The 72,089-nt window shown below is 43.7% G+C and overlaps 2 protein-coding genes and 1 long non-coding RNA gene across 3 annotated transcripts; all 3 read right to left on the minus strand.

Annotated features, from left to right (window-relative positions):
• Positions 1 to 5,762: 5,762 nt before the first annotated feature.
• Positions 5,763 to 23,974, minus strand: LOC310995742 (protein NLRC3-like; the record flags this gene model as incomplete). Its single annotated transcript, XM_083984865.1, has 4 exons — positions 5,763 to 6,110; positions 6,286 to 6,485; positions 20,634 to 21,661; positions 23,892 to 23,974. 4 exons carry the CDS (start codon positions 23,972 to 23,974, stop codon positions 5,763 to 5,765), a joined length of 1,659 nt encoding a protein of 552 aa, XP_083840991.1.
• A 14,468-nt stretch (positions 23,975 to 38,442) lies between these two features.
• Positions 38,443 to 39,336, minus strand: LOC310995878. Its single transcript, XR_014595861.1, has 2 exons — positions 39,206 to 39,336; positions 38,443 to 39,110 (listed from the first exon to the last, which is right to left on the minus strand). It is a non-coding gene; the product is annotated as an uncharacterized lncRNA (long non-coding RNA).
• Positions 39,337 to 40,373: 1,037 nt separating this feature from the next.
• Positions 40,374 to 43,271, minus strand: LOC310995744 (uncharacterized protein; the record flags this gene model as incomplete). The annotated part of the gene is made up of 5 exons (XM_083984868.1): positions 40,374 to 40,775; positions 40,932 to 41,013; positions 41,129 to 41,222; positions 41,819 to 41,911; positions 43,136 to 43,271. 5 exons carry the CDS (start codon positions 43,269 to 43,271, stop codon positions 40,374 to 40,376), a joined length of 807 nt encoding a protein of 268 aa, XP_083840994.1.
• Positions 43,272 to 72,089: the final 28,818 nt, after the last annotated feature.

Here is a 72,089-nt window from a genome sequence, read left to right on the forward strand (position 1 = left end):
TTTGAATAATTAAAGCAGAAGTAAGCGATCCGGTCGTTTTGGCTAACTTCCTGTCAGCTGATGGAGTTAGCAGTCCCCCCCCCCTCGTCCCCACATTCACGCGCATCCCATGGCTGCACACACAGAGAGGACCGCCCCTTTATGCCGTTCTCTCTCCTCATTGGATAAAGGTTGTAGGATACAAGGAAAGTTTTCTCCTCGGCTTACAGCAGAGCAGAGTGACTGACAGACCCGTGTTTCAGACCAAACACTCTATATAAGTGATTGCTGTCAGAAGATATAACTATAGACTTTAGACTTATATTAACACAACATTCCGCTTACTTCTGCTGTAACATAAGAAGCGTTAGAAATTCGAATATGATGTGACAAACAAATAAACACACTGTAGTCTATATTCTTAGTACTACAGTGTTCTGTATTCTTGTATTTGTGGTAGTAGAGTCTTGTTTATATAACAGAATCACAATAACATTCATTATTCTGCATTTTAAGTTTTTTGCAGGTAAGCAAATCATATTTTTAAAAAATCCTGTTCGTGGCCAAAAATAGCCACCTATGGAAAAGGCTTTGAATTTTTTTTTCTACTTTAACTGCATAAAGTTTATAAATAACATCAGTTATTGTCATACATATGAAATAACCATTAATTGTGTAAACCCTTTGTGGTAGGGCAGGCCTGAGTGAAGGATTGTAGGAGGCAGACTCATGAAGCAGGTTTCAATTATCAAAAATAGAGATTTATTTTTACAAAAAGTGCCACCAAAAATGCACAGTGAAATAAACAAAAAAAGATATTTACAAAAAGTCTTAAGGGAATAACAGTTAACTCAGCTTAACTGAAAATAACTCAACTCAAAGGTGAAAACACTGTGCACTCTCCTGCACACCTGATGTCCTCTCTCTCTGACACCACACACTCAACTGACCTCCCCTGCATGCTGGGAGTCTTTAAGACAGGAATCTGGACTAAACCAAGGTGCAGGGAAGACTCACATCTCTCCTGAAACAGGTAAGCATACACTTTTAATCTTCACTTCCTCACAATGGGATTTTATATAATCTTCATCACATACACACACACACATCTGTGCCACAATACATTATGGAATATCAAACCATACACATTTAACACTCACACACATCTCAATCCCCCCATAGATGGTTTACCCGATGACCTCACTGATGATGTCAACCAGGATATAAAAGCAGGAAGTACTGCACCTTTCCTCCTTTTGCCCCTGGACCACATGGTGAGTATAAAACAAAGAAACCAATAATGTATCTGTAAAAGTTACTTAATTGCACATAACTGAACTGAACCAATAAACATATTTAACTTAACCTTACTTGTCTGTGTTTGATTTATCTGGACATGTTGATGTAAATGATCTGTACTTAATATACTGCAAACTCAAACCAAACCCGGGATAGGATGTGTCTGCATAGTATTGTACTGGATAAACAAACTAAACAAGCAAGATATCTCAAATAGAAATGAAATGTAAAGAAATGTAAAGGGACAAATGGTGTGGCCTCACCCACTTTGTCACACCCTTCATATGCCAGTTTGCTTACATGATGCATTTGTTGGTAAACAAATAAACACACTGTAGTCTGTATTCTAAGTGCCAATGGGCTTCCTTGTATTTGTGGTCTTGGATATATATAACAGAATCACAATAACATTTATTATTCTGCATTTTTAGTTTTTTGCAGGTAAGCAAATTGTATAAAATCCTGTAAGTCTATTCATGGTCAAAAATGGCCACCTACATATAACATTGACAAAATGCTTTAAAATCTATATGTATTAAAAAAAAAAAAAAAACCTTCCACCTGTAACAACTTAAAATTTTTATTTTACATCACACTTGCTCACACATCAACTCAACAGGCATGAAAACATTAACAACAGTAATACATTGTCCATGAATGTTGTTGTGAACTGGTGGTCTCTATGAAGACGTTTGGAAAATTAATTGAAGTTGTGGTACATCCTCTTTAAACCATCTTGGCTGCAGATAGCAGTCAAGTCCTGTCCGTCTGATAAGGCGTGCATTTCACTTAGATGTCTTTACTTCTGTAGATATTGACTGTCTGCACTTTGGACAGGTGTACATTCTCTTGTGATCTACTCAGCAGCCTGAAGCTTAGAGATATAAGCTCTAGTACCTTGGCTCTCCTCTTGCTTGAGATGGTCACTTCGTAGATGTATTTCATGTTGTGGTGGATAGGACAAGTTGCAGACCCAGTACAGCTTGAATGAGCACTTGGAAAGATGGTCAGCACGTCTTTTATGGGTGAATGAGTTTAACTTAAGTACCGCTAACAGCCACACACTGTCACTTCTCCGACTGTCGCTATACCCGCAGACCTCCGTTACACATGTACTACCGTAAAAAAAAAAAAGTTGTTTTCAATAAAACAAGAATTATTCTCCCCCCATCAGATGCCACATGCATTGTATAAATCTATCAGGAGGCATGCAAACACATTGTGTGCTAAAATCTACACGTGTCAAAATGACATTAACACAACCATGTGTGTTGTTTTTTGACTAATCTTTTTGCTGTGTAGTAAAGGCATTGAGTGTCAGTCTGTGCAGTATAAAAACAGTTATGAATGAAGTGGTAATATGCAGGTTACGCATTGTGTTACTTAAGACTTCAGGGACCTCATTTATCAAACGTCCGTACACCCAAAAAAATGGGTGTTGCGTACACACAAAACAGGGCCTGAAAGTGGCGTACATGACGGTTACATGCTGTCATTCCGACATCCCATCACTCCGACATTAGACTACCACCATTCCAACATGCGAACGTCCCACCATTCCGACAAGGCTTTCAATGTAAGGAAATGTGCATTACTCAACAGGTGACTCCCTTCTGACATGCTGATATAGGAATACCCACATGGTTGTGCGTAATAACGCAGCAGAGCGCAGACAGTCCAATGGGGAGCATACATCAGTCCGACTGCCCAAAAGTCCGACGGCTCATTTCTCCGACTACCCATTCTACAGTGTTAAGGTTAGGTTTAGGGTAAGGTTAAGGGTTAGGGCTACTTAAGTCGGAGAAATGGGAGGTCGGACTAATGGACGCAAAAATAAAGAAATGTATGGTCGGAGAAATGGGTAGTCGGACGGACGTCATGCGCCCCAGTCCAATGACGGTATCCGCGGGTCATTCCGACATACCGCCACTCCGACATTGACGTCTAATTGTCGTAATGGCGGCACTTCCATTAATTGAAAACGTCCCACCACTCCGACAATTTTTGTTTCCATTGTCGGAATGGCGGTACTTTCCTTTTTTGGAAACGTCCCGCCATTCCGACATAAGGTCATTAAATGTGTAGGTTAATAACTATGATCACCGCCTCCCTGCCTGCCCATCTCTCTCCTCTAACAGCACTTTGACTCTGGTCAACGCCCTTGTCACATCCCATCTCGATTATAAAATGCATTATTATTATTATTATTATTAGTGGCGTTGTGCTACTTAGTTTGCAGCTGTGGTCGAGAGAGCTATAGAGAGTTAATGGAGAGAGGGACCGCTACGCCGGTGAATCAGATCAGTGATGTTGTTTTTTATTGTATCACAGTGGTTACAGTACGTTCAACAGGATCAGTGGTTCTCATGGGGGTCCTGGACCCCTGCATATTTTTGATTCCTCCTGTAGCCTGGCCGGGTCTGGCTCCAAGTTTAATTATAGACAATTAGATCTGCAGACGCACAGAGGCATGCGTAAAACACATATTTTGACTACTTTGTGCTGTTGCTATTTTTTTTAAAGTTACCTTTTGTTTCCTTTTGATTTTTGTGCGTATTATGGAGCCGTCCTGGTCCATATTTGTAAGCCTTTTTACCAGGAGTAAATTCCAAAAAGTTGCAACAACTTGTAGTGATACACTGGGTTTTGCCTGGCCATAGTCTATTGGAGCTGGGGCAGTTGATTTGCAGGTTTGCTCCCCAGGTTTTTTTCATTGTGTATTAGGCCAGGGAAATGATCAATTATCCTTGTGGTTTGCGCACTGGGACGTGCGGACCTTTAATGAATGAATGAATGTTTCTTTTTTGCTGTAAGTTGTGTGCGTAATGCGTAAAAGTGTATTAGTGGGATCGAAGGTTTAAATGGAGAAGTGACGTGGTGAGAGGGGAGGAGAGTGATTATTTTTCCCGGTGGATTACCCTGTGGATCATAAAGGCCCGTTTGGACACCTCACAGCCCGTTTTCAGCCAAGCGGGACGAGGGAGAGGACTGGTGGTCACCTCGGCGGAGCCGCGGCGTCTCTCCCGTGTGGACAGTAGGACAAACAAACTCTCTCTCACTCACCCTCACCACGCGTCAACTCACACACGCACGCACGCACGCACACACACACACACACACACGTCCGGCACGGACAGTGACAGTGCGCTCGCGCACCCACACACACACACTCATTCCCACTCGGACTTAATGGACAGCGGGAGGGGGGAGGGCTTTCGGGTTCTGTTGATCTGTGTGTAATTGTTTATTATATGCCGCCTGTGATGGGCGTGTTTTGAGTTCAGTGAAATACAGAGACTCAGACTAAGTAGCGACTTTGATTATTGCTTCCCTGGACGCACCAGTAGCGCGAGCCTAGATCCGCCTGCAGCAGGACTGCGTTGTGCCAGTTCCTCTTATATCCTTATTGTAAGGGAAATTGTTACAAACTGACATCGGAGTGTGTGATTGTAAATGGCGAGACTTTGTGTTTGTGTTTATTTAGTAAGCTTCCACTGACTGTATCGCATCCGTACACATGTCTTAAAACATGAAGAAAAAAAAAAAGCCTTGTCGGAATGGTGGGACGAAACTGTTGGAATGGCAGGACGTTTTCATGTCGGAATGGTGGTATGTCTGAATGGTGACATGTCTGAATAGTAGAATGTCGGAATGGCGATATGTCGGAGTGGCAGCATGTAACCTCCAATGACAGACCTGTTATTGACAGACAGAAACGTCCAAGATATCAGTCTTCAGTCTCTTTCTCTGCCGGACAGCCGAGCCCCGATCGAGGAGGGAGACGAGCCGCTCCGGTGCGACACCTGTCTAGGTGCAACTCATCTCCACAGCAGAGAGATCAGGCCGGTGTTTCACATCCCTCCATCAGCCCAACCATCAGTGCTGGCGGTTATAAAGTCGCATTTGCGGCAGTAATTAGGCTCTGATTTCTCAAACACTGTTTAGTAAACTGCAGGAGCATTTCATGAGATCGCTGGGTTTCCTGACGTGGTCGGTGACACGCGAGTCTGCAGCCTCCATCCACCAGTGACGCTTGTATCAATCACATAAACTATCACTCTATTCATTTCCAGATATTTAATGGTACCGCCCTCTTCCTGTTGAACATGGTAATGTCAATAAAGTCCCTCTTCTTGACTGTCTTCCATGTCGTAAAAGGGGAATATATCGGGGCGTGACATTTAAATTAGGATCGTTTTCAGCAGATAGATTGATCTACACCAAAGTCGGCTGTGCACTTTTAGTAAATCACACGTGACACTTGGTGCACGCAGATATTTACACCAGAATCTACAGCAGATTCTACGCAAGTTTGATAAATGGGGGCTCAGGTGAGGCACCAAGGCTTATAATGGTGGTCACAACAAAGAATACTTCTGAAACTGAAATCTGATTGGTAGGTTTGGTTTATTAATTTAAACTATATACACAATTTTAATTGATCAACAAACAAATTTACAATTAACATTTTAACATTACAACCATCAACTATCAACAATCCTTTGTTGTGCAGCATGCTGCGATGACTTTAGGAGATGGATGACCTTGTGGCGAATGGCCACCACCTCCTCAGTGACTCGGTGGACAGTGGGACGAGGCATCCCAAACACTCTGGAGACCACCCTGTATGATGCCCCACTTGCCAGCCAGAACAGGAACACCAGGGTCTCAATTGTGGCACCACATCCATGCCTGCGCTCCTGTTGGAGCAGGTCCAGCAGCGCCGCCAGAGCCTCCCTGCTCAGCCGAAAATCTGTCCGTGTGTCCTCTCCTTTAAGGTAGCGGGCCAGCACAGGTACACTCAGGTTGATCCTGTAGTACAGGGGTCTGGTCTGGGGAAAAAGAAAAACTGCTCAAATCTATGTAATCATCCTGTTTTAGCTGACTAGGTTGAGGTAATTCGATTGCTAATAATAATATATTTTATTATATGTATATTATCGACTGTTTTTAAATGATATCATATCCTCAAAGTATATAATAATAATTTTTATTATCTTAATTTACCTGGCCATGGTTTCCTCTCAGCCAGAGAAGCATCACACGCCGGCGCAGGCGGTCCTCTGTTACATCACAGAGCTGATCTTTACCAGAGGACTTTTCAAACTCTGTGTTTAGGACAGTGCTGCTTTTACCAGTCTCCCCTCCGATCCAATGGGCCCAGTTTTCATATGTCGGTTTAACAACAAATGGGTTCTGTGAAGGGGCTTTGTGTAAAACACAGACATTAAAAATAATTATGAGGAGAAGCACAACCTCTGATGAAACTTGCTGCATTTTTAAAATGTAGACAGACTCACACTTAAAAAATCATTAGCCGATCATGTGCAGATGAACAGATTCCCAGAATGCAGCTATGTTGTGCTCACTATGAAAGTCATCTTTTGGCTGTTCCAGTTCACAAACTGAAATTGACAAACACAAGATACAAATATCTGACTCAGACTCAGACAACTTTATTAATCCCACCAGGGGCAATTGGTTTCAGCAGCTTGCATGCTGGCACAGTACAAAAACACAGTACACACAATAAATACGTACAGAATTATGTTGCACCTATCAAATAAATATTTCAAAAGATATGTAGTATATACATAGAAACTAAATAAAAGGGAGACGTACTCCTTTTCTGTGGAGGTCCATAACCACCACAGGAGGGTAGAAGCCATATTTTACACAAGAGTACTTGTATTCAGTGTCGCATAGTGCCTCAAATTGGCAGAATCCCTGAAAGATCAAGTTGGTGGCTGGAAACTTCATCTTCAGCAAAGTCTCAAGAGAGCCGATGACACGAGGTACTGACACATGGTTCTATAGTAAAAACAGAAGAGTAACGTGAAAATATTTGGATTGATACAAATACCCAGAAAATTTTAATTACAATCTCTACTATCATTGTACGTGAAATTTTAATGTATATTTCCTACAATGAATGAATGAATGAATTACTTTTTTTTTTCGTGTCATGCCACCACTATGGCCCATTCCATATGAGATTACAAGACACATTTAATGACAAATACAAAATCCTACATTAAATAATTGTCAAACTTAACATATGTGCAAAAGAAAACACAGTAGCTGAAAAAAAATCAACAGGTGACTCCCTGCTGAGTTTACTAAACTTACTCCAACTCCTTTCTTCATTGCCTAAACCCAACCAGTGCAAAATCTTTTTGGGGAAAAAATACACTATTAAAGAAATTGTTGGAAAGGCAGGATGTTTAAAAAAGAAAAAAATACAGTCATTCCGACCATAGGAGGCAAAAATTGTTGGAATGACGGGTCATTTGATAGAAAATTAAGTGTTGCCATTTAAACAATTAGAGGCCTATGTCGGACTGGTGGGATGTCGGAATGGCGGTTGCCCCCCAGTTTGCCATGGCAGAGAGATGCTACGTTTATTCTGCTGTGCTGCTGTTATGTTGTCTTGACTAGATGTAGCCAGTCTCCCCTCAGGAGGTGTAAAAGTTAGTGAGGCTGGGAGGCGGAGGTTTGCATGAGTTGCCAAGCCTCTTGCAAAATCATACACAGACACATTTGGTAGATGTTTCCAGGACAACAGTAGGTCAGTAAAATCCCTTGGTGACTCATCCCTTAAGTTAAATTGTAAACTGTAAACAACTCCATGGGGGCACAAGATCACTGACCATCTACCTTTAAATGAAAAAAATAAAAAAATAAAATAAAGATTAGTAAATGTACAAATGATTAATCTCACAGTTAATATCATCTACTGTATGAGTAACCCTTACCAGATGCTCCCCAAATCTTCTGGAAGATCTTGTCATAGAGTGCCTCATCTTCATTTCCTCCCTTAGTCATACAACAAGATCCATCCATGATCCTTCACTGTCCAGATTGCATGCCTTGCACAACTTGTGCACTGTCGAGACCTTTTGATAACACATAAAATAAAAACTGAAAAGACATACAATAAAAACTGAAAAGGGACCTGTCTCCACACAGCATCAAAAGAAAAAGAAAAAGATGAACTGAGAGCTTCCCTTTAATTTCTTGTTCTTCTCTCTTCAATGGTTGTGAATACAGTGGTGCAACTGTGCCAGTCGGTTTAATTATTATAGGGGTAGTTGACATGACGCCTGATTTTTCCGTAATGAAGTAAAAAATATTCATTAAAATGTATTCTTTCTCCACATAACTCATGTTAATAATGCAAAATAGTTTGATTAATGTAACTGTTTTACTTTTTTGATTAAAAATATGTTTTATCTTGTTTTTATTGTATGGTAAACATGGAAAAGTCCTGCGGTGTGACCGTAATAAATTAAGTATGAAATACAAACATGTATAAAATAAATTAATTTCTCTAAATAAATGCTCATAAAGGCTTTTGGCATTAATTTATATGTATTTACTTTACTATTAGAAAGGTTTAAAATGCACAAGACTTGCATAATAATAACTACAGTAAGTTAATTTTTGTAATGAAAATGCTGTCCTGCGGCGTGACATGAAAGATAAGGTTTTTTAGACAGGAAATTTCATAGACAGCTATAGGGGTCCTTTTGTCAAGAGGAACCAGGAAGTCCCTCAAATATTGCATTGTCATTTGATGATTGAAAGGTGAGTGTTAATCTCTTATTAATTTACAAATTTCATACTTTGTGTCAAATAATTAACATGTCCACTTTTGTTAGTCCTGCGGTGTGACGGCTCTACTTTCAGAATATTGAAACATTTATTTTTTTAAATCACCTAATAAGGTTAAAAACAGTAAATTCATTCAGCTAGCAAGATGCTAACACACAGAAATGAATAGTAAGGATTCAAAATGGCCTCAATAGTGAAAATGTCCTGTTGTGTGACGGTATTGTCCTGCGGTGTGACACACACTCGAGTCAGTTGTGTTACTCATTACAAGCCTGTTGTTTTAAAAATATAGGCTGTTTTAATATTTTTGGTAACACTTTACAATAAGGGTCCTTTAATTAACATTAGTTAGTAAATTATTAAGCATTAATATATAAACTGATGTGTTAATTAATGCTGAGTAATGCATACATAATGATAACTAATCACATTATTCAACTTTTAAATTTATTAACTAACTTTGAGTAGTAAACATTAATTAACTGGTTACTAATAGACTATTAATGTGTTTCCCTACATAATAATGATTGTAATATATCTATTAACAGTTAATTAATGCTTAATAATGTACTAACTAACGTTAAAGGACCCTTATTGTAAAGTGTTACCACATTTTTAATATATTTATATATATATTAATTATTATATATTTTATTTTGTAAAGGGACTATGTACAATCTTAAGCATAAATTTTGCTATTTAATGCATTCTACCAGAGTTACCTCGGCGCTAACTGGCATCTGCAGTCCCTTCCATTTGCTCCCCCTGTGTTATCAATGTTTGTTGTGTATGGACATTTATTGGTCCCTGATAATTGTTTTGAAACTGTTTTTTATGTCTTAGGAATGAGCAAAGAAAGAACAAGGAGATACCGCGAAAGGTTAAAGCAGGATGAAGCCAGGCGTGAGGAGATCCTTAGGGATAGACGCAGAAAGTAAATAACCTATTTCAGGGATAGGCAGTTAGTGAGGCCTTTTTTAATTCCAAAAATATTAATACATTTTGATAATGAAATATAATTACTTTCTCATTTGATTTATCAACAGATATCATGAAAAGAAGGCAAAAGGGGAAATAACTCCAAGAAATATAAATTCTCTACCAAAACAAAAGAAAGAGAAGCTTCGGGAGGAATGGAGGAGGTCAAAAGCAAGAAACAGGAAGAGGGAGAAGGATCTTGCAGCCATTTTGAATGACACTCCTTCATCACCTGAAGGCATAGATATGCCTTGCCCGTATGCTGATGCCTTAAGTCCTGCACGTGAACCTTTTGCTCACAGTTCCCCACCTACCCGTTCTCCATGCCATCAAACTAGTCCTCCAGCTCTGAGTTTGCCAGCTACCCACCCAGGCATTATTCAACAAAGTAATAATGATCATTGGAGAACTCACAAAGCCAAGTTAAGAGCTAAACTGAAGCGACTAGAAAAAGAAAACAAGAAGCTCAAAGCAAGCCTGGGTGCTGAAAGAAAAGCACTAAGTAAAATTAGAGTTCAAAAGCATAGGTTGAATAAGGCAAGGAAAACGGATCGTCAAACCAGAAGACCATTAAAGAAAAAAGCTGCTGCAGAGAAGAAACGTCAAGTCATTGCTTTTTTATCTAGGGATGAGAACAGTAGGCTCTTGGCAGGAAAAAAAGACACAGTGGGGCGGAAACACAAAATGCAGCGTCGTATTCTGACCAAAACTTTGATGGAGCTCCACTCTGAATACGATCAACAGTGTAGGTTTGAGCACCGCATGTCATACAGGCAATTTGTTAGATACAAGCCAAAATATATCACTGAGGCAAGAGCTAGTGACCGGAACACCTGTGCATGCTATCAGCACGAGAACATACACCTGCTCATTGAGTGTATGGTCCACAAAGGCTTGCTTTCAACAAAGAGCCTGTCTAATTTACTTTCTTCGATCACTTGTAATTTAGACCATCAACTATGCATGTACAGGCAGTGTACTGACTGTTGTTTTGAGGAGGTGCACCTTAATACACACACACCAAGTGAGCTGACACATTGGGAGCAATGGCAGAAGGAAGAGGTGACTGTGGAGGGAAAGATTTACAAAAACTGGGTGAAGAAGCGGGTGGTGGGAACAGTGGGACAACTGGCTGAAACTTTTCAGCATGACTTGGAATCCATAGCTTCTCATCAGTTTAACTGGAGGCACCAAGCTGAAAAATTCAGAGAGATAAAAGAAAAACTGCAGGAGAATGATGTCGTTTTACATGTAGATTTCTCAGAGAATTACGCCTGTAAACTAAATTCTGAAATTCAAGCTTTCCACTTTGGTGAAAATAGGCAACAGGCGACCATTCACACTGTGGTTGCATACAACCAGTCATAGAAGACCTGCAGAGGCAACATGACACACAGTTTCAGTCCCTCCACATGATCAGCGATGGCCCTGTGACACAGTATAGAAACAAGGCTAACTGTTTCCTTATGAGTACCGTGCCATTTACCTGGGGATTCAAGAGTGTCACATGGAATTACAGCGAACGAGCCCATGGAAAAGGTGCTCCAGACGGTGTTGGTGCATGTGTGAAAAGGATGGCAGATCAATTTGTTCTTAATGGAAATGATCTGCAAACTCCAGAGGCCCTTTTTGACTTGCTTTCCACCAAAGATGTGACAAAAATTAAAATAAAATGGATAGAAGAAGAGGACATCAAAGAATTTTATGAACTGCTTCCTCCTGTGCTCCCAGCTGTCAAAGGAATACTGAACACTCACCAGATCTTCACAACATCACCGGGACAGATATTCCACAGATCGGTTAGTTGTTTCTGCAACTATCCGAGAGTGTGCGGCTGCTTCAAGGTCTCAAAGGTAACCACATGTCACAGTACCACTCAAGAGGCTGATCAAGAGGCAAGCTCAGTACCTCCATTGGACGAAGATGAGCAGGATGTGCTGAAGGTGGGACAATTCATCATTGTCAAATATGATAACAAGAGATATGTGGGCCAAATCTGGAGCATTTGTGGGGATAACATAAAAGTCAACTGTATGGCACAACATGGGCAAAAGAATGCTTTTCAGTGGCCTGAAAAGGAAGACTCCATCTACTACACTCGAGGTGACATCATCGGGGCAATTTCTGAGCCAGAGCCCTGTGGCAGAGCAGCTAAGTTAACAAACCTCGACTGGCTCATGTTCAACTTCTAGCTGCAAAACGATGGCTACAAATCAAACAAACATTTGTCCAAGCTGTTCAAATAATTCTTAAAATGGTCTTAAAATGTTGATGTGTTGATATTCCTGGATTTTCTGAGGTAAAAACGTTATATTTGCCTACATGTTCGTATGTTGTCACGTGATTTACATGAAGTTAAAAAATTTAATGAATTAAGTGTCTTTAGTTATGACTTTGATCTGAGGTTTGTGTTAAAATACTACATTTTATATGTTATCACATGATTTACATTAAGGAATTTCTGATTGTTCTAGTTGTACCTTAATAAATTCCTACGAATTGTACAGCGTCTCATCTTGTCATGTGGGGTGACATCATGTCATGTGGTGTGACATAAATTCAAATACAATTAAAAGGTTTTTATGAAGGTTTAGTAAATCCAGTGCAGAGGTGTATTTTTAAAACAATGTATAATTTCAGCATAAGAACAAAAATAGGGCATTTTCATCACAATAATATCATTTTATAAGAAAGTTCCATTAGTGTGAGCAATAAAAGAGGCTACAATTAAAGAATCAAATTGAAAAACAATTATGAATAAATTATATGTGCAGATTATTAATGATAATTTGCAGAAAGGGATCCTTAAACTTTAAATTCAAGTAATCTGTATTTAAAAAATCTTATTATTATTCTTTTAAATTTTAATGTATTATGACGTCACACCGCAGGACAATTTATGTCCGGGCCTGTGAAAAAAGCTTATGAAAAAGGGTAAAAAAGAAAAAAATCTGCTGAACACCAGCAGTTAAAGAAAATTCAGACTTTGAACGTTGGAATTTCATAAAATATTATTTAAAAAATTGCACTTTGTGAAAAAAATACTGTTTCACCTTGATTTGTCAAGTACCCATATAATAAACAGTCACTGACTTCCAATTATTTTATGTTTATTTTATAAGAGAACATTGTTTTAACGGGAAGATCAGGATTTTAGATCTAATGTCAACATTACCCATAAAGTTCTGTCCTCACTCTACTGTCACAGTTTTCTTAACTTCATCCAATATAATGGGTAAAAACAAGTTTATTTCAATTATGTACATAGTATGAACATTTAATCTAAAATCTATCTAAGCTAAACTCTAGAGAATTCTTGGCCCAGATGGAATGCCTCCACCAGGACAGTTTTAAATTCATTGTATGATGTCATGTGTTTCACAGGCAAGGTTATGGTGTTACTGCAAGCAGCAACAGATGGATCGCATATTCTGTGATAATGCTGTGAAATGTATGTTTTTTCATCTGTGGCAGTTTTTCTCCTTAACACTGCAAACAAGTAGTGGTGATTTACTGAGTTGTTAGAATCACATTTGCACTTCTGAAATTAAAATGCAATCACCAATAACAATTTTTCACCCAAAAAAAAAACAAAAAAACATTACTTACCGGTAACTATTTCCAAAACCTGGCACAACTGTTGCATGAACCGCTATGAGAATTCTTGACCCAGAGAGAATACCACCAAAAGGATTGCTTTAAAATCCTTATAGACTGCCATGTGTTGAACAGGTAAGGTGATGGTGCTGGTGTACGCAGCCTGACACCAACGGATAGAATATCCTGTGTTAAACAAATTAATTCTGGCAGTGGTGATTGAATTTGATATTTACTTTAAAATGTCTCTTGTCTTCGGCCCTGGGTGACAGTGAGGGACGTTCAGCCTGGTGCATCCCAGAATCTGACTCATCTGAAATTCAAACAAGACAGAGAGTAAGAATAATATTATAGTAATATTGTTTTTGATTTGAAAAAGAGTGTGCAAATAATATTTCTGGGGACAAAGACAGCTAAAACAGCTATGTTTCTGATACAGTACAGATAAAATACACTGCAAATGCCAGCTCAAAAAAGAACACAATGGTTGCACTGCATGTATTTAAAAAGTAAGGACATGTGTAATCAATTTTGGAACCTGCTGATTTGATCTATAAAATTTTTTGAACCAATGGCTACATTTCATTGATAGAGCAGTAAATTATTCTACCTTTCTCCAATTCCTGGAGGAAATCCTGCAGGTGATTCATTAACGTCACCACCACCTGTTCTTTGTTTGAGCTGCTCTCACTAAATTCTGTTTGCACACAGAAATGATGATAAAAAAAGGAGATGACACGGATCCACTCAATCTGATATTTTTTTATTTCTCCACTTTTTATCCGTTTAATGGGATAGTTCAACATTTTGGCAAATTGGCCCATTGCCATAATCGCTATAGTCATAGCAGTAGGTTCGTTACCTTTAATTGTCGGTGTAAGCTATTTTTAGAACGCCGGAGCGGAGCAGCAGGCTGCTCAGGGCTACGCTATGGAGGCTAAGGGAATTTCTTGGTTTCCCTCATCAAACTCATCAAATACACAACCCAACAACTCCAAAACGCTGTCGTGGACAAGTTGTGAGCTGCACAATCACCACGCTATGAGATAATAACAGAACGTTACGAGACAGAGCTGTTTTAGAGGTAAATTCATGCAAAACCGCTAATGCGCGTTGCGTTCAGGGACAGTTTTTCAGCAAGCAGACTCTGTATTTACCTCGAAAACGGCTCTGTTTCGTAACGTTCCGTTATTATCTCATAGCGTGGTGAATGTGCAGGTCACAACTTGTCCACGAAAGCGTTTTGGAGTTTTGGGATTTTGTATTTGATGAGTTTGATGAGGGAAACCAAGAAATTCCTTTAGCCTCCATAGCGTAGCCCTGAGCAGCCTGCTGCTCCGCTGTTCTAAAAATAGCTTACACCGACAAATAAAGGTAACGAACCTACTGCTATGACAATAGCGATTATGGCAATGGGCCAATTTGCCAAAATGTTGAACTATCCCTTTAAAAATATCTCCGTTTATGTGGGTCAAATTGCACAGAAAAATGTGCGTTTAGGAATATATCGTATTGGTGTAGTCCAGTCTGAGATAATAGCGCCGGGTACAGTAGGCAGTGCTTGTTTACCTGTCCAGACCCGTGTCGTCACTGGCCTGGCTCCCACCACAACGGAAAAGATCTGTCAGTTTGGCGCATTTGGCTGTATCCTCAATTCACTTCTTTTTCTTTTTTGCCCTACGTTTATTTGCTCCACACATCTCTTTTTCTGGCGGCTTCTTTCTTTTCACCATCTTTGCTCCTCTCCTCTTCCTTGCTTGCTTTTTTTTCAGAAAAATAACAGTCTGACTGAATGAGCGGCTGAGCCAATCACATTTCAATAGACGCATGGATCAGCTCAAATTGGGAGGGGCCACTCGTATCCCCCCTTAATATGCAACATAATGCAGTAACCCAGTCTGACGTTACACTCTGTGCTACCTGCCGCTGCAAGGGAAGGCAGTTGTGGTCAACCGCGTCCCGAACCTCCCTATGGCCAGCCCGCCCCTGATTTAAACCAAAAAAAAAAAATCCTCGGCAGTGTGGTGGTGCCGCAGGATTTCAAGAGGGCCCATGGGTTTACAAAACCCACCAACCCTACGTCATCTACGCCACTGCCTGCCTAGTAATATTTCAAATAATATATATTCAGACATTATTAGATGATCAAATACATATTTAATATTCAATACAATGGTAATTGTTACAAGAAAACTACTTTTTCAATTAATTTCATTTTTTTTCTTTCTTTTTCATTTCAAGTTTCTCCTGAGCAATATTTAACTTGAACTTTTTTGTAGTAGCTCCTCCTGGATCTCCCTCATTGTTGAAACCTCTTTCAGCAATTTTCTCTGCAGCATGACCATCTCTGCAGTGTCAGTCTTGGTCCCCGCTGGAGGTGGCTGGAAGAAGAGGGCGTCAGGCAGAATCTGGGACAGGAAGTTATCCTCTGTAGTCTCTAAAAACAAATACAAAGAACAGCTTAGGGTGTATTGCGATAACTCAATACACCCTAAGTTGACTTAACTCAAAAACTGTTCTTTAAAGGTAACCATATACTATTTATACCATATAAAAATACAGACTCAGTCCAGAGTCTCCAGTCGAAAGTCTGGACTCTTCACAAGATCATGAAGCTGCTGCAGAGCTGAAGAGCTCAGGAAGTTGTGTCTCAGGTCCAGTTCTCTCAGGTGGGAGGGGTAGAAGAACAGCTGATCTCTGACAAACTGCAGTTGAACAATCTGAATAAAGAATAAAAGAAGAAGATGAAATGAAGATCACACACACACACACACACACACACACACACACCTCAAAATGATCAGATCATTGATTATTGTTCAGACTGAGTGAAATGAGCTGAAAGTGAAGAGTCATTGTCAGTGTGAGAGAAGAACAAGTGGAAACATGAGACAACGACTATTTCAAACGTCCTTCATTCATGACATCAAAGTCAATGATTCAAGTTCAAGATGAAGTGAAGATCAATCAGGTTCAGTTGTGGATCAAAGATCTAAGATCTACAACAGTAACAGTCAGTGAACTGACCTCAGAGTCTCCAGTCTACAGTCTGGACTCTCCAGAAAACCACTCAGATCCTTCACTCCTGAATCCTGCAGGTCGTTCCAGCCTAGGTCCAGGAATCTCAGGTGGGAGGGGTTGGACTTCAGAGCTGAGGCCACGACTTCACAGTGACTCTCTGAGAGTTTACAAGCTCTCCCCAGGCAGTTTAAACCCCATACACACCAAAAGACATGTGACTCCTAGTCACATGACCACCCCCCAGTTTCGGCGGTGTGGTCATGTGACTCAAGTCTCGGGGGTGTGGTCATGTGACTTTGGTTTCACTAGAAACTAATCATAGGACGAGGGGTGAAACGTCTTCAAGAAAAAGAAGTCCAGTTGCTTTTTACTACAACTCCACAAGAATAAGATGACCTGGATGACTGTGAACCTTCACGGACAAACTGGCCTGTTGTGTTCTTTTGTTCACAGATATCTATGTGAACAAACAAACACAACAGACAAACTGATGTGATGTGTGTATTGTTTTTTGTAAATATGACTTATGATGTATTATCAAATGTTTGGTTCAACCTGCTCTTGTTTAAGGAAAGAAAATCACAATAATTGAAATATAAAATCGCAGTACTTGGTAAAATCGAATCGCAATACTTGTTTAATCAGAATCGCAATATAAATCGAATCGGGACCCAAAAATCGTTAGAGAATCGAATCGGCACAAAAGCATATCGGCCCCAGCCACTCCCGGAAATGCATTTCATTTCATGTCTGAGGGAGAGTCTGGCCTCAACCCCGTTGTAAGCGTTTGGGGTGGGTGGGAGTAGTAGCGTTGACAGACAACCCCATTGGGCCAATCAGCTAGTTGGTGTAGTGACGGGGCTTTGCACCAGTCGGTCCCTGATTGGCCAACGTGCTGTGTCAATCACAGCGGCCTTGGCTCGGCCTTCTGAGGGTTTCAGGCCAAACGCTTACAACGGGGATGAGGCCAGACTCTCCCTCAGAAATGAAATTAATTGCATTTCCGGGAGAGGCTGGTTTACAAGGCTATATCGGCCCAGCCCTAGTAAAAACATAGTTGATGCATCTGATGACAGGACGTGATGATGTGATGAACATCTGAGCTTCAGCTCATCTTCTCTGACTGAGTTTGACAGGACACAATGATCCTCATCACTCTGTGTGTGTGTGTGTGTGTGTGTGTGTGTGTGTGTGTGTGTGTGTGTGTGTGTGTGTGTGTGTGTGTGTGTGTGTGTGTGTGTGTGTGTGTGTGGTCCTGGATCATGACTTCATCGTTTCAAAAAAAGTTATTTTGACCCGTTTTTAAAGAATACTGTTTCAGGGCCCAAAACGCCGGCTCCATGTGGAGGAAACACCAGAACAATAAAAATCTTCTGAGAATCCTGAAGCATCACTGGCTGATGATGCACTGAGGACTGGCTCTCTTTACATCACCTTATAGTTTAGTCTCTCGACATCCTCCATGTTCATCATGACTTCAGTCTTCTCTGGATACAGACCACGGCTTCACTTCTTTCTAACTCCTCATGTTTTTCTGACTTGTCACCTTAGTCATTGTGGGCGGAGTCTGACGATGACATGACCTGAGGACACTCATCACACTGCACACAGCTGCCTCTGGAGACACTTTAAACTATGGTTCATGCGCAACCCTTAGTGTTGTAATACACACTAACAACAAAATCTCAAGACTACATTTCCAAGGTCTTAGTCTTGTCTCGGTCTCCGTCGAGCTGGACTCTGGATTTTTTCTCCAGACCAGTCAAGACCACAGCTGCAGTGACTTCTGTTTTAACCACAAATGTTATGGGACTGTTCTATAGTGGTAGTTCCCCCCCTAGCGTTTGCATGGAAATGGTATGGCCCGACTGAAGGCAGAAAGTGCTGTGTTGTTTATGTCTCTGGCGCGAGTTCTCAATTCAGTTCATGTGATAGACATGCTCCATGTCTCCTCTCCTTTATTACACACAAACAACAAATGTCTCTCTGTCACTCGCTCACTTTGGTTTATGTAATGTCATTTAATGACTTTAAGATAATGAAAATTGTTCTACAAAAGTATCTGCTTGTGTAACCATTAGGGGTGTCACGATTCTCCAAATCCTCGATTCGATTTGATTTTCGATTTTAGGGTCACGATTCGATTCGATTCTCGATTTTTTTTCTTTTTCTTACAGCACAGACGCCTATGCTATTTTCAGACTAGTCTAGTCTACGATCATTGGTTTTATTCATCAAATATTGTACAGTAAATCTTATTTCAAAAGATGGGATACATATAAGTGATGCAATTTCCATAATGTATCACATTAGGCACTAATGGTCACATTTAAATAATTTCTTTACAATATAAAGGTAACATGCCCCCAAAAATCATGATCCAGGGGCCAAAATTGCCCCCAAGGTTTTGAAACAAATATTTATATCTGTACATTATCATAATTTAATTTTCATTAATTTACCGTCGTGTCTCGTTATTCTCCTGATGTCGGCTTAATGTAATGTAAACAGATTGCGCTGATACGCGAGAGTCATGTGACAGCGGGGCAGAGCTGCAGCTGCAGCGCTGCGATGGACCTGATGATCAGGTCCTGATCAGACTGGCGGTGGCCCACAGTCAATCAGTCCAGGTCCTCCACCGTCACCAGATCCCCCGAAAGCCCCCGCAAATAATACATCGACAAGAAGTTAAGTGGCAAGTTGCACCTTCTCGTCGTCTTATTATTTGCAGCGGGTTTTTTTAATCTTATAACGTCTCTGCAACATGCGGCTCTCAGTGCTTGTCGGTGTTGTGTAGTTAGAGCTGCGTCTCCCTCCTGTTTCCCAGGTAGGAGGGGGACAGTAGCCCACCAGGGCTGGTGATAAAACGCTATAAATTGTGAAATAACTTTTCTTCTATTGAAGTATGAGACGTGGTCGATAGTTTTCATTCATCCATGTTTTGGCAAATAGCCAATGATATTGAGAGTTCCGCTGCGCCGAACCAATCACGTGGCTGGAATAGAGCCAGTCAACATGTGCATTTGTTTGGGTTGCTGCAGACGTGCACATCAGCTGACACCGCCGGTAAAAAAAAAAAAAAGAGAGAGAGAGAGAGAGCGAGGGAGAGAGAGAGAGAGAGAGAGAGAGAGAGAGAGAGAGAGAGAATGAGTGAGTGTCTCTCGAAATAAAAAGTAAAGGAGAACTCGGACCAGTGACTGACAAGACGGTGCGCAATGGGGACAACGGGCAGTTGTAGCTTTGCGGGCGGTGGGGGAGATCGTCGATCCTCTCTTTGACTTCGATGCTCGAGATCGTGACGTAATTTCGATCGATTTCGATTTACTTTGGTGTCACCAGTGTGAACAGTGGGAGGAGACTTCAGCAGGTTCTGTGCTGTGTTCTTCTGTTCAATACAAATGTTGTTTACATTAAATATGGTTTAGATTTTAGATCAAATCATCTTTTCTTTGTAGCTGAGGAGGAATAATGTAAATATCAAGACACATGATTATTATGAGGACTGGGAATGAATACAGTGATGTTCTTGGAAATGGTCTCGCATTGGTTTGGTCTTGGACTTAGAGTTGGTCTGACTGGACCCCCTCAAGGTTTTAGTCTTGTCTTGGTTTTGGTCTTGATTTGGTCTCTGGTTAGGTGGTCTTGACTACAACACTAGCAGTTGTTCTAACCTGGATAAACTGAGGTGTAAGATTTGAATAAAACCAAAAAGTCAACATAAAAGAACAAAATAACTTGTTCTTGATTAAACAGCAACGATCACAACGAGCTGAAGATCAACATGCTCACAGCTTTTACTACACCTCCAGAAAAACACAACTGACCTGTAATGGAGTCAAACTATGAATAATGAGAATAAATACAACTGTGTTTATCTGAACTACTTATCAACAATTATATTGACCATGTCTGGACTCACCGAGCCTTCCTGCAGTTCCTCACAGCTGGGATCAGTCTCTGTCGTCCCTGATATGATGTGTTGTACTGCTCCAGGTCCAACAAATCCAGAACCTGATCTGACATCAGCAGCATGTAGGCCAGAGCTGAACACTGGATCTCAGGGAGGAACTTCTCTGATCTGTTCTCTGACTTGAGGAACTGTTTGATCTGCTGATGAACTGACTGGTCCTTCATCTCCGTCAGACAGTGGAAGATGTTGATGCTCCTGTCAGGACAGATTTCATCAGTCCCAATCTTCTTCAGGTTGTTGATGGTTCTCTGGATGGTTTCTGGACTGTTGTCTGTCTGACCCAGCAGACCTCCTAACAGCCTCTGGTTGGACTCCAGAGAGAGGCCATGAAGGAAGCGAACAAACAGGTCCAGGTGACCATTTCTACTTCTGAGGGATTTCTGCATGACTCTCTTCAGGAAGTCATCCATGGTTAAATCAACATGTTGTTCTCTCAGGAAGTTCTCCAGGACCTGTGTGTTCCTCTTAGTGAAACAGTGGAACATGTAGACTGCAGCCAGAAACTCCTGAACACTCAGATGAACAAAGCAGTAGACTGTTTTCTGGAAGATCACACTCTCTCTTTTGAAGATCTCAGTACAGAGTCCTGAGTTCACCAAGGCCTCGGTGACATCCAGACCACACTGCTCCAGGTCTTCTTGGTAGAACATGATGTTTCCTTTCTCCAGCTGTTCAAACGCCAGCCTCCCCAGCTTCAGAAGAACTTCCCTGTCGGCCTCCATCAGCTCCTGTGGACTCGTCTCATGTCCTTCACCGTACTTGTTCTGCTTCCTCTTTGTCTGGACCAGCAGGAAGTGTGAGAACAGGTCAGTCGTGGTCTTGGGCAGCTCTCCTCTCTGATCTGTGGTCAACATGTGCTCCAGAACTGTAGCACTGATCCAGCAGAAGACTGGGACTTGACACATGGTGTGGAGGGTCCTGGACGTCTTGATGTGTGAGATGATTCTTCTGGACAGATCTTCATCACTGGACCTCCTCCTGAAGTACTCCTCCATCTGGGCGTCAGTGAAGCCTCTGACCTCTGTTACCCTGTCAGCACATGTAGGAGGGATCTGATTGGCTGCTGCAGGTCTGGAGGTGATCCAGACCAGAGCCGAGGGAAGCAGATTCCCCTGGATGAGGTTTGTCAGCAGCACGTTGACTGATGACGTCTGTGTGACATCAGACACAACCTCCCTGTTGTTGAAGTCCAGTGACAGTCGGCTTTCATCCAGGCCGTCAAAGATGAAGACAAGTTTACAGACAGCCAGCTGCTCTGCTGTGACCTTCTGTAATGTTGGATGGAAAACATGGAGCAGCCTGAGAAGACTCAACCGCTGATCTCTGATCAGGTTCAGCTCCCTGAAGGAAAGCAGAACCAGCAGACTGACATCTTGGTTCTCCAATCCCTCGGCCCAGTCCAGAGTGAACTTCTGCACCGAGAAGGTTTTTCCAACGCCAGCGACGCCGTTGGTCAGAACCACTCTGATGGGTCTCTGTTGGACAGGTGAGACCGTAGAGACGTCCTCTCTCTGTTGGACAGGTGAGACCGTAGAGACGTCCTCTCTCTGTTGGACAGGTAAATCTTCGTTGACCTTAAAGGGATAGTTCTGGTCTTTTGACATGAATCTATATGGCATCCCCATCAGCAGTTATGTGCATCAACAGTGACTTTCCCCAGACTGCGTCCCGTGAGCGGAGTTCCGGTCTGGTTTCGGTGCTGACGAATGTAGTCCGGCTAGTTGTCTGGGGTCACGAAAATAAAGCATTTTGCTTCTCAAAACAATATGCGTTCAAAAGAGTGATACATTTGCATCACAAAACCGCTGTTCACGAAAAAATCAGACCTCACAATCGCTTGGCGCTATTTTCTCTCCCTTCGTATCACTGCGCCCTACCGCCTGTAGACGGCTGTGCGCGTTTCCATCAGCTGTTTCATGCAGTTTACTGCTCGGATAGTTCACGTAAACATATCTGATTATAACACAAGTGATGAAGGCATCCCTTGTTTTAGCACAGAGCCAAAGGGAGACCTTAATGAACCTGATGTGATGCTGAACCTCGCCAGATGGAGTTAAAACGGGCAGAGAGAGAGAGCGAGAGAGAGAGAGAGGAGGGACAGGGAAGCGACAAGCTGCTGGACCCACAGCTGTAGCTGTGACAGACAGGGTGACCGGGTGATGATCAGTAATGCAGCGCAGTCCGTGATGGAAGATCAGCCCGACAAATGTACACAGACTATCAGACATCAGGACGATTATTTTTTTCTTGCCGTTATAAAATAGCGAGCCTCAGCCTCCACACCAGCCACGTCCACTGTGCTCTGGCTCAGCTGACCGGTGTTCAGATGGCGGTTAGATCTTCACATGTTGAACTCTTTTAAACAAAGTGCAGCCAAACGCCAGGCTAAAGAGAGAGAACTGAGGCTCCTCTGACAGCTGCAGGTGAGCTCCGTCAGCTGGCTGGAGAGTAGCGCCGTTTTTTTTTTTTCCAGCAGCACCATCCGGTGCAGGTGATGCACGCTAGTGATGCGCGGGCCGGCCCGTGGCCCGCGGGGCGGGGCGGGTCAAGAAATGTTTACTTTATTTGCGGTGCGGGCTGGGGCGGGTCATAAAAAAAAAAAAATTAAAATTGTCTTGGCTGTGCACGTCTGACGTCACGAGAGCGCCAAGAGCAACGGCCAAAACAAAAGATTTAAAAAAGAAGAAGAAGACGATGGAGGAGGTGAGGGAGAGATTAAGGTCGGGGATTTATAAACTCAAAACAAAAGAAAATCAGACTAAATCGACAGTTTGGGGGAGATTTTCTGAAATTGTTCATGCTGCTGCAGAAAAAAGTACCGGATATGTGAAGTGTAATGACTGTGAAAAAATATACAAACATGAGAGCCACAAATCAGGCACTTCAACCATGAGCAGGCATGTCTGTGGCTCTAAGGACGGGTCTCAAAGTGCTATAACTGCGTTCCTTAAATGCCCGAAAATCCCAACACAAATCAAATCGGATGTCACAGACGCCTGCGTCGACCTGTGCTGTCAAGATCTGCGGCCCTTTGATATCGTATCTGGTAGTGGATTCTGTGCTGTAGCTCAGTGTCTTATTAATGTCGGGGCACGTTACGGACGTGTGGATGCCAGCAGTGTACTCCCTCACAGGCAAACCGTCTGCGACAGAGCCAAAGCGACGGCCACAGAAAAAAAAAAAAAACTTGCAGAAGAGATCAATAAAGCTCTGGATTGTGGCATCGGAATTACGACTGACATGTGGACTGATGATCACAACAAACGGGCATACACAGCTTTCACTGGTCACTTCATCAACGAAGATTGGAAGTTGAAGAGTCGCGTCATAACTACAGCTGAATTTGACTCTACTCTTAAAAAGACAGCCTGCAACCTGAACGAGCAAATGATCAGGGAGCTGCATGACTTCGGGATAGAAGCTGGCCGTTTACCAAATGTCACGTTCGTGAGTGACCAGGGAGCCAACATCAAAGCTGCCCTCCGCAGCTACAAGTGGATACCATGCGCAGCCCATGTCATAAACACCGTGCTTAAACACACATTTGACATAAAAGAAAACAGCCCAGCATACATGAGAGACGTGAGTCACGTGATGGACAGATGCAAAAGCCTTGTAACGTACCTGAAGAAATCCAGTGCAGTTGTAAACCTGCCCCACGCTGTGATACAGGAGTGTGAAACTCGATGGAACAGTAAAGTGGCAATGATGCAGTCAGTCACCAAACAATACCGTGAAATCCAACAAGCGATGGAAGAAAAAGACCAGCTAGACAGACTAGAGGGCATTCAGCTGGACGTGCTGAAAACGATCTCTGAGTTCTTGGTGCTTTTTAAAACTGCTACCGAAGAGCTCGAAGGTGACAAATATCCTACCATTCAGTTAGTGGTGCTTTGGTTTTTCAAACTACAGAAACACTGCGAGCCACAACACAGTGACCCAGAGTACATGGTTTACATAAGAGCACGGGCAATGCAGCTCTTAAACGAGAAACTGTCCCTCAGCATCACCCACAAGCTTGGGACGTTTCTTTGTCCACGTTTCAAGTCCCTCAAGATGTTTCCAGCTGTGGAGAGAACTGCTGTCCATGACGAGGCCAGACGACTCGCCAGGGAATTTGACCGAGAGCGTACACCAGCCCCAAGAGAACCAGAGGCCACTGATCGACGTAAGTAACGACAGCAGCTAATGTAATAACACGGTAATAACGACAACAATTATAACAATGATGATAGCCTAATAATAATAACAAAAAGAATGCCCTATCGGCCTAATCTTATGACAGTTTAATTGTTCATTTAACAACAATTTGGTAGGTTACGGCGGACTAATCAGAATAGTAAAACTGTATTTTCATTTTATTTTTAGCTGAGGGAGCCGAGGGAGCCAAAAGAAAAAGGGATCAGTTCAGCGAGTGGGAGGATGAAGGTGAAGAAGATGAGAAGGATGAGGTTCAGGGCTACATTGACAGCCACTTCTTCTCTGATGGGGATGATCTTCTACGTGTCTGGGAGTCACAGTCCAATGCCTTCCCCATGCTTGCCAAGGTGGCAAGAATGATTCTCTGCATCCCAGCAACGAGTGCATCGAGCGAGCGTACGTTCAGCTCGGCCGGTCGGGTGCTCGAGTCCAGGCGAAACAGACTAAATCCCGGCACAGTTGATGCTATTCTTTTTTTGCATAGTGCACGTTAAAATGTCAATGCCTAGATAAAAATAGCCATATGCGGAACAGAATTCGGTGGCCTATGTGCTATGAGAAAAACAGGTTGTTTGTAAAAGCCTCATTTTGCCTAATTTGCGAAGGTGTTTGTTGTTGAAAATTGTTTTGTTGAAATGACTCGGTGTTTAATTACATTTACAATGAAATGATTAAGTGTTTTATTACATTTACAGTGAAATGACTCAGTGTTTTATTAAATTTACAGTGAAATTACTAAGTGTTTTATTAGGATTCACAGTGAAATGACTCGGTGTTTTATTAAATTTACAGTTAGGCTAAGTGTTTATTACATAGGCTAGTGTTGTTGTTATTATTAGCCTACTTTGTAATGTAATATGTTTGTTACAAATAGCCTAATAAATTTAACAGAATTCTATAAAAACGCAAGCCTCACCTGATGTTATTTCATGATTTATATTGTTTAACCTATTTTTATACTGGCTCGGGATTTAAATTTATTGTTGCCAGTTTTATGTCACTCAGAGCTATTTTTCATATTGAATAAATTTGTATGGCCCATTTAATAGCGGCGGGGCGGGGCGGGGCGGGGCGGGGCGGGCTGTGAAAATAGACGTGTTGGTGCGGGGCGGGCTGGGGCGGGTCAAATTACTTCATAGATGCGGGACCCGCGGGTTGGAAAAAAAGCTGACCCGCGCATCACTAATGCACGCTGTCTGTCTGTGTATGTTTGTCGGTCTGATCTTCCACCATGGACTGCGCTGCAACGATCACCCATCGCTCTTCTCTGCTCTAACCTCTTTTATACAATCTGTGGCTCTAACTCCATCTGACGAGGTTCAGCATCATATCAGGTTCATTAAGGTCTCCCTTTGGCTCTGTGCTAAAACAAGGGATGGCTTCATCACTTGTGTCATAGTCAGATATGTTCACTTGAACTATCTGAGCAGTAAACTCCATGAAACAGCTGATGGAAACGCGCACTGCCGTCTACAGGCGGCAGCGCGCAGTGATACGCAGGGAGAGAAAATAGTGCCAAGCGATTGCGAGGTCTGACTTTTTTGTGAACAGCGGTTTTGTGATGCAAATGTATCACTCTTTTGAACGCATATTGTTTTGAGAGGCAAAACGCTTTATTTTCGTGACCCCAGCCAACTAGCCGGACTACATTCGTCAGGACCAAAACCAGGCCAGAACTCCGCTCACGGGACGCAGTCCGGGAAAAGTCAGTGTCACAGCAGGTAACTGGTGATGGGCATGCCATATAGATTCATATAAAAAGACCTGAACTATCCCTTTAAATCTAGACTCCAAAACAAACTCCCTGTTAGTTTGAGTCTCTTCAGTTCTGCGTCGTCTGGTCTGGTTTTTACTCCAAATATGTGAAATGATTGAGAAGCTGTTGGTGGTGTTTTCCTCTTTCAGACACTGATCATGTGTTTGATGTTGGTTCTGGACTGAGTCCTATCAGCTCTTTAACTAATGACGCTGCTGTGTGGCTCTAATGAACCTGTGTTGGAGCTCTGATCCAGTGTGAGGAGACTGAAGCAGCTCCACCTGAGCTTCACTACATGTTGTGGAGAAGCTCAGACAGTCACAGACAGGAAACAGGAAACACTGACCACTCCTGTCTGCTTCCTGACTTTTCAAAATAAAATTCTCAGCTGCTTTAATCTCTACTGTGACTTCAGTTTGCAGATGACACAGTAACATGAGGACGCTGTACTTCATCAGTCTGATGGACAGAGTGTGTGTGCATGTTTCTGTCTCTGAGGTTTGTTGTGAACAGTAGAAACCGTCTCTTACTGTGAGTCTGAAGGTCCAGGTCCAGGTCCAGGTCTGAATTTTTCAGGTAGATCTTTGGACCAGTCACTCTTCATGGACAGACAGATGGATCCTGGAGACTCTGCTCTCAGTCTCTGGTTCTGACCTCTGCAAACACAAACATGTTTTTATTCACATCACATTGATCACTGATCAGTTCTCTGATCACAGATGCATTGTGGGAAGTGTCCAGTGAGGTCAGCGTCCAGCACCACACACTGTAGTGAAGGATGGAAGCAACACAGCAGCATCAGAGACAACAGTGTAGAGTCAGTCAGTCAGTCAGTCATTAACTGTGTCCAGTGTCCAGCTGCTGAACATCTGTCTCACATCAGCTCTACAGAGGATCACACACTGACACTGCTCAGCATCTGGATCCACTGGCTCAACATCTGGATCTACCTGGACACCAGTTGTCCCTTACAGCCCAGGGAAGAGACACATAAAGACAAAAACAACAACAAACAAACAACAACTTAAGCTGGAACTCATCATCTCAGAGCTGTGGCAAGGAAAGTTTACTTGGACAGCCTGTTTTTACAAACAGTTTGTCTCAAAGGTTTTTACACGGCATCATTACAACATCTTATGAACTTCGAGCCTCACATCGACTGAGGAAAAACTCCCAAGAAAGTAGTGTTTGAAGGTTCACCTTCAGAGTCTGGTGGATCTGGTTCCTGGTTTCTCTCTGTTTCCTTCACATGAGTCTAAGGACTGAATCATCTTCAGATCAGTTTATAGTAGAAACCGTCTCTTACCGGGACTCTGAAGGTCCAGGTCCAGGTCCAGGTCCAGAACCAGGTGCAGTTCCAGGACTGAATTCTGGAGGATTCAATTCTTTGGACCTGTCACTCTTCAGAGACAGACAGATGGATTCTTCCTCCTTTTCCTCCATATTAACATTCTTTCTGAGAGGGAAACCAGTAACACCCCCCCCCACACACACACACACACACAGAGAGAGAGAGAGATAGAAACAAGACAAACAAGTCTGTTCACTTGTCAGACCAAAATACACAACGGAAAAGTAGTTACTTCCTTGTATGAATTTGCCACTACCATAGAACTTTGACATTAAATCCATGTTCATCCAGTCACCATGACCTTTGACCTCTAAAGGCTTCTCAGGTCATTGTTGAGTTCAGGTCAATGTTTGTTCTGAGTTAGAAGAAGTTGTGTGGAAGTGAATCTGAGACAATGTGCTGACGTATGTACGGACTACGTCTGACTCTTCTTCCCTCCACAGTCCACACAGACACACTGACTCTCACACTCTGACACAACAACAACAATAATAAAGTTGTGTTGACACTCCCTCGTCTCAGACTTCAGTTTCTCTCCTTCTGCTCCGTTCACTCTGCAACAGCGGCTGAACACCTTTACCTTTACCTCCTCCCTCTGCTCTGCAGTTACAGGAAATCACACAAGTTCCTGATGACAGTGGCCCTCATTTATGAAACTTGCGTACACCAAAAAAATGGGTGTACACCAAATTCACCCCAAGGATCGGCATTTATCAATCTGAGCGTGAGCGTACGGTACGCACAAATCTCACGCCAGCTCTGACCAGGTGTACGCACATTTGGAACCAGCGTAAAGCATGCAGGAGTCAGGACAGAGGCTGTGTCGGATCATAAATAGATCATACTGATGCAGCGATGCAGTGTTGTTACTGTCATTAGTAAAATAAAACAAAACAAAATGAAATGAAACAAAACAAACGAACTTCAATAAAACAAAACGAAATAAAATAAAACAAAATTAAATAAAACGAAATAACGAAATAAAATAAAACAAAATTTCGAAATTAAATAAAACGAAACAAGTATACAGTACCAGTATGAATTAAAACAACATTTTGAGACAGCCCGATTGTCAGGCTGACATGAGCAATCCTGGGTGATTAAGGCAATGTGTGGCCTGACAGATATCCAGTGTGATTGGTCAGATGCACATTCAATCCCATATTTTACGGGCGAGAAACTTTGACCGTCATCACACATTGATGATGGCAGACCTCCTGCTGTTAGAGGAATACGCTCCTCTCCATCGGGAACGGAACTTCCGCCAATGGGAGGATCTACTGCAGGAGAGCGATGAATGGCTGCTCAGCCGCTTTCGGCTGCCAAGGGATCTCCTCCTCCTCCTCTGCCGGACACTGGAGCCCCAGTTGCAGAGGGAGACAAGGCGCTCCTGTGCTATACCTGTGCCGGTGCAGGTGCTCTCCACGTTGGGTTTTTTGGCCACCGGGACCTTTCAACGGGAGATTGGGGATCGAGCTGGCATCTCACAACCATCCATCAGCCGAACCATGCCGTCAGTGCTGGCGGCAATAAAGTCCCTCTCACGGCAGTACATTAATTTCCCGTATGCGGATGCTCAGCAAACTGTGATTAAAAGTGCCTTTTATGAGATTGCTGGAATTCCTAATGTAATCGGTGCGATCGATTGCACACATGTGCGTCTGAAGCCCCCATCAGACAACGATTATGCATACGTGAACCGCAAAAGTTACCATTCGATTAATGTACAGGTCATTTGTGATGCCAACCTCTCCCTGTTGAATGTGGGGGCACCCACGATTCTTACATCTTCCAAAACAGCAGCGTGGGGACTCGGCTTCAGAGGGGCGCACTGCAGGGCCGGAGTCATCTCCTTGGTGAGTAGCCTACCGGTTAAAGTACTTTTATACAAGCATTCAAGTTACAATGCTAACATTTGGTGTGAATCGTTTACTAGGTGACAAAGGCTATCCCCTGACCGAGTACCTCTTAACTCCACTGGCCCATCCTGCAACTGAGCAGGAGCGCAGATACAACATTGCGCACGTGCGCACACGGGGCACAGTGGAGCGCTGCATCGGGCTACTGAAGGGCAGATGGCTGTGTCTGGGTGCAGCAGGGGGAACCCTGCTGTACACACCCGAAAAGGTATGTGACATCATTATGGCATGTGGGATTCTGCACAATATTGCGCAGAGTCACCGCGTGCCATTTGATGTCCCAGCACAGCCAGATGAGCCTATGCCAGGAGAGCCCTGCCCGGCACAGCCACACCTGAGAGCTGTGCAGAGGAGAGACAACATTATTCAGCGTTTTTAAAAACGGTCAGTAGAGAAACACAGCACAACATTTAATGATCATGGTTTTATTGTTTTTAGTGTGTCATTTATGTTTTTGAGTGTGTCATTAATCGCAACCAGGTTATTGTTTATATGTCCTAACAATTGACATATTTCGTTCTGCCTGTCTAAAACCTCTTGGGTGATGAACCGGGCGCTTGGTGGTGGAGCAGCGTGTGGAGCTGGGGCTGGAGCTGGTGGTGGTGGTGCAGCACGTGGTGGTTGAGCAGCGCGTGGAGCTGGAGCTGGTGGTGGCGCAGCGCGTGGAGCTGGAGCTGGAGCTGGTGGTGGCGGCGCAGCGCGTGGTGGAGCGGAGCAAGTGGGCTCTCCCTCCTCTCCCACTCCTGCCTGGCCCCCTCGCGCGCAGCTTGGACCTGGCTGTTCTGGGGGGGGGGGGACATTTTATTTTTATTCTACTTTGTTTTGCATGGCACCCAGTATAAGTGATACTAATAAAATACAACAAACGTTGCACTTTGCCGACTGTGTCAACTTTCTTACCGTCATCCAGTTCAGGCTCATCGGTGTCCCCACCGCCTCTTATCCCCATGATGGTCGGGGAGCCCATTAACGCTGCCACCCGTTCCTCCTGCTGTGATAGAGTCAGGTCCGGATCAGACTGACCTCCCCCAGTCTGGGTGCTGCTGCGCCTTAACGCAGCAGCTCGTTTTTTGGTAGCAATTTTCATATCGCTCCATTTCTTTATTACCTACATGTAAAGGATTTGTATTTTAGCAGTAGTACATTTATATTTATTATTATATATTATATTATTTATTTTATATTTTACAAGAAATAAAATACAACCTCGGCTGGACTCCGTGCATCAACACCGACGCTGTTCACCACTGCTGTTATCTTTGCCCAAACTGCGTTTTTCTGTGTGCCTTTAATCCCGCTTTTTAGGGAACCAAATAATATTATTTTGTTTCGTTCCACTTCAGTGGTGATAACGTCTATTTCTGTCTCTGAAAAGTTACGTTTCTTTGCCGTCCTCCGAGTCTCCATGTCGCAAAGATGGCGGGGGAGGCCTCTGAAGCATGAATATATAGGGGCGTGTCATTTAAATTACGATTGTTTTCAGCCGCCGGATTTATCAATGCCACGCCGGTTCTACGCCGAAATCAGCAGCGTACACACTTTTAGTGAATCACACGTGACACTTGGCGAGTTGGCGTACACTGATATTTACACCAGAATCTACACCAGATCCTGCGCAAGTTTGATAAATGAGGGCCAGTGGGAGGGGAAGTGAGTTTCTGGAGTAGAGTGGCGCCACCTGCTGGGTAAGTCCTGGTATTACACCTGTATGGACAGGTGAACTCTGACACCATGAATAAACAGTGAGCTGAGATCCAGCTGTGGTAGAAGACCTGCTGCTCCACCACAAATTATAGCTTAGTCTGTTCTCTGTGTGTTGGAACTTAACTCTCCCCGGTTTGGCAACAAGACCATATATGGAAAACACAAGCACAACTAAATGTAAGTCCAGACAGAAAGCAGGAGGATACAAGGAGAATCATCAACTCCTTTTAGAAATGTCACCTTTTGAATATTGGAGGTCACCAAGTGATTACAACTCACATCAAATCTTTGTTTCCTGTTCTATCAGAGAGAACGATCAGACCATGGAAAACTCCAGGTTCCTACTTTGCCATGCTGCTCAGCTACTTGTGATGCTGGGAGGAGCTCCACTGACCAGAGAGTCCAGATCTTCAGGCTTTATCAGACCCAACTTCAGAGGCTCAGAACCGTGGACTCAGGGAGATTAGAGTCCAGCTGCAGACTTCAGTCGTGTTGTCTTTGCCCCAGACTCACGGTTGTTTCACGGCTCAGATGTGAAACGGTTCATAAAAAGGCAGTTTGTTGGGCCTCCTCTTGAGTCTGAGTTGACTCGCGCAGCGGCTTTTAGGATTTCAGGCTGACGGACGGTGGGCAGCAAGGTTCAAAGAGAAAGACCTGCCGCTGTTTGAAGGGAATAAAAAAGGTAGAAAACTCTTCTCCAGAGCTGCACAGATACACATTCAGAGAAGAGTTTATTCTGACTGAGTATGTCCTGGATGCATTTCACTGAGACTGCTACTGATTCTGTTTCTGTCTATGTTGAAATGAAACCACTTCAAAGATTTGAAATACATTAAACTTCATCTAAAAGTGTGTCCATGAAGTGTTGAATCTTTCTGCAACAAAACAAAAACACCTCAGCCTCCTGCTGTTAGTTCTGGTTCCAGTCTCTCCATCAGGCCTGGGATCCTGCTGCAGGGACCTGATCCCATTCAGACCCATTAGAGCTTCAGTAAAGGTCCAGTACAGACACTGGGTGAAGGGGCTTTGTGCACAGTCAGATTGAAGCAGGATGGAAACAAACTAATCGCCAACTATCAGGGTGTGTCAGGGCTAAGCTTCTCTGAAAGTTGTGCTGACTTTGTCGGCCTCTGCTGATGACGTTACAGTCTTTCTTTTTTTTAAAGTACATATTTATCTATTATTTTCATAATTAAAAAAAAAGCAAAAAACGTAAAATCTCGTTTTTGGCACTCAACGCATGGGAACGAAAAACGAGAAATTACGTGGTTGGCACTCAATGAGTTAAGCTTAGCTCATGCTCGACACCGAGAGACAGACACCAATTTTGAGAGTGAGGTAAGCAAAAATGAAATAAGCTACACAAACGCACAGAAATCACCTTCAAAACAACAACATAACTGTGTTCCCTGCTTTGTTGTGTATGAGGAACTATGCAAATCCGGTCCCTCCTCTCCTCCATGTGCATTTTGTTTGCAACGAAGACGGCGAAAAATCAAGACATAGAGCGGTCGATAACATTATATAACGTCTACTACACTGATGTTGCATGAGACGGGAAAAAAAAAATCTTGTAAACAAGTCACAAATCATGTAGTTAACTATCACAATTACATCGGAGCTTTTTAATGAAGGTAAATATGTAGCATAGCTACAGGAGAAATCCTGCTTAGTTCCTCCTTAACTCATGTTTTCATTACTTGTCTTTTATTTCTGTTCTGCTCCAGTTATTTGATGGAAAAAATGAAAAATGATGAATACTAGCCTATTATACTACTATATTGTAGGCATACCGTTTGTTAAGGCAGAAAATAGCAATGGTTGCACCCTTTGTTTACATCAGTGTGCATTATTATAATCAAACTTTTTTTCTTTTTATTTTAACAGAGTGAAGACCCAAGACTGTTAAGTCAAAATGAATCCCTCTGCCCCTCTGCTGCCTCCAGTTTGCTCAGCATCTACAGCCCATCACAGAACGGTGCATTTTCACCTGTTGAAACACCTGTGCCTGGAGCATTCTCAGCAGAGACCTCTTGCAGCAGCACTTCACCTCTGTCCTTTCCTCCATCCCCTCATCCTGCCCACTTTTCAGTTTCTGTCCCATCCCAGACACCCACACCTCCCCCTGTAACATCTTAACATCCCATCCATCTGCCTCACCTTCTCCCTGCAATCCATCACGGAAAAGGAAACGCAGTGTGGAAGACTTTTTTTTTTGTATATTTCTTTATTTCATAGTTTTCACGGTGCTACATTGAGGGCAATAAACTTATGCACCCGTATGGAACTCTCTGCCTCCATTCTTTGGGAACCAAGGGCCGCTACAAACATACTAATGAACATATACAGTCTGTGAACACAGAAGCCTGAGGACACAAGCTTTCTTGGCCCTGCCTGGTTTCAGTTGAGGTCATTTCTCCTGCTGAGCAGAACATTAGTTCAAACACCCTCTCCTGCCAGGACAAAAGACCTTGTGGGGTCATAAAGAATGACTTCAGGTCATGTCTCACTGCATGAGCTGCCCGGGTTGCTCTTGCGGTTGACAGCCGTATTGCTTCCAGGAGGTTGCCATCTCCTGCCACCTGCCTCCTCCATTCACCTGGCAGAAGTTCCCCTGCTATCAGTAAAGTTTGGTGGAATGTATCTAGATGCAGGTGAGGCTGCTGCATCTGTGTGGGCCAGCATGTAGTGAAGGGCCGCGCACGCCTTCACAACATCCACTGTATTCTCAGGGTGGAATTCGATGGGCCGCCCCAAGGATTCTCCAACGTGTGGCCAGTATCCCAAAGCTGTTCTCAATCACCCGTCGGGCTCGTGAGTGCCGGTAATCATACACTTTATGTTCAACACCAAGGTTGAGCCCTGAGAATAAGCACAAACAACATAGGCCTACTGTTAAATATATTAACATGAATATTTTCCAAATCTTTATTATTTAGATGAAAAGTAATTTACACTACCTGGGTAGTGCAGCATCAAGTTCACATGCTGCATCTCCTAGGAAAACATGACGGACAGCTGTGTTGGTACCAGGCAGGTTGGCAGGTGGTGGCAGTTCAAGAGTCCCCTGCAGAAGTCTTGAACCAAATCGACTGTCCTTGAAAATCCTCCCGTCACTCGCTCAACCATATGAGCCAATGTCCACCATGGTGAAACGATATTTAGCATCACAGATTGCCATCAGGACAATTGAATGAGTTCCTTAGTCACTTACTGCATCTGGTGGTGCTTTAATCTGCATGTTTCCCATCAACACATCCCAAACAATTGGGGAAATAACACAGTCTCCAGAAGTCTCGAGAAATCTCTGCCCAGTCTCTGCCTTTAGGTGTCGAAACAAAATCCTCTCTCAGGGCCCTCCAGATGGCGGGGCAAACCTCAGTCACAATCAGTGACACTGTTGTTGACCCCAACTTGTAACTGGCCGCAACAATTTTCTGACTACCACCAGAAGCGAGGATTTGCAAGGTAACAGCCAGTCTCACTTGTAGACTGACGGGACTACGGTGAGTCTTTTCATGGTAATGGTAATGGTCTGTATTTATATAGCTCTTTTACTATACCTGAACGATACCCAAAGCGCTTAGTACATCACATTCACCCATTCACACACACATTCACACACTGATGGCGGAGGCTGCCATGCAAGGCGCGAACCACCCATCAGGAGCAAGGTGGGTAAGGTGTCTTGCCCAAGGACACTACGGCAGCAACCGGGACAGAGCGGGATTCGAACCGCCAACCCTCTGATCATTGGACGACCCGCTCTACCACCTGAGCCACTGCCACCATAAGAACGGCTTGATCCAATGGCAGCAGGTCATCAAAGCGGTGCGCTGACATACGAAAGTACCTGAAGTGCATCTCTTGATCTACAGCATGCATCGGCTTCACGAGCTGGCTGTGTTCCCCAGTGAGATGTGCCTCATTGCATGCAACGGTCGAATTGACCATCTTCTCTTTCGGCGGTGCTTTTGTCTGCTCAGTATCCACAAACACAACAATTCCTCCTCCTCCATCCTTGACTTTCTGGATGCCACCATCATTGTTTACATTCTCTACTTCTTCCTATTGTATTTTTTCTCTACCGCCCCCTGTCTTTGCTGTCAAAATGTTTGTCACTTTTTTGTAACATTATGCTTGTGGCTTGAAATCTGTCAAGGATTGCATCCCAGAAATGAGCCATGAATGCTGTTTCTAATTTCCAGTTTATCACAGAGAGCCCCTGCTTCATTTCTAGTATCCCTTTTTTCATCATCTGAGCCTGCTATTTTTTCAAGTGCATCTTTTATGTGTGAATGGTTTTTCCACAGAGCTTTGCTGGTTTCTGCTTGACTGCTCCATCTGGTTGAGAGTGATTTCAACGTCAAACGTATTCCTGTTTTGTGAAAAACTTTCCCCTATCTACTTGTAGAGGAGGAACAAAAGTAATACAAAGACTGTAAAGTGTCAAAGTAGTGTCCAGCCTCGGGGCTGCTGGCCTCAATGGTGTTGACTCCAACTAAATTTAGGGAGTGAGCAGCGCATGGAAAAGTGTTGTCTCCCAGAGTTCAGCATCAGGTTTGACCTGCACAAGTTCACAGGTTTTCTTAGTCCAAACAACAAAGTCACAGTACTGTGCACCGGTCACAAAGAGCTGTGTTTACACGTGCTTGTAGTACATATGTGCTACATGATGCTCCCAGTTCAGGGAAGGATGAATTCATGATGAAACCACATTTCTCCACTTTCAGCTCCACATGCTACAACTCCGGGGGGCAACCGCCATTCTGACATCCCATCAGTCCGACATAGGCCTCTAATTGTCTAAATGGCAACACATAAAGCAGAAGTAAGCGATCCGGGTTAGCAGTCCCCGCCCTCGTCATGGATCTATTGGTCCTCGTCCCTACGTCACCACATTCACGCGCATCCCTTGGCTGCACACACAGAGAGGACCGCCCCTTTATGCCGTTCTCTCTCCTCATTGGATAAAGGTTGTAGGATACAAGGAAAGTTTTCTCCTCGGCTTACAGCAGAGCAGAGTGACTGACAGACCCGTGTTTCAGACCAAACACTCTATAGAAGTGATTGCTGTCGGAAGATACAACTATTTAAGACTTATATTAACACAAACATTCCACTTACTTCTGCTTTAAAGCAGATATCAGCTTCACGGCCGTTTCGGCTAATGCTGCGTTCAAGGTAGGCTTTTGAAACCGTAAGTTACAGCTTCAAGTCACAACTACGACTTGGTAGCGTTCCAGGTAACCCGTAGCTCGTGTTTTTACCATCCTGTTGTCTGTGAAAGTTCCCTATAACGGCCACTCGTAACTTCCGACCCGTGAACTCGTACCAGATCGAACTGGTATGACTTCACAGGAAGGAAAAACACAAAGTACGAGTTTCTTTGAACGCACCATGAGTTAGCAGCCCCCGCCCTTGTCAGGCATCAATTGGTCCTCGTGCTACGTCACCACATTCACGCGCATCCCTTGGCTGCACACACAGCCCTTCATGCCGTTCTCTCTCCTCATTGGATAACACTTGTATCCCACAAGGAAAATTTTCTCCTCGGGTTACAGCAGAGCAGAGTGACGGAGAGACTCGTGTTTAGGCTGAAATACTTCATGTAAGTGATTGCTGACGGAAAATAGGACTATTTAGGACTTATATTAACAAAAACATTCCACTGATATCTGCTTTAATTTTCTATCCAATGTCCTGTTATTCTGACAATTTCTGCCTCCTATGGTCGGAATGACTGTATTTTTTTCTTTTTTTAAACATCCTGCCTTTCCGACAATTCCTTTAATAGCGTATTTGTTTCCCCAAAAAGATTTTGCACTGGTTGGGCTTAGGCAATGAAGAAAGGAGTTGGTTAAGTTTAGTAAAAAGACCAGGTAGGGGGCGGTGTTTAGCTCAGTTGGTAGAGCATCCGCCCCATGTGTTGAGGCTATAGTCCTCACTGCAGGCGGTGAGGTTCGAATCCCATGCCGAGCGGCCCTATCCTGCCTATCCTAGACAGGCAGACTAGTCCCTGGCCGTTTCTCAATACCCAGTACGCCAAGTTCGAACTCGTGAACTCCGGGAGTCTGGACTTGCGGAGTTCAGTTGGAAGAACGAACTCCCGGGGTACGAGAGGACGGGAGAACGGGAGGATGGTGTTTTTTCTGCATTTGGAACAGGAACGTACTTGATGACGTCATCGTTTTTGCCGGTTGACGGCGTTCAACTTCCGGTTATTTTCACTGGTTAAAATAAAATAAACACTATAAAAAAACAACTCCGTTTCATTTGTATATTTTATTATATATTATATGAGGATATAATATGATGTTTTCTTTTTATACAAATATGAATATAAATTTTCCGAAAATTGCCTATATAAAGGGCGAGTGGCGGGAAAATGTTGTGGGTTTTATTGTTGTAGTGGACAGAGCAGTTACGCAGCGGAAATTGAGCTAGTTATCTATTTATATTGTTATTGTTATTGTTGTTGTTGTTGTCACGTGTCAGTTGTTGTCAAATTGACGACATATGGCGCAGTTGGCCGCTACTTTTATCGCCGGGGCGATGTACGTCGACGCGGAAGAGGAAGCGGAGCGTTTGAGGAGGAGCATCCGCCGGAGGAGAGCCGCCATTCGGCGACGGTCAAGGAGGAGGCGTGTCATCCTGGCATATCTCTCTGGATTGGTTAGTTTGTGTAATATAATATTTTATTTAGTGCTAATTTAAAAAAAAAAAATGACATGACCTTTTTAAATTGCTGTCATGTTGAACTACAACACCTATAGGTTTATTTACTTAACTATATAATGCATACAATTTCTAGTCAAACAGTTTATTGTATGTGGTCCCTGTCAAATTAACTCAACTACTTTTACTACTTAATAACCCTCAGCCTAGGCCCTACACACTTACCTGTCCTCTGTTTTAGCACGCAAACATGAAGATGTTGATATTCAGTCTGAAAGATCTTGTACAGCTTTTTGTCATGGTTTTCAAACGGGAAATAAAGCAACTGAATATGGAGTTAAGCAAACTTCATGTAAGTGTCTATAAATGATTGACATTTGTCATTCAACACAATTTAATAAATACATATTCAATAAATATTAAATACAAAACCATAATAACAAATAGATTAAATACATAATTCATAATAAATAGATGATTAAAAAGGGAATTCATTATAATAAATGCATGATTAAAAACAGACTTCATAATAATAAATAGATGATTACATACAATACATACAATATCATAATAAATAACTAATAAATTGAATATCTCCTCCTCAGGACTCGCAAGGCCCTGTGCGTATTTATGCACAGGTGAATGACCAGGTGCCTATCCTGGCCACTTTCTTCTCCGGGGCTGAGGTGAAGCCGGCGTTCAGGCTCTCCAGGGACAGCATCACCATGCTGCTCCAGATGTTGCCCCGGGAGAAGAGCCATGGATGGAGCCATGAGCTGGAGGTGCTGGTGACGCTCTACTGGCTCGCCTGTGGAGCGTCGTACCGGGTCACCTCCGACGTCTTCTCAGTACCGCTGGCCACTGTGTGCAGGATTGTGCACAGGGTTGTGGATGACATGATGACCATCCTGCCCAGAGTCATCCACTTCCCCAGGGCTGAGCAGATGGCAGAGGTGGGAGCTGCCTTCGCGCTGCTTGCTGGGCATGAGGCATTTCAGGCTGCTGCTGGTGCCATCGACGGGTGCCATATCCGAATTGTTCCTCCTGCAGAGCCACAAAAAAAGAGCTACATTAATAGAAAGCTCTTCCCCTCCATAATCCTACAGGGAATGTGTGATGCCAAAGGCTCTTTTCTTGACATTTATGTGGGTCAGCCAGGGTCAGTGCACGATGCACTGGTCCTCCGGCGGTCACCCTTCTACCACCAGGCCCTGTATCCACCAGCTGGGTACTTTCTGCTGGGAGATGGAGGGTACCCATGCCTGCAGCGCCCTGTGGCCCTAATGACGCCTTATCGCCAGCCTGTAGCAAGTAAGAAAACACACACCGACACACACACACAGACAATTTGGTGACTTTGAATTACATTATACATTTTCACATTTTACATTTAAATATTTTTTTCTAACCTTGAATAGCCCAAGTTGAAGCCTGCTACAACAGGCACCACGCGAGGGCCAGAAATGTCATTGAGCGGAACTTTTGGGATCCTCAAGACGAGGTGGCGCTCAATTTTTCTCAGGGCCCTGGAGATCCGGCCGGTGTTCGCCCCAAAGGTGGTTGGTGCCTGCTGCATCCTCCACAACATCTGTGTGGCAGCCCATGACATCCTGGAGGAGGAGCAGGAGCAGGATGAGGATGAGGGAGAGATGGCGGAGGTCCCAGACGGCGGAGATGGTCCGGGCAATGGAGAGGGGGACGAAAGGGGCCTGTCTGGGAGGGAGGTCCGAGGACGTCTGGCTGCCCAGCTCTCTGCTCCTCGTGACCTGCCTGCATGTCTGGGTGAACATGACTACATCTAGAGAGTAAATATTCACTCTGGCTCTCTAGATGTAGTCATGTTCACCTGGGAGTGTGTAAATATGTAAATATGTTAGATGTCAATGTATATATTGTGTGAATCAGATTAATTTAAATTGTATAGGTGTAAATATGTAAACTATGTAAATATGTTTTATGTATTTTTTTCTGGATATCCCAAATTTAAATTCAATTGGCCCTAATCAATTAAATGAAATTACTGTAAATAACTATTGGTATTTTTTCTTTTCTCTTTTCAATGTAATCGGTTTTGTTTAATCTTTTTTTGGTTCATTCTAATATAAACACAACTGTAAATAATTGTATATATGTTGTCTATCCAATGTTCTTTTTGGTTAATTGTAAATAATTACACACTACTATTTTGTTTTTGTTGTGAATATGTACAGTATCGCTTAAATAAGAATCGTCTTAAACACATCCTAAACATTCAAAAAATTTAATAATACAAGAACAGAACACAAACAAAATAAAATATTACTACAACTAAAACTTATTCACAAGCCTCTCAAAGAGCGAGAGGTACCTCTCGGCCCTATCGGCTGCTGCTCTCTCCCTCTCCTCCTCCCTCACCATGGCCTCTCTCTCTCTGTCATCCTCTCTCTCTGCTCGTGTCTTTAAAAAGTCCAATATTTCACCCTCTCTCTTCCTCTTTCTTCCTGTGCTCCTCTCTCCTCTTACGTCCTCTCCTCCTGCCTCTTCCTCTGCAGAGGTAGAGGCCGGGGTGCTGCTGACCACGCCACCTGGCGTGGCACTGGCTACAACCAGGGGCGGGTTGATGGCATGCTGCCCCTGGAGTGCAGCGTCCATCAGGCTGTACCACTGCCAGGTGGCAGCGGTCACACTCCCGGCCTCTACCCCTTTGCCCGTTGGTGGGTCTTTTAACTCCTATAAATAAGTTATTAATCATTACATTGTGACACTGAAAGTCTTTGGTTTAATTTATGACCTGAAAAATTCAAATTATGTAATTGTAAATTAAAAGAAAATAAAAAAATCCAGAGCTTTCCATCACCATATTAAACGCAAATATATCGAAGGTACCTTATATTTGTCCTTCAAATTGTTCCATTTCTTTTTTGCCTGTTTGGCTGTGATGGGCAGGCCACAGATTTTAACAAAGTCCCTTGAAAAATACATAAATACATTTAATGGCATACTCCCTCCATAATATGGTTTAAGACCGGCAAAGTCGAACCCTTCCCCAGATACACAGGCAATGATGAATATATTATACTCACTCCCATCCCTCCCTCGCCGAGTTTTTCCTCCCCGTGAAGAGGGCCTCGTTTTCGGACCGCCATTTAATGAGGGCCCGGGTCTGCTCAGCTGTCCCTTGAAAGAAATTACGGTCGACAGATTTAATGCACAATACCATACGTTTTTACACTTCTGATGTGTTTAACTAGTCAAACTAATAGGGAACAACAGGGAGTATGAGCGGATAACGTTACACGTTTTGGTCGGTGACAAGTTCTTCATGTTAAATAAAATATAAAACTTAAATAAAACCCTCGCACACCAGACAGACCAATTAATCCGGTATCAAACACCCTAAAGTATTTAGTTTCAGACACTTACCCATTAAATGCAAAGTGAACGGTCACGTTTTACCACTTCAACGATACATAACCAGCGGGCGGCTGATTTCAGAGGGTCGCGCCGGGACACGGCTGTAATCAGCGGGGTAGCAGTAATGCTAACCACCCGGGCCAATGGGCTAGCAGCTAGCGGAGTACGATAGCTGTTAGCACAGTTAGCGGGTGGCTATCACCAAAAACTTCGAAGCAAAAACTACGTGCGGTAGCAATGAATCGACCACAGCACTACTTTGCTCTTATAACAATTATATTCTCGTACAAAAAATAACACTTACATTTCGTGACCCTAAATCAATAATAATTTCTAAACGTTTAAAACTTGTAACTTACAGTTGTGAGTCCGCTCCTCTGCCATTGTTATCCCGAAATGCATTCTGGGATACGTAACTTCCAAAAGTCCACGCAAGTCTCCACCGATGCATCCTCGATGAAATGGGCGGGGCAAGAACACATCCGGGGTATTCGACCGTACTTGGCCAGATGCAAACTTTGAATTGGAACAGTACTTGGTCCGGCGCTGATGACGTTTTTCAAGTCCACAAGAACAGAAGTACGGAGAAGAACGCATATTGAGAAACGGCTCCTGTCTGTGCTCTGCTGCGTAATTACGCACAACCATGTGGGGGTATTCCTCTATCAGCATGTCTTAGCCCTCTAGGCGCAGGCAGGCAGCATGCTTGGATAAAACAGCCCATATCTTTAAATCTACTGCCCTATATTGTTACTGCTTGGTACCACTAGGTGGCGAACACGTTCAGCTTCAATCCTCACATCATTTGTGGGTGTGTTTTTCTATAAAATATCTGAGAAAAAAAAGTTTGTTTGGCGCACAGCCGCTCCGCTTTTTCTCGCGGAGCTCACGCAGCTCGGAGCGACCTTCACGGTCATGAGACCCCCCCCCCCCTCGCATGTCGGAATAGCGGTGGTTATGTCTAAATGGTGAGATGTCAGAGTGGTGGGATGTCGGAATGACAGCATGTAACCTGCAACTCCTGCTTTCTGGAGCAGCATTGGAGTCAGCTGCTCATCTTGTTTCCTGTGTAAGATGGTTTATGTGGATAACACACCTTCTTCACGGTAGACAGCTGGACTGGACAAAGGAGTTGACACCACTAAGTAGATATTTGATTCGGTTATCCTACCGGCTAGTGCTGTGCACCAAAGTGCAGACTTATGTTGCTCTCTGGTTTGCCTTTCCAACGAGGCCGCTTGTGTCTCAGTCACTGCAACCAGGGGTCTCAGGCTTTCACAGTGCTGCAACAGAACTGACAATTCATGGCCATCCATTTCTGGATTGCAGAGGCATTGTAACGACGTGGGCAGAATACATGGTGGAACAGGGTCTTTATGGCTGAATTCAGGCGGTACAGAACAGAGAACAGACCTTTGATCATGCATAACGTTAATGAGTGCAGTGAGGTCACCATCGCGGCTGTTACTGCTCTCTTTCTGCAGGCGACATGCGCAGTAGAACGTCTGTGACGTAGACGTATAATCCCTCTATAAGAAACCTGATCCATGGTGTCCAAGGGTGGAGTTGTAATCAAGGATCATCTGGGGTTTGTGTGGGGGTTCTTCAGCTATCTGGGGAGGGGAGGGGGGGCGGCTCAGGCTTGTTTCTCCTCATCGTGCCAAGTGGGGTGATACCTCGCTGGAGGAGGGCTTCCCACAGCTCGAAGCTTGTGAAGAAGTTATCGCAGGTCACACTGTGACCTTCAGATAACTGCTCCACAAGGTCCAGCACCACCCGCTGGCCTTGGGCCCTCTCCGGCTCGTTTCCCATCTTCCCGAGATATGGCTGAATCTGCCATGCGTAGAATGTGATGTAATGTGTGAGTCACATAACAGCCACATCTTTAAACAGACAACTGGATAAAATCTTGTCTTACATCAGCAGGCTTTTTACAGACAGGTTGTGTCATAGGCTACCTAGAGGAGGGAAATGCTCAATAGTAAAATACATTATTTTGCTTATGCAGTGTGTATTTTAGGGGAGCATACGTCAGTCCGACTGCCCAAAAGTCCGACGGCTCATTTCTCCGACTACCCATTCTACAGTGTTAAGGTTAGGTTTAGGGTAAGGTAAAGGGTTAGGGCTACTTAAGTCGGAGAAATGGGAGGTCGGACTAATGGACGCAAAAATAAAGAACTGTATGGTCGGAGAAATGGGTAGTCGGACAGACGTCATGCGCCCTCTATTTTAATGCTATTTATTGTAATGTTTTTTTGTTTTTATTATAATGCCATGCATCAGAATGCTATTGTTATTTATTTATTAATTATTATTATGATTCCAAAAAGAAGAGTCATTTTCCAAGTCAAGTGATAATCAATGTTCCCTCTAATTTTCAAAACTCCTGAGCAGAAATTCAACTCCCCTGATGACCTGCTTGAGTGACTGTGAGCGACAGCTCAAGCATAGTACTCCACATGCTGGTGCTATGGCCTCACCTCTCCAACTCCAAATATCATGATTAATGTATGCAGGCATGCAAACTGGTCAGGGGTGAAAAAGGTGACAAGGGTACGCGGACGTGCGCGCGCGCGGAAAAGTGAATTTCGTAGTTTGTGTTATAAGTGCAACCAGAGGCATTTTGAATTAATAAATACACTACAAAATAACTTACCATATACAAACATTTATTGGTAAACAATAGAAAAAAAACTTCATAAGGATCAACAGTAGGACTATTTACAGTTCAACATCATAAAAAAGTTCTTTTTTTTTTCTTTTTGGCCTGCACAAGGACCTCACAGGCCCTCTTCAAATCATAACATAAAATAAAATTCACTCAAGCGGTAATTTTTATCGATCGATCAGCTGTGTTTACACAGAGCGATCGATCAGCTGTGTTTACACAGAGCGTGTCGCACTCTAACCGCTGCTGTTTAGGTGGAGTGGGTGCTTGCGTGTAGCGTGTGCTCGCTGTGACTCTGGAGCTGTGTCCCAGCTGCAGCCTGAACTGACACACAGCTTTGGACTAGGATGCTGCGTTAGCTAATGTTACCTTAGCTCGCCGTCATGCCGTGCTCTGACCTGTCTCGTCCTCTTCATGGAGCGTGTTTGATTACATGTAGGACGCTAGAGGGCACCGAGTGCTTTGTTGTGCTCTGTCTTTCAATTCAATGAAACTTTATTGATCGCTAAAATGTTATGGGAACTGTGTGCCGTTGTAAAACCTCACCAGAGGGAACGGAAAAGAACGGAGTAACGCAGCGTTCGGTAACGGAAACGGAGTTACTGATTTTAAAAAAGCAACGCGTTACGTTATTAGTTACTGAAAAAAGGTAACCCAACACTGATCATCAGTCAAATTTTAGCATTTTAGCTTCAGAAGAAACTGTTGATATTAATTATTACCCGTCTATGTTATTACCTTGCCGCAATTTCCACCGAGTGGGAGATACGAGGCGGGGGGAGGGAGGGAGAGGGAGAGAAGGGTTCGCCCTCCTCACTTCTGATTGGTGATGGGGCTTCTCTCACACGCCACTCTTGTCAGTCATTTGTTGTCACGAGAAGAGAGTGGCGGCAAATAAATCTGTGGTCCGGGTCTTGTGTTGTTTTGAGGTTCACAGTCCCACTCGCTAGTTGACATGCTCGGCTCGGCCCGAGACCCCCCCCCCCCCCCCCATCAAATTTTTTCTCCTCGGATCTACGCGATTCAGAAGAATGACCCATTTCGATTTCAAAACGGCGAATTTCGCCGAAAGGTGGCAAGTTTGCATGCCTGTGTATGTGTGTGTATATATATATATATATATATATATATATATATATATATATATATATATATATATATATATATATATATATATAATATAATGATTAATAACAGATAATTTTGACAACATTACTACTCCAGTTGCAGTAATAACAAAATACAATATTGTTTTGGCAAAATAGATTTTGCTGGTAAACTGACTTTCAGAAACATTATCTTGGCTAACAATGTGGAACAATAAGGTGGATGCACTTAAAAAAAAACGTATTTCTCTGCTCCATGTATTGATTTTTAGGCAGCGTCATTGTAAACAAATGCACATGGCCATATATTGATTTTTCGCTGCTTCATTGAAAACTAATGCACATGGCCAGGGACTGCTAGCAAACCGGCAGAAAAGCAAGCGGACTTGCCATTATTTGTAATGGATTTCACTCAATATGACCACTGATCATAGCTAGATGGTAAAATAATAAGTAAGGTAATGTAAGAAAAAAGAAATTATCCCTCAAGTCTGTGGGTGCACGTGCCCCCTCGTTTCTATTGACACGACGCCCCTGGAAACATTGTCCACTCCACACTTTCCCCTCTGAAAACTCACCTTTTACTTTTGCGTCACTGCACGTCTTGCAAACGACTCCAGTCTTGGTTGAAAAAGAAAAAAAAATCGCGCCGACTTTCACCGGTGTTCCCTCGTCTGTATTTGTACTGTGACCACAGACTGTGACAGCCACTCCACTTTCAACGATGCGCGTTTTTTCTTTACCTTTCCGGCAGTCTCACAACCCTCCCGTTTAGCCATGGCTGAATTGCTATGCAATAACAAAAACGCCACAACAGCGGCTGCTCGTCATAACACATTGATTGGCTGTCAAGCTAAACAACCGCTGGACAGCGCATCGCATCGTGGGCATGTTATTTTAATGATGACTGGCTGACAGCACCCTGTCACCTGTCACTCATTGCAGTGATAAACGCCCACGGAGGTCATAAATTTCACAATTCGAAGCGCACATTAAGGAGAAATAAACCGTAAACTAGTCGGGGATATTTGAGTGCGCAACTTTTTTTGTCTTCTGCGCAAAGAGGTGGGGAGCAGTGCGCAATTGCGCAGTAAAACACCTTAGAGGGAACAGTGGTGATAATTACTTTCCTTGCCACATATAGCTACAATACAATAATGTATAATTAGTTATGATGGTTTCATCCAGGTAGGCTATTAAACACTTATGAGGACTCAATGAGTTAAAGGGATAGTTCAACATTTTGGCAAATTGGCCCATTGCCATAATCGCTATAGTCATAGCAGTAGGTTCGTTACCTTTATTTGTCGGTGTAACCTATTTTTAGAACGGAGGAGCGGAGCGGCAGGCTGTTCAGAGCTATACTATGGAGGCTAATGGAATTTCTTGGTTTCCCTCATCAAATACAAAATCCCAAAACGCTTTCGTGGACAAGTTGTGACCTGCACAATCACCACGCTATGAGATAATAATGGAACGTTACGAAACGGAGCCATTTGAGGTAAATACAGAGTCTGCTTGCTGAAAAACTGTCCCTGAACGCAACGCGCATCAGCGGTTTTGCATGAATTTACCTCTAAAACAACTCTGTCTCGTAACGTTCTATTATTATCTCATAGCGTGGTGATTGTGCAGCTCACAACTTGTCCACGAAAGCGTTTTGGAGTTTTGGGATTTTGTATTTGATGAGGGAAACCAAGAAATTCCATTAGCCTCCATAGCGTAGCTCTGAGCAGCCTGCCGCTCCGCTCCTCCGTTCTAAAAATAGCTTACACCGACAAATAAAGGTAACGAACCTACTGCTATGACTATAGCGATTATGGCAATGGGCCAATTTGCCAAAATGTTGAACTATCCCTTTAAGTGAAAGGTATTTTTTACTTAAATCTAACACTACAAAAAAAGTTTTTAAAAAAATGCATAAAAACTGATATTCCCCATAAACATTGTCTGACCTCAGACAGTTGTAATCATAAAAAAAAAAAATCCACCTCTAATGACTGAATATTTATTTTTTATTTTTGTGCTGTTTTTTGTATAGAAATTAGTGTACATCACAGAAACCTGCCTGTAAAGGATTAATTAATTAATTTTATTGTTTGAAAATAACAGTCACGGTGGGAGAGAAGTTAGATAACATAACAGAAAAAAAAAGATCTTAAATGGAAATACATTGTTTGTTGAGCGCAGTCTTTTCCGTTATAATATTTCTTTTTGTTAAACAGCAGCGTGATATATGCCTGTTTTTAGAGTCCAGCAGCAGGAGAAGAAGAGAGAGCCTTTTGGAGTCGGGAGTGCAATATGTTGCCGGCGTAAGCCTACTGCCTCCTCCTCCTCCTAAAACCAGAGAGAAATGGGTCATGGTCCGCACTAGAGACTGGTGGGACAAGGTTGTTCTTCAGGAATTTTCGGACAACGAGTAGAAAGAAAACTTCCGCATGAGCCGCCAGGCCTTTATGAAATTGTGCGAGTCAGTTGAAGGTTTCATGGCACCAGATGAGGTTACTGTTAAGAGCTCCCATCCCCACTGTGATGCGCGTTGCAGTGGTCCTGTACCGACTAGGCAGTTGTGCCGAGTACCGTCTGGTGGCCAAACAGTTTGGAATTCACAAAAGTATGTTTTGTAAAGGGATAGTGAATGGGCCAATTAAAGAGTGGATACAGATGCCAAAGGAAGAGGAAGCCAGGAGAATAGAGCGAACGCACCACATTCTTCAGATCATGGGCTTTATAGACGGTAGGTCTACAACTGCATGACCACTAAGTGGCATAGGTCTAACATAAAATAGCGTGTAGAGGGTCCGGCTCCGGTTCATGCATTTTTCATGTTTTAAGACATGTGTACAGATGTGATAGAGTCAGTGAAACTTAATTAAAAGAATAGTTCACCCAAAATTAAAATTGCACTCATTATCTACTCACCCTCATGTGGACTAAGGGCTGGGAGAAGTTTCAGAGTCCTCCGTGGCTTCTCTGAGTTACAGGGGGTCTCGACGTAGCAGTGCATGTCCATATAACGGTTGCAAATGGATACCAACTGTCTTCGTAACAAAAAGACACACCAAAAAACATCCAGATACCTCCATGCTGCTCGTATGTAATGTCTGTCTTGTATTGAAGCCCCGAAATGCGAAATTGTTCCGAAAAAATCCCAAATCTTGCGCGATTACTGACGGACCAGGAAGAGAAGCTTCTGTTACAAACAAGCTTGAAATATAGACTTATTTTAATTTTTTTGGAACAATTTCGCATTTCAGGGCTTCAATACAAGTCGGACATTATATACAAGTAGCATGGAGGTATTTGGATGTTTTTTGGTGTGTCTTTTTGTTACGAAGACAGTTGGTATCCATTTGCAACCGTTATATTTACATGCACTGCAACCCTGTAACTCAGAGAAGCCATGGATAACTCTGAAACTTCTCCCAGCCCTTAGTCGACATGAGGGTGAGAAGATAATGAGTGCAATTTCAATTTTGAGTGAACTATTCCTTTAATAAACACAAAGTCTCACCCCTTGGTCTTCTCTGGCGCTTGGGTGGTCGCACTGGGAGCGTACTTCTCTCTCCGCGCCGGTCAGACATCGACTGCAGTCGTCCATACTCGTATTCACTTGGTTTTACACACACACACACACACACACACACACACACACGTCATTTTAAACATGGGTAAGTAAATATTTTTATTAATTTACATAACTTTATAAGTTAATGACGTATTGGGCGTATGTTTTAATGAGTTTAATAGGAAAACACCGAATGGGGCAGAGTGTTTCGACCATTGTTTTTGTGCAGTTGTCGTTTGCTCGGTTATGTAACTATATTAAAATTGTAATAACGTTCGATGATGGAATGGTATTTACCATCATCTAGTTGCTGAACTGGGCCTGGACAGTGACCGCCATCACCAGTATTTTAGGATGGATTCTGTTGGAACGCCGAGCCAGGCTGAGGAGCAGCGGCTTTGTCAAGCCAGGTGTAACTTATTCTCTCGTCAGTAGACCACAGAGATTGATCACAGATTCACTGATGAGAGGACAGGTGTGGCCACTTTCCTCCAATCAACAGGAACTTAATGCTGACGTCAGTAGACACACCTCTTTCAAAAAAAAAAAAAAAAAAAAAGCACCGTCGCTGTCGTAAAGCTCAGAGAGAGCGCAGTGGACAACTGCGGACAAATTTAATAATCCAAATTCCTTTCACAAATTAACAGTTGGTGCACTTTGCCTTAATGATGAGCAGTGGAGGTTGATTCATTGCACAAATCTAAAGTACAGTTTACAGCACATGGCCAAAAGTGCAAAAGGTGAAAATTAATTAAATATTAGAACATTATGCGGTTTGGTGCTTCAATAAATTGCAGATAACAAAGATGAGGTCTATACATTATTTGGAAGGTGCTTACACTCACTCAATTTTATTCTTATTTTCTTACCTCAACCAATATTGAAGAACATGGAATAACTGTATGAAACACACTGATTTCTGATCAGAGTGACTGCTGACTTCACAGATAAAGACAACAGAATCAACTAAGCCTGGCTGTTAGCCTGGTCTGGAGCAGGCTAGCTGCAGAGAATAAATCACCATAGTAACTTGACCAGGATAAAGGTATCCAGCTTTCGAACAACCGACTTGAGGCTAAATTAGGCCAGGATAACCAACATATCCCGGCTTAATCCCTTATCTAGGTTTCAAACAACAGGCCCCTGGACATACAAAAACAAAATAACAAAGAAGAGAATTTTTGTTATATTTACTTTAAAAATTCACAGAAATAGTAAGAACAAAGTAGACTGAAAAATATTTAAAATAACCAAAAATATATAGAAAAAATATAAACATTATGCATATATTACTTACAAAACGGGAGCGTGCCTATGTTCCCTCAGCCCTATGTTCCCACAGCCCTTTGTTCCCTCAGCCCTATGTTCCCACAGCCCTATGTTCCCTCATTTCTAAGTTTTTTTTTCTTTCCAAAATTAGGCCCTATGTTCCCACATCTCCTATGATCAATTTGCATCAGATTTTATCCCCATTTCTCCCAATTTGGTAGTCAATTACACCCAACCTGTTATCCAGTAGCAGTTGACTACAGATGTAATGTAGCTTTTAGCTAAATCTGGGAACATAGGGCCCTGGGAACACAGGGCTGACCCCTTCCAACACCGCTACTCCAACATAGGGTTGAGTGATGAACCCTTATACCGAAATTAAACCCACCTCCGCGAGTTAGTGCAATTTAGACAACAAACTTCTACAGTAGTACAAATAGTGTTAGTAGTAGTAAACGAAGCATTAGAAAATTTGTACAGTAAGTAAACCAGGAATTCCATTATTAGTGGGGTAATTTAAGATAGAGCTGCTTGGTAACATTAGCACCATTCGGTTAATAGCGGTAACTCGACCACTGTTCGAGCAAGGGAAAACAAGCTTCTGGGGGGGAGTGGGGGCGTTTGGCTCAAGGTCATGGTGCAAAGGACCCTAGGTTGAAATTACTCTGAATCATCCCTTTAAAATAAAAATGACTTGACTTAGATTTTCATTTTGAGAAAATTCTTAGAAATAAGAAAAATCTTAGAAATGAGGCAACATAAACCTGAGGGAACATAGGGCTGTGGGAACATAGGGCCTAATTTTCAAAATTTTCAGTGAAAGAAATTTTCTTAGAAATGAGGGAACATAGGGCTGTGGGATCATTGGGCTGTGGGAACACAGGACTGACCCCTACAAAACAACTAAGGTAAGTAAACTAAAAGATTTACTTTTGCACAGCAAACCACAGCAAACCAAAAAACTAAACTAAATGCTAAACTACAGCAGTGTGTTTTTAATCTTGGTGTTATGTCAGTTATAGATTTTGATAAGACGTTGGAGATGTGGTCTTCCAGTTCATCCAAAAAAGAGTGTGTCCTCTTCAAACCTCCATGTTGGGAGATGGGTTGTTGTTGCTGTTGAGATGGAGGTTGGTAGTGTTGAAATGCAGTCGTGCTGTGGTAGTGGTAACTTGACTCTGCAGATGATGGCCCACGGTACATTGTTGGGGGTGGTGTGTGTCCCTGGGTGGGTTTTGTTGTGTGGTGTGCAGCTTCCTCCAAACTTTCAACCATTTCCAGTAATTGTTTTTGAAAGCGATTCTGCAGGACAGGAGGCAAATCATTCACTCTGGGTATGAAACTGTTCATATAATATCCCATTGCCTCCTCACGAGTTGGGACACGGAGGGGAGGACTGACTTTTTCTGTAGTCAGGATTTCAAAGAGCTGCTGCTCCACTGACACAGCAGCAGAAGCGGATCCCTGGCTGTGCTTCTTCTTCCTGCTCGTCACTGTGGCAGACCCAGATGAAAGTGCCTGTGTGACGCCTACAAATGTGTATGGTCACAAATTTTAAATTATTATATTTTATGTGTTTTTTTGTATGAAAAGATAAGCCAATTCGATGTGTTTTCTAGGGAGAGATTCAAAAGTGTAGGTCTCTAATTCCACCACAAGAGGGAGTATCCCCGTTTGTGAGCGCTTGTTGTGGCTGCGTCAGACTGACGTTCCTCAGACAGCTACCAGCCTGCCATGGAGAATGCACAGAATGACTTCTGTCTCTTCTTTTCCTGTGAAAACAGGTTAGTAAAGTGTGTTAAACGACCACAACTCAGGTATAATGACGGTTAAAACCCTGCTGAATGTATAAATGAAGTTTTTGATGTAGAAATCGTGATGTAGACGGTGAGAAGTGTAAAAGAGAAAGTAGCTCCGCTTCTCCCATAGAAAATAACACAAAATGGCCGTCGCTCAGTTTTGTAGGGCTCCTGGGCATTTATTTTCATTTTCTTTTGTGAGTGACTGTGTATTTGCATTGTAATGGGAACCGAATAGATAGATAGATAGATAGATAGATAGATAGATAGATAGATAGATAGATAGATAGATAGATAGATAGATAGATAGATAGATAGATAGATAGATAGATAGATAGATAGATAGATAGATAGATAATTTATTAGTACAGACTCTGGGTCCAGTTAAAAATACAACAATAGTTACATATAAGTTATGTGAAGGTGAATTAATGTCAAAACATGATACAGGGTGTTAAAAACACAAGTAAAACATGATTCTTTTGGTTAAAAACAGTGGTAATGTAACTTTGAATACACATGTTTTGTGATTTCACTCCGTGTTGGAATGTGATACAGTTTATCGGGTTTGAACAACTTATGGAGTATGTTTAGTGAATGAAACAAGTCAGTGAAGAACTGAGCATGTAAAAGAAAAATAGTAAAATTCGGTTTAATAAAAGACAGCTACCAGCCTGCCATGGAGAACGCACGGAATGACTTCTGTCTCAGGGCATTTATCTTCTGAGACCAGGTGACTCATCTTGAGGCCTGTAACACCTGCACTCTATGGTGTGGTGCGGGGGTGGGATGTGGTACAGGGGTAGCAGACCGGATTGTCTGCTGTGATGTGGCCATAGCAGACCTCTGACCAGATGGAGTGGAGGATCTGGACATGGGTGTACAAGGCCTTGACCCTTGTACAGATGACCCTGCAGAGGATCCTCCCATTTCCTCATCTCTCACATCAGTTGTTTCCTCCTGCAGAGCCTCTTGCTGCTGAAAATGAAATAAAATAAAAACAAACATCAACAAGTGATAAAACAGAAATGTTAACAACATTGTTAACTTTATATTTACTATAAATGGAGTTGTAATTGTGTCATGAATGGCCATATACCCACATCCTGGGCTGCAAGTAGGGATCTAAAAAGGTGAAAATGTGGGCTAATGTCCAGTCTTTCTGGCTGCCACCAGCAGACCCACTGGCAGATTTTTTGCTTTTGAATTTAACATACGCATCACATAACTGCTTCCACCTTTTCTTGCAGTCTTCAGCTGTGACAGAGAAAAAAGAAATTACAGTAGTTACACACAATAATAACAAAAAATTCACATTTTATTTAATAGCCTAGATATGTTATTAATACCTATATATTATTTATTACACGGCTCTATTGAATGCTGCTCTCTGATTGGTCCAGCGCTGCGTTCTGCGTCAAGTATAACAGACTGTTGCTAGGGACGGCGCTCTGATCAGCGCAGCACAGAAAAGAGAAACTATGCAGGATATTTACCTTGTGTTTAATTTTTATCGTCATTAAACAGCTCCGGACCAATAGTGATGTTAGATAAATGACTTGTAACTTGTTAGAGAGAGAGTGGAGGCTCCTTCCACATCCTGATGGAAACCAAACCTGCTTATCAGAGCCTCTGACCCGGTGTCACAGCTCCTCTCGTCTCGGTGGCACCGCGACTCCGACACAAACGCACCCCGTAAACCGTAATGTTTATCTCTTGTTTATGACAGATACGACTACACACAATACACACACACCGTAACACGTGTATGGTAATCCATCGATCCACTGATTGATTATCAAAGGCTTCAAATGCACCGGGAGGAGGCTCGGCAAAACAGCGTCCGTGACCGGGCATGCAGAAATTATGCAAATAAAAATCGATGAAAGTCGTATTTTGATCAGCATTATGTTTCAAATTAATTATTTGACTCGTAAACCGTGTAATAAGCGGGATAATGTATAGTTGGTCGGTTGTTATGGAGAAATAAACCCCTTCACGAAGTGTGTCGGGGTTTATTTCTCCATAACAACCTCCGAACTATACATGATCCCTTACTTAACTTTCTTTACTTTTTTTCCCCTCAGATTCCTAGCCACCGGGGAAAGCTTTCACAGCCGGGCCTTCCAGTATCGCCTGGGGAAAACCACAGTCCTTGAGTCTGTGCACATGACGTGCCAGATTTTGGACTAAGTGGAACTTCCCCAACTGCATCGGGGCTATTGATGGGAAGCATGTGACCATTGTGGCTCCACCCAACTCTGGCAGTCTGTACTACAACTATAAAAATACCTTCTCCATTGTCCTACTGGCACTCGCAGATGCCTTTTACAAGTTCATCAACGTCCAGGTGGGGGACTTTGGCAGGTCAAGTGATGGAGGCACATACCAAAACTCTGATTTGGGAAAAGGCATGGAGGCCAAAACTCTGGATGTGCCTGCAGACAGTCCTCTGTCAGGATCTGGACAACAAGGTCCACTTCCCTACACCATGGTTGGCGATGCAGCATTCCCACTCAGACCCTACCTGATGAGGCCATTTCTGGGACACCACCTTCCAAGATGGAGGATCATTTTTAATTCCAGACTGTCCCGGGCAAGAATGGTGGTGGAGTGTGCATTTGGAATTCTGGCAGCAAGGTGGCGGGTGCTCTACACCAGAATCAACATGAAGCCTGAACGTGCTGACAGTGTCGTGCTGGCTGCATGTATTCTCCACAATTTCCTCAGCAACCCATCTGAAAACCAGAGGTGGTTAAACGAGGTGGAGGAAAGAAGGGAACACCTCGCTGATGCCAGAAACATGGGGGGAAACCACGGAAGAAGAGAGGCATATGAAGTCGGGAGAAATTCACTGCCTTCTTCAGCTCAGCAGAGGGAAGTGTCCCCTGGCAGGACCGTATGGTGTAACCACATTCATCAGAAACATTATACATGCTGTGGAGACTTTTTGTATATAGTTTGTGTGTTTTGATTTTAACCTTTTGTTGTGCATAAAGACATGTGTGAAATTGTATGTTATTATTATTCTACTGTTATGTCTAAATAAATATTGATCAAAACCTTCTTTATTATTCATTATTTCAAGTAGATTATCATCAAATATTTTCTAAACATTGCAATTGAATGCACTTAGAATTTTCTTCAAATGTATTTAACACACTGTTAAACCATCACTCTGGGTCTGTTGTGAGGCATATTTTTGATAATAAGGAAGAAACATGCCATATATTTATCATATTTCAATAATGCTAGATTTCAGAGTTGTTGATATGGAAGCCTACACACACATTGTAGGTTTCCCCCTTACGTTTGGAGAGTGTTTGTAGTGAGTACAACTTCGGCACTGCTCTTTAATGGCTGTAGCCCGTGGGGGAGGGGAAGAGATTTTCCCAGGTCCGTGTTGGCCCCTATCTCATCAGTTTTTCTTCATTTAAAGCAGAACTATGCAGGATTTGGGCTGTAATTATTGTGGCTCAGAGACACTGTGATGGTTGAGTGACCTATTATGAGGTGAATGGCGTCTAAGCAAATGATGTCACGCATGTCATGAAACGTGATTGGTTTGAGTTTGGAAAGTCGGAGGAAACCATGGAAACATGAAATGTTGTACTGATGAAGTTCGGCTTGTGGCTAACACGGAGCTAATGCTAACACAGACACACACACACACACCATGGATCTTTTATAAGATAATGTAATACATCATGACACACACACACACATGCCTTCTCGTTTTGGAACCTCTATTCATGTGTGTGTCTGTGTCTTTGTGTCTGTGTGTGGCCGTATTAGCGTTAGCTCTGTGTTAGCATTCGCTCCGTGTTAGCAGGGCTTAGCAACTACCTTCAGCAGTAAACACAAGCACGTGTAGGGGGTGGGGTGGGGTGGAGGAGGTGGTGGTGAGTTTTTTTTTTTTTTTTACGACAGTGACATGTGCCTCCCAGAACTGTGGGGGAGCCCCGGAGAGGAAAAAAAAGAGAAACCAACGAAGGAGCGAGCTATTCCCGGCCAACTTGCATATGCTAAAGAGGCCATATAGTGGGATACTTATTTACAGAAGAGATAGAAATGACATATACTTAGGTGATGCACCAATGGCTGCCGCAACAGCCTCCCAAATTAAATCTTTTTTGTGGGTGTCTTTGTATAACCTGTGCTGGGGGTCATACAATTCGTTGTATTTCTCCACCTCATAAACCAACTTCTCGTCGTCCATCTCCGTCGATTTCTTGGCTGAAATATTGATAGAGCTAGAGACAGAGGTAACAACCTGTGATCTGCCTGTCTGTATGGATGTGTGTTGTTTTGGTGTCCTCCGGAAAGCACTTGCCCCTCCCACCTACCTCTCTCTGTTGCTCCGTGTGTCGTGTGTGTGTGTGTGTGTGTGTGTGTGTGTGTGTGTGGGGGGGGGGGGGGGGGGGGGGGGCTGTGTGCAGATGCAACGGTCAAATATTTATAGATGGACATGAACAACTTAATTAATCATCATTTTATTTATTTTATTTTGAAAATTGACCGGATTCTTTCGCCTTTTCTGTGCCCGACTTCCTGTCTGGTACGATCTGGTCTATCCAGCTTGACAGACGCTCGCGTGAAAAATAGAACCGAACCGATCTGAAGCGCTGCAGGCGCGCACACTGTGCTCCAGAGCGCGAGATGTGCGACCAGGCAGACCGGGTAACGTGTGGGCCTATCTGAAACTGCCTCCGCTCCAGGGCGCTGCGCTTCGGTTCCGCGTCCAGTGCGACCAGGCTGTCAGCATGAGAAGGAGATGCCTTGAACAGGAAGCAGACGGGGACGGCTCTCCATTCCGACACACCTCCGCCCCGCTGTTCCGAAATACCCCCACCAATTTTTGCAAATAATATATGAAGAGTTAATTTGCAAAAACAGATAAACGCCATTTTGGCAAAAAAAATTAGTTGAGGCTTGTAATTTACTCTTTGTACAGCAGAAACAGTCATACGCCACATCTGTTTCTTACCAGAAGCCGATATCTCCACTGAGTGAATCAGCGCGGCGCATTTAGATCATGTGACAGCAAGATGGCGGACCTGGCTGGCTTCCTATGTTCTGAAAAAGTTTTTTCCCCCGGTAAAAAACACAGTTTTTCGTGGATTAAACCATGGACAAGTTTGATGAAGCGGAAGAGGCTGTGAAATTGTCATCACACGGAAGAAAGAGGAAGAGAAAACCTGGTGATTATACCCGTAACATGGCAAAAAATAAGAGTAGATGGAGAGTCCTTCAGAAGAGGAGTGACTTCCATTTTACATTTGCACCTACTCAGATTGCCCCCTGCTGTGCATTGCACAATTTCTGCCAGAGAGAGAAGGAGAACAGCAACTGGTTGGAGGGATCGTTACACCCCGCCTTTCCGAAAATAGACTTCCATTCTTCGTAATAGCGGGGTTTCCTATTTTTTATAAAGACCCCGCTATTCTGAAAAGGCTGTTGGGGAAAACCCTCCATTCCAAAACCTCCCCACTCCGAACGGACAGACAGACGCAATCAGAAAGGAAATGGAGGCTGCGCATTGACCCTTTTTTTCCTTTTTGGGATCAAATGGATCATGTGCATAATTAACTGCAAAACTAGCACCTTATATTAATGGCATATAACACTCATTATTCTGGCCTGTCGAGCCTCTACCTGGGCTTTTTACTAAACTTAACCAACTCTGTGTAATCCAGGGTATACCTACTTATTTTTCAGTCAGCATTCTCCCTGATGTGATCCCTGCGCACCATTCAGTAATATCTGTGAGCCAGATTGCCCATTTCTTCCTCATGGATGGTGAAGCCATGACGGTTACATGCTGCTATTTCGACATTGACTTCTAATTGTCGGAATAGCGGCATTAACATTATTTTTCAAGCGTCCCACTATTCCGACTTTTTTTTTTTCATTGTCGGAGTAGCGGCACTTTACTATTTTTCAAACATTCCGTTTTTCCGACATTGATTGATTACGTTATAGTCAGACGTGTCCTTCTGATTTTATTTTATTTTTCATCTGAGACACTGTTTCTCATACACAAATACATAGGCCTATTAGAGAAGAAAAAACATACCCTCCAAGTTTAAAAACACACTGGCAGCTGAGATTTGGGAGGTTTTTGTTTTTATTGTAGCTTATTAAAATGCATTTTTCTGACTGATTTATTGCCCGATGCCATGTATCTCGCTTTCTTTCGGCCACCCTCCGCCCGTTGTATTCGTTGTCACTTTGTTGTCGCTCCACAGAGCGCACATGGCTAATTACTATGCACGTGCTGAGCATATATGGTTGTTAGACGTTCCGGGGGCGGAATATGATAATATATCATATTCCGATAATATATCATATTCCGCCCCCAATATAATATATGCGCGTCTCTCTCTAGCGCGCTGGTGCACAGTCACACACACACAAACGCAGGCACATGGACAGGTCGCGCTGCAACGGCTCAAATTACAATGTGGCGACTCCACGCAGCGGCGTCACCGCTGCCGCCGCTCTGGACTGCACAGTACAATTCACAACCACAACCCAATCAGGTGCTCTCGCGCTTGTGGGTGTTTTCCTCTTCTTCTACTTTTTTTCTGTTCTCAATTCAAGGCTCTTGTAATCTATACATCCAAATCCCGATCACTTGTCACTTGACCCCCCCCCCCAATATTTTCTCATCGGATCTGCACGATTCACGTAGGTCATCTATTTTGGTTTCAAAACGGCGAATTTCGCCGAAAGGTGAGTGATTCTCATGCCTGCACAAGGACAGCCCAAACCCAGAATTTGAGACTTTTTTTGCAAATTAAAAAGAAAAGTATGAAAAGTGCAGGCCCTTTGCTGTCACACTTTTGTTCAGCTTTGAGATGGTTCTTCACCTTCGACACCTGAATGACCTACATAAGTGTGACAGCAAAGGGTCTGAATACTTAATTCCGTTCATTTGATTTTTCAGTCTTTAATGGATTACTTTTGGGTCCGTGTACGTTTCGTTAGTTTGATTTTTCCTTTAAACACGGACCCAAAAGAAACCTATTTATGCGTTTTGAGCATATGGATACATTTTCACAACTGTGTTTATTTTTTACACGTTAGTGGCCAAGCTCATCATTAGTTCATCTTCCTCACGTGCTGACCTCGGTCTGTCCGTTGCGCACGCTGCAGCGCTTCGCTCCCAGGTCAATCAGAGCATTTTCACAGCGTGATGAGGTCAGCTTCACTCCAGTCAGTCTTCACAGACAGTCCACAAAGAGTTTCTGAACATTTCCTCCAGTTTGTCCCATGCGGCGGCAGATAGTTTTTAATTTTATTTATTTATTTATTTGAACGCCATTATATGAGACCCGCCTATTAATTGAATACCGGCTGATTGATTGTTTTGTTATTTGAGGAATATAGCTATATTACGATCTGCTGCAGTAACGTTCGCCACCTTATGGAATAATGCTGCATGGGGCTGGGTGATAGACCAGCTCTTCTCAGAGACTCAACTCGACCCTGAGGTCTCCAACCCCGGGCATATTTGGCAGGTGGCAGCGGCCCCTTTATGGTTCTTTTCTACTCTTTTCAGTCACGTGAGATCCAGTCCCAGACCTCGGCTACAGTCCGGGATTTCATCAGGCTCCCTATACTAGGCTCCCTTCCTGGCACAGGGCACTTTGTCGGCCATACTCGAAATACAGGGATTTCATCTGTCCTGGTCGTCTCAGCTACACCCAGGTGCAAGAGGACTTCTTGTCCCCACACTTTTAGGAGTTGTAGTGGTAACTGTTACGCCGAGTTCACACCGGACGCCGAAGCGCCGTGAAGCGGAGCGGCCGCGGAAATCGCGCGCGAGCCGCGTCCCTCCAGTTCACACCAGACGCTGATTTCTCCGCGGCGGTCGCGAGCGCCTCTGCTCCTCAGCTGTTGTTCACTCACATTCAGAGCTGTGTTTTTTACATCATGGATAAGTAAATAACCTCATCCTAATTATAACACCATGTGCTGTGGGTCACACAACTCCCTGTACTTCACTTCCAAGATTAATTTCACGTCCTCCTTCACTTTACAACAACTCGTCTCTGCCTCTCTCTCTCTCTCTCTCTCTTTCCCTGTTTGTTTGTGTGTTTTGACCCCCCCCCCACTCCCCTCCTCCCCTCCTCCCTCCTGCAGCCAGCCCACCGTGTCTCCCTATCCTGTGTGTGTGTTTTCATCTCTCTCGCTCTCTGTTGAGAGTCTGACAAATATAAATACGGTCGCATTTGTCAATCGCTGTATTTTATTTTTAAAAGTGTTTTATTTTGAAAATTGACCGGATTCTCTCGTTGTTTCATGTGTGACTTCCTGCCAAGATTGACGCGATTGCTCGCGGCTCGCGCACAAAATAGAACAGACGCCGAAACGATAAATGCACGGCGCGAGCAATCGCGGCGCGGCGCCTCTGGTCTGAACTACAGAACCTGTTAACTTGGGCGCCGGAGGGAAGCGGTCTCCGTTCCGCGGCTATTCGCGGCGCTTCGGCGTCCGGTGTAAACCCGGCGTTAAGTCTAATTGGCAGCTTAGATGAGGGGAATCACCGTGCGTAATGGTCGCGCGTAATGACAGCTCCTCGCCATAGACTGTAAAAAGAATGGACGTAGCGTCCGTGACGTCACCCATTGGTTTTGGGGAGTCTGTTTTGTGCCGCTACTACGGGGGTTTGAGCCGCGCCATGTTGGATTCTACTTGCCATATTTGGAACGGTGCGGCCGTTGGCCGGCCGAGAGCCCGCCCACTGGCCTCGTAGCAGCGGTCGCCGGACCTGTCACTCAACGGTTCTGCGCCCTAATTGGCCAGAACTTTAAACCTAATAACAGTAAAACTGTAGAGTTTAAAAAAAATTCACCCCCCTCAGAGTGTGTGCGGGGGTAGAAACTATCGATTGAGACCAAAAAAATGAAATGTACCAGGCTGTAAATATGTTTTTTTAAGCTGTAAAATCGTCTATTTTAACATGGGGCTCAACTGGAGTTGCTCCCTTCTGGAGCCAGCCCCCAGCGACAGCCGAGGGGATTGCTTTTTGAACGCGGAAGTGAGCTTCACTTCTCAGACCGACAACTGCCCCCTTGCTCCTCGCCTGTGAAACACAATAAACTGCGCTACTTCTTGCATGTTTGTCTCATGACATGGTGGAGCCTACACAGAGGTACACAGACAGGTGGATCAGGCTGCAAAGAAGTCCACTGTGAAAATGATCTGAGTGAATGGAAGCAAAGCAAAGTGCTACAGTGCAGCGGAGACAGAGACCCAGTGCAGCGAGGAGAACAGTACACGAGGAAGATGAGTTAACGATCAGCTTGTCGCTATGTGTGAAAAATAAACACAGCTGTGAAAATGTACCAAAACAGCAGATTACTCCTGGAAACTGTCTGGTCGTCTGGTGTCGCTGTCTCCATCGTCCATGTCGAAGTATAACATGACAAAATTGCAGTACGCCTCGCATTGTTTTGGTTGAATATCAGTATGGCAGACTCTCAACTCCTCTCTAATCACTCACAATTTTTATTCTCTTGTCTTTTTCTGTTGGGCCATGTCTAGCCTTTTTGTGTTTTTCTTAACTTTATTTGACTGCAGAGTGCAGGGCTCTGTACTAGGGATGTGAACGTGTACGAAAATATGTACACGTGTACACTGTGCATTTTTTTTCGTGTACACGCTTCAGGACCGCTATAGGTTGCTATAGCCTTATTTTTGTTTAGTCTGATATGCGCAGCCGGTGACACTGCAGCAGAGTCCTGCACGGGTCCAATTTTGGAAACCCGCGCCCGCCCGACCCGTTGGTTTTTAAGCCCGTGTCCCGACCCGTCACCCGTGATTATTTCTGATTTCCGTCAATACTAAGACCCGCTGCCCGACCCGCTGCCCGTTAGATCACCGTCATCACCGGCGATAACGGGGGTACAGCTGTACTCTTTAGAAAAAAGAAAAGAGGGGGGGGGGGTACTCTTTCGCGGCTATTTCCGGAACGGAGAATGATAGCGACGTAATTCTTTTTTTAATGAAAGCAGGACACTTCAGCCTTTACATTGATCCCATCGGTGTGTTTGTAGCTCACCCAGAAGCCAAGCAGTCAAGCCATGACAGGCTAAACTCCAGGGAAAGCTGTGAGCGGTCACACGAGCGGCCAAAGATTGTTTATTTACATCAAGATGCTTCTCTGTTGTTGCCGTGAGTGATAAAAAAAAAAACGATTTGCTGCGCTGGTTCATGCAGCTGCGCGTGAGTTTTCCTCTGTAGGCCTACACACATACACCCGCGTACCCACCCGCGTTCATTTGAGTTCCGCCCGTGCCCGACCCGTGAATTTTCACAAGACAGCTTATCCACCCGTTGAACACCGTTTTTGCGGGTTACCCGTCAGATACCCGCGGGGATCCGACCCGATGCAGGACTCTGCCCTGCAGCCACCGTGCCGGTGTTACACCGGAGCGGAGGAGACCGGACGGCGGACCGCCCCCCTCCCCCCCGACACGCACCGCACCGTAACTGGAGAGTCCCCCCCGGTCCTCCACCTCCACCTCCACCCTTCCTGATCCGCTGCAAGTTGCCAGAGCCCCACGGAGCCCAGTCTCTCCCCTCCTCTCCCACACTTCAGCACACTGTCCTGGGCTACATCCTGGCTCGCTCCACCGTCCTTTATTTTTGAAGTATAACTAATAATAATGCACCGTACTGCCTAACCATACACACGTATGAGTGATCAGAACAGTAAATTGTTTACGCTACTTTTAACAGGAGTAATAAGTCATTTAAAACGAGGAGCGAGCCGAGCCAACACTGTGCAGCCCTGGACAGGTGCTGAAGTGCGGATGAGAGGAGTGGACAGACCGGGCAGGAGCAACCAGCCCAGAGGCGTCTCGTCAGTCCTCGGCCGTCTTCAATGTCTCGAGACCCTTTCAATTCTTTTAAGGTTATTTGTTTGTGTTTAGGGAGGCTATATTTGCATAGAATATTTTTTGGCAACCAGAAAAGCAATGTCTGACCCGGCGTTTATTTCGGATGGGCGTTTACTCGGTGGCAGCGCCATCACACTCGCTCGCAAAAAAAAAAAAAAAAAGAAAGGAAAAAAAAAACTCACTCACGCACATTTTGTCTGGAGGAGGGAAGCGCGTCACAGCATCATTTTTATTAAATCATAGTTTTCTCTAAATTAAGACAGTGTGAGGGACTATTTTTCACCCAGCCCCCCAAAATATACGCTATGTAAAAAAAATAAAAAAAATAATAATTGCGTGTATCGTTTAGGGATTTTTTACTAAACGTTTACAGTTTCATTCCGTGTAAACGTTTACACGTGTACACAGTCACACCCCTACTCTGTACCAACTGCCGGCTGCATCACCTCTAACCCTAACCCCCTTCATACTATAGAGCCTAAAGTAGCTTTTATCCCTATCAATCGAGCCTGCGTTTCCTGTTTATGATGCAGCCTTTAGCTTACCAGACCCTGCTTTCATCAACTCCCCTTGACTGCACTGTACCATATTAAATGTTTACTCAATATTCCAAGCAGCAAACTGCTGTCTATTCAACATTTTCCTCTCTTCAGTTAATGTGAGGCTTTAAAGCAGAAGTGAGTGGTCCGGTCGTTTTTGCTAATGCTGCGTTGCAGGCAGGCTTTTGAAATCGTAAATTACAGCTTCAAGTCACAACTTACGACTTTGTAGCGTTCCAGGCAACCCACTCGTGTTTTTCCAACCTGTTTTACCGGTGAAAGTCACTATAACGGCCACTCGTAACTTCCTACCGGTGAAGTCATACCAGATCGAACTGGTACGACTTCACGGTCGGAAAAATACGAGTTTCCTTGAACGCACCATAACAGTCCTCGTCCCTACGTCGCCACATTCACGGCGTCCCTTGGCTGCACACACAGCCCTGCATGCCGTTCTCTCTCCTCATTGGATAAAAACTGTAGGATACGATAAATGTTTTCTCCTCAACTCGGAGCAGAGCAGAGGGACTGACAGACCCGTGTTTCGGTCCAAACACTCTATGTAAGTGATTGCTGTCGGAAGATATAACTATTTAAGACTTATATTAACACAAATATATCACTTACTTCTGCTTTAAGGGTAGAATTGTGCTGTGTAAAGCTCTTTGAGACAAACAGTTTGTAAAATGGACTATGCAGACTTGATCTTGCACCACAACTACTCAGTAATCAATATCAACAATTTTCAAAATTCAAAATTATTTTTATTAACATGTATGATTGTGTGTGTGTGTGTGTGTGTGTGTGTGTGTGTGTGATCACAGCCTACTAATTAGTTAAAGCAGAAGTGAGTGATATATTTGTGTTAATATAAGTCTTAAATAGTTATATCTTCCGACAGCAATCACTTACATAGAGTGTTTGGACTGAAACACGGGTCTCTCAGTCCCTCTGCTCTGCTCTGAGCCGAAGAGAAAACATTTATCGTATCCTACAGTTTTTATCCAATGAGGAGAGAGAACGGCATGCAGGGCTGTGTGTGCAGCCAAGGAACGCCGTGAATGTGGTGACGTAGCGACGAGGACTGTTATGGTGCGTTCAAGGAAACTCGTATTTTTCCTACCGTGAAGTGGTACCAGTTCGATCTGGTACGAGGCACCGGTCGGAAGTTACGAGTGGCCGTTATAGTGACTTTCACCGGTAAAACAGGTCGGAAAAACACGAGTGGGTTGCCTGGAACGCTACAAAGTCGTAAGTTGTGACTTGAAGCTGTAATTTACGATTTCAAAAGCCTGCCTGCAACGCAGCATTAGCGAAAACGACCGGATCACTCACTTCTGCTTTAATTAATAATGAAAACGGTTTACACATTTTAAAAAATCAATTGAAAAGATTAATAATGAAAACTATGTACGTGTGTGTGTTTGTGATCACAAAAAGCCTACTAATTAGTTAATAATGAAAACGATTTACACAACATTTTTAAAAAATCAATTGAAAAGATTAATAATGAAAACTATGTATACGTGTGTGTGTTTGTGATCACAAAAAGCCTACTAATTAGTTAATAATGAAAACGATTTACACAACATTTTTAAAAAATCAATTGAAAAGATTTGAAAAGATAAAAACTATTTACGTGTGTGTGTGTGTGTGTGTGTGTGTGTGTGTGTGTGTGTGTGTGTGTGTGTGTGTGTGTGTGTGTGTGTGTGCACTAGGCTACATCTCTTGTGAGGGGAGGGCAATGGCTTCACAGACCCTGCCGTCCTTATATTTGATGAACAGCTCCTCTGGAGTATGCTCTCCAAAGGTCCAGATTTGGGCAGGGATGAACACCAATGTGCCCTCATCGTCAATCAGTATGACATCGCCATTTTCAGACGTGTCCCTTCCTGCCACCTTCACATTGGTCTCCAAGGGCTTCAGCTGTGGAACAAAAACACAAAAACATATACATAGTTGGTACATAAAATATTCAGACCCCTTTCAATGTTTCACTATTTCTTATGTTGAAGCCTCATGCCTAATATATATATATATATATATATATATATTTAATCAATTTTGCACTTAATCAATTTTGCTAAAGTATTACTTACATGGACCTCGGTGTAATTCGTGGATTGGAGACAAAATCCAAATTTGTTTGTATTTTTCACCTTCATGTGGGTCAACAGTAGAGGGGAGCCCTTCTCTACTTTTACCACGTTGGCTTCCCTCCAAAGACACACCCTGAGTTCAGTATCTCCCTTCAAAAATAAATGAGAGAAAATGTAGCCTGTAAGCATGTGCACTTAAAAGTTGTTTCACATTCACATGGAGACTTGACTGTGGTGCTAAGAGTAGCCTAACTCCTTTCTCTTCTTTTTTACCTGTTTTATACGGATCTTCCGTAACGCAACGGTCTGGCCGTGCTCCATTCGCACCGCCTGTATTGGCTCCAGCTAGGAGAGCATACGTCAGTCCGACTGCCCAAAGGTCCGACGGCTCATTTCTCCGACTACCCATTCTACAGTGTTATGGTTAGGGTTGGGGTTGGGGTTATGGTTATGGGTTTTGGGTTAAAGTTAACTCATTGAGTGCCAACCACGTAATTTCTCGTTTTTCGTTCCCATGCGTTGAGTGCCAAAAACGAGATTTTTCGTTTTTTGCTTCTTTTTTTTAATTATGAAAATAGACACTTTAATACACATTATATGTAAATTTGGGGACTCTACGACGAGGAGAACTGAAATAGATGACGATCAAAGTCACATGACAGCTCATGATCTGGAAGTTTTTATCATAACTCGGCTTCTGCAAACCGAGTTCTGCATGCAGATGCTCCGCTCTCACCCGCGCTGCTGCAGCAGCTGGGAGCAGAAACAGGAAGCTCTCAGCCGACAGTCCCGCCCGGTCTTCATCTGGAGCAACACCGTGTCCTCCCCAAAGTCCTCCCGCGGTAAAATCTGATGGTCTCTGGGCCAAAGCAGACCGGCATCACCGACCCGTACCACAGAAGGACCGCGACCACCGGCGGGACCGGTGTTCCCGAGCCGCGGTGGCCGACTGACCCTCACGTTCCGCGGCTAGAGGCTGTGACACGGCACGGCGCGTCTGTGTTATTGTTGTTTAGTGGCGCCCCCCCCCGCCCCCGCTGGTGGTTTTGTGAATAGAACAACAATTGTTGTATATATTTATCTTATACGAGCCCTTTGATCCAGAAATGCGAGTGTCAGAAGAGCGACAGTCTTAAAATTGTTGGCGGTGCCAACAAGGGGGGATAAAGGAGGGAGGGGAAGAAAAGGGGAGGAGTTGGGGTTGGGAGGGTAGTTTTAAAATTGTTGGCGGTGCCAACAAGGGGGGAGAGGAGGGAGGGGTGGATGGATTTGATTAAGATGGATGGGGGGGGGGGGGGAATAATAATAATAATAATAATAGAATTAAAATTAAATTAAATTTAGAAAGAAAATTGTAAGGGAAAAATTGAAAAAGAGAAGTAAATGAAAAAAGTGGGGAGAGAAAAGGTGAAGTTGATTGGAGAGGTAATTGAGAAAAGAGGGGGAAACTGGGAATCGAACCCTGGTCTACTGGTTGGTAGAGCGGAGGGTTAACCAGTATGTCACGGGAGGATATAAGAAAAGTAGAAGAGGATGAGTGGATGGAAGTTATTGAGAAATAAAAGTTATTAAGATAATTAGGGAGGTAAGGGGGTAGACTGATGGGAACAGTGGGGGGAGAGGAGAGAGAGTGTAGGTGGTTAGAGGGGTAGATAGAAGGAAAAAATTATAAAATAAAAAATATTGGGGGAACTGGGAATCGAACCCTGGTCTATTGGGTGATAGAGCAAGTGTTCAACCAGTTGGCCATGGGAGGATATGGGGATAGTTGTAGGGGATGAGTGTTTTGTATCTGTTGGAAAAAGTAAAATATAAAAAAAAGAGATGAAATATGGAAAAAAGGGAGGGGGGGGGGGGGGGGGGAGGATGATATAAATGGAAAAGAAATAGGGAGGGAGGGAGTGGGGTTGGATGGGAGGGAGAAAGAAAAAGAAAGGGGGGGAAAAAAAGGAAGGGGAGGGACTGGAAATCGAACCCTGGTCTGCTGAGTGGCAGAGCAGAAGATTAAGGTTGGCTATTGGGGATTATAGAAGTGTAGGGATGGATGGTAGAATTGTAAGTGTTGGAAAACGTAAAAGTAGAAGAAAAAAAAAAAGGGGGGGGGGGAGGGGGGTTTTGAAGAGGTGTCTATTAATTGTCGTTAAACCCATTGGGGGTGGTAGTGTTGAGTTTGTTGATCCAAATCTTTTCTGCACGTTTCCGTTGTCCTATTGTCCAGGTGTCACTTTGTTCTAAACCAGATATGATGAGGTTGGATATGGGATGTGTTTGAAAGTGTTGGACTAGTGGGGTGGTGAGTTTGCCTTGTGTGATGTTGTAAATGTGCTGGGATAGGTGCATGTGATAATGTAGACTGCGTTTGTGGTGGAGATGGAGAGTTGTCCGAAAGTGGGGGATGATGTATTTGTGTGTGGATTATGGATGAATTTTCTGGTTTTGTAGTGGTTGCTGTATTGAAGGTGGGGTATGGGTCTATGATCTGTATATTTGGATGTGATGAGAGATGATTGGAGATTTTTATGTTTCCGGAAAGCTGAGATCATTTTATAGTTATGAAATGCTGGGTGTTGAGTTTGTAGCAGGAGGAAGTTATTTTTAATGATACGGTGAAGGCCCTTGGTGCGGTTTGAGAAGGTGGAGACAAAAGGTATGATGTGTAATGGTGGATTGGGAGGTGTCGGGTTGGGATTAAGGGAGGGATGGGATTGAAGGTCGGGAGGGGGATGCAGACCCTGGTTAGGGTAGGGGAATGGGTTGGGGTTAGGTAAGGGAGGTGTGGGGTTAAGGTTAGGATAGAGGTGGGGGTTGGGGGATGGGTCAGATAAGGGGCAGGGAGAAGGATACAGTCCCTTGTTAGGGTAGGGGGATGGGTTGGGGTTAGGTGAGGGAGGTGTGGGGTTAAGGTTAGGATGGGGATCAGGTTTAGGGGATGGGTCAATTGAGGGGTGGGAGGAGGGATACGGACCCTGGTTCGGGTAAGGGAAAAGGTTGAGTTGAGGTAAGGGAGGTGTGGGGTTAAGTTTAGGATTTGGGTTAGGGTTGGGGGATGGTGTAGATGATTGAGAGTAAGGGGCTGGAGGTGGGGTGGAATGATGGGTGGAAGGGGAAGAGTGAGTGGGAGCGAGAGAAGCCAGGGTAGATGTTTTGATGTAGCGGAGGAATCTTTTGGAGTAGCCTCGGGGTCTGAGGTGGTGAAAGAGTGTGTTGGTTGCTTCATGGAAGTATTGAATGTTTGAACAGATGCGGAAAAAACGGATGAGTTGTGATTTAATTATTCCTTTGAAGGTGTGTTTAGGATGATAGCTGGATTTGTGTAGTAGAGCATGTGTGTCAGTAGGTTTGAAGTATACTTTTGTGTGTAGTTTAGTGTGTGTGGTGTCGAAGTAAACAGTAGTATCTAAAAAGTTGACTGTAGTGGGTTCTAGTGAATATTTGACTTTGATGGATGGGTGGTGTGAATTAAGAATTTGGATGAAATCTGGGAAGGTGGATGGATGATGGGGCCAGATACCGAAAATGTCGTCTAAGTATCGGAGGAAAATGGTGGGTTTAAGTGTTCATTTGTCTAGTGCTTCTCGCTCCCACTCACTCATATAAAGGTTTGCATATGAAGGTGCGAATCTTTGGCCCATGGCGGTACCGTGAATTTGAAGATAGTATTTATTGTGAAAGAGGAAGTCGTTGCTCGTGAGGCACAGGTGGATGAGTTGGAGGAGTTCGGAGTCGGGGCGGGTGGGGTCTGGGTTATTTTTGAAGATTTTTTGGAGGGTTTTTAATCCTAAGGTAGTGTTTATGTTGGTGTAGAGGCTGTCAATGTCTATTGTAAACAGGAGGGAATTTGGTGGAATTTTTATTGATTGTATTAATTGGATAAAGTGATAGGTGTCTTTTATGTAGCTGGGGTGGTGGGTGGAAAGGGGGCCTAAGAAATAGTCTATGTATTGTGAGATGTGGTAGGTAGAGCTGTTACAATCGGAAACTATAGGTCGACCAGGAGGAACTTCAAAAGGAATGGTCCAGGTGGTGGGGTCTTTGTGTATTTTTGGGAGTAGATAAAAGTAGCGTGGTCGTGGGTTGATTGGTCCTGATAAATAGTTTTTTTGTTTTGAAGAAATGTACTTTTTGTGGTAAAGGGTATTGAGGATTTGGTGGACTGTATGTTGTGTATTGGGCTGAATGGTATTGTCTAGAGTTTTATAGTAAGTAGAGTTGTTGAGTTGACGGTTTGCTTCCAGGAGGTATTGTTGTCTATCCATAATGACTATTTTTGAACCTTTGTCGGCTGGTTTTATGATAATGTTGGGATTGGAAGTAAGTTTTTTGAGGGCTGTACGTTCTTGTGTTGATAAGTTATCTTTAGTGTCTGGAGGGGGTCGGAATTGGTGAAGTGCTCTTTTGTTTTTTTCTATGGTTTGGAGAGTAAGTGGGTGTAATAAATTATTGGCAGGTTCCCAGTTGGATGGACGGATGAAAGGTGTGGGTGTATGGTGAGGTTGGAGGTGGAAGTGGTCGATGAGTTTTAGACGTCTATGGAATTGGTGTAGGTCTTTTTGAAGTTCCTCCTGGTCGAGGTGTTTCGGTTGTGGAATGAAAGTGAGACCTTTTTCTAATAGTTGTAACTGGGGTGTGGAGGGAGAAAAAAGTGTTGCGAGATTTAAAATGTTAAAAGGAGAGTGCCAGTCTAGTTGAGGGGTAGTGTCAGGGATGTGGGGTGGGTCCGGGTTGGGTTTGATGCTTAGTGTAAATCCAATTGGTTTAACCAGTTTTGAAATATTGACTTGGCTGTGGTGGATGTCCAATGGATGTGATCTTTCTCTGTGAGGAATGTGTCATGGGGTATTTCTGTAAGGATGGGGAAGTGGGTGGCCATAGTGTTATTGATAAGTTTGAGGTTATTTTTTTGGGTGGGTGTCAGATTTGGTGAGAAATTCATTATGGGGAAATATATGTCTGCATTTGGGAAAGTGTTACTTGCTGATCGGAAAAGTGATTTCAGCTGTTTAATGGATGTGAGTTTGGGGTCCTGGTCTTTGTTATTGAGTCCAATGGAAAAGATTAGGATTTTAACGGCTGGTTGTGGTGGTGTTTTTTCTAAAAACTTTGGAGAAATGGTAACTGTTGGCTCCGGGGTAACTGTCTAGTTGGATGTCTGAGTGATTGTGGCCGGGTATGCGATTGATGTTAGAGTCTCCTAAGATAACAATGGGTTTACGGGGTTTGAAGAACCAGTCCTGAATTTTGCGGGAGGGTCGTGCAATGTGGTAATTAGGTCTGTACATGTTGAGGTAGGGTGTGACAGAGGGCTTAGGTTTGGGGGGTGGGTTTAGGAGAATGGGTGCGGATTTGTTAAGTCTGGGGGTAACGGAGGGATCTGGAGTGGGTGGTTCGAGTTGTGAGTGGGAGGCAGAGGTGGAGGGGGATGGCGGGGAGGTAGGGGAGGAGGGTAAGGGATGGATAGGTGTAGGGGGAGGGTTGGGAGGGGAAGGGAGAGGGAAAGGGGGAGGAAGGGGGAGGGGGGGGCGGGGAAGGTAGGGGTTGATGTGAGGGGAGGGGAGAAGAGGTTTGTAAAGGTGTGGGTAGGGGGGGGGAGGGAGGGGGTGGTTTTTGTGTTAGTTTGGTTTTTGAGTTGGGTTCAGGTAGGGGGTGAGGTGGAGGTAAAGAGGAAGAGGGTATATCTGCTGACTGGGAGGAGGAGTGAATGATATCAGGAATGTGGGTGGAGACATTGGAGCGGGTATTGAGGGTGACAGTATGTAGGGTGACCTGTTGTAGTGGTAGGGGCTGGGTGTGGATTTGGGCGGAGACTTTAGTAGTTTTGATAGGAGGGAGGATAGGAGAGATGGGGGTGGGTGAGGAGAGGGAGGAGTTGTTGAAGGCTGTGGGTGGGCGGGCCCAAGTTACTTTTTTATGGGGGGTGGAGGTATTGGGGGCCGGTGGGGTTTTGTTGAATGTATTGTCATCTTGTTTTTTGGCAGGGGGCAGGGGGGGCCTGTAGAGGTGGATGAAGGGGGGCGGATGGGGCCTGTACGGGTGGGTGGAGGTGCAGTAGGGACGTATATAGGATAGGGTGGTGGGGTGGGTGTGTCCTGGCGTTGTTTTTTAAGTTCCTCTGTTATTGAGGTGCGGGGGCCTAGGTAAAGGGAGAGTGCTGAGGGGGTAGTAGGTTTGGGTAGAGGGGGGTAATGTTCTTCTGGGATGGTGGGGAGAGGGTTGATGGCAGGGGGTTTGGAAGGTGGTGGGGGTTTTTTTTGGATATTGGGGTTATGGAGTGTGTATTGGCTCCAGCTAGGAGAGCACACGTCAGTCCGACTGCCCAAAAGTCCGACGGCTCATTTCTCCGACTACCCATTCTACAGTGTTATGGTTAGGGTTAGGTTTAGGGTAAGGTTAAGGGTTAGGGCTACTTAGGTCGGAGAAGTGGGAGGTCGGACTAATTGACGCAAAAATAAAGAAATGTATGGTCGGAGAAATGGGTAGACGTCATGCGCCCCTCCAGCTATAGGTGATGTTATGTTGGGGCGACACAGAAAATGGACACGAAATACATTTAATGATGACCTTATAATAATATGGCAACATACATTTATATAATTTCCATGAGAGATACATGGGGCCTCATTTATCATTGTGGATACACCTTTTTTTTTAACCTTTATGTTAATTGATAAACAG

This window comes from Trachurus trachurus, assembly GCF_905171665.1.
Source record: "Trachurus trachurus genome assembly, chromosome: 13".
In the NCBI taxonomy this organism is placed as follows: Eukaryota; Metazoa; Chordata; class Actinopteri; order Carangiformes; family Carangidae; genus Trachurus; species Trachurus trachurus.